Source organism: Ornithodoros turicata, chromosome 2 (genome assembly GCF_037126465.1).
Source record: "Ornithodoros turicata isolate Travis chromosome 2, ASM3712646v1, whole genome shotgun sequence".
Taxonomy (NCBI): domain Eukaryota; kingdom Metazoa; phylum Arthropoda; class Arachnida; order Ixodida; family Argasidae; genus Ornithodoros; species Ornithodoros turicata.
In genome coordinates, this window is record NC_088202.1 from 90,477,651 (window position 1) to 90,549,739 (window position 72,089).

The 72,089-nt window shown below is 47.4% G+C and overlaps 2 protein-coding genes across 2 annotated transcripts; one reads left to right on the forward strand and one right to left on the reverse strand.

The window, feature by feature from the left end:
• The first annotated feature begins 1,849 nt into the window (after positions 1 to 1,849).
• On the forward strand, positions 1,850 to 54,734 carry LOC135385761 (trypsin-1-like). The gene is made up of 6 exons (XM_064615258.1): positions 1,850 to 2,007; positions 6,973 to 7,153; positions 26,851 to 26,938; positions 50,500 to 50,680; positions 51,469 to 51,614; positions 54,543 to 54,734. The coding sequence occupies exons 1-6, from the start codon at positions 1,935 to 1,937 to the stop codon at positions 54,708 to 54,710; spliced, it is 837 nt and encodes a 278-aa protein (XP_064471328.1). The 5' UTR covers positions 1,850 to 1,934; the 3' UTR covers positions 54,711 to 54,734.
• Positions 14,988 to 22,381, reverse strand: LOC135385760 (serine-rich adhesin for platelets-like). Its single transcript, XM_064615256.1, has one exon. The coding sequence runs from the start codon at positions 22,151 to 22,153 to the stop codon at positions 15,098 to 15,100; it is 7,056 nt and encodes a 2,351-aa protein (XP_064471326.1). The 5' UTR covers positions 22,154 to 22,381; the 3' UTR covers positions 14,988 to 15,097.
• Positions 54,735 to 72,089: the final 17,355 nt, after the last annotated feature.

Here is a 72,089-nt window from a genome sequence, read left to right on the forward strand (position 1 = left end):
GTAACGAAAATATGCTCGTTACCCCTCCCTGCTTCTAACAGACCTGGTAAGTGGCCTTTTTTCTCCACTGTCATGAAGCATGATGACATGACAATGACAGCTTCAGTTTCGTTTTACCCATATGCGACACTCCGGGACAGCACTACTGTGCTAGCTCCACGTACCGCATCAGCCTTGTCCCAGTCCAATTCCTTGTTTTGTTTTTCTTTTCTTGCTGTTGTTCATCTATAACAAGCTCGTACACTGTAGTCACAGGGCACTTAAGGTGAGTTACAAGAGCCCCAGTCAGACAAGTAACTGAGTGGAGTCCTAATGCTGTACCAAATGCCTCTGCGAGTTGCACATTACTGAAAGGGTACTATCTTGACAGACCACAACTCCTACATGCCCTCAGCATTAGCGCTCGTGCTCTTCAGCCCTACACAGCAGTACACCGCGTACCCACTCAAACGTGACATGTTGCTCCAAACTAGGCATCTACGAAAAGTGACTCAGGTGCCCTGGAATACCTACTGTCCTACACGTGGACGTGGACATCCACGTGTACATCTTACAATCTGATTTCCCCTCAGACCGTAGCAGGCAACAGCGTGAATCATTCCTAATCCACAAATTCCAGTCCACGATAAACGAAGACCCCGGCGTATTGTCTACAGTTCGCAGCCTTAGCTCCTAGACCAAGTCCCCCGACCCTCTTTCGTTCTTTCTGCCGTCTCTCTGTTATCATTTCAGGTTTATCAGACGACCAAGGAGAACTCTCCTGGAAGACAGCCAACGCTCCTGCAAGTGCTCAATGGACCATTAGCAACAATGCTCCTGCAACATCACCAACTCCGCTCCACGTGCACTGTTCCCCTCTCATTTTCCCTCTTTCCCTTGTATATAAGCCCGTGTCACCTATTTCCAAGTTTAGTTCTGTTGAAGGCAGCGCTGACTGCCGAAACGTCGACCCCTAACTGTAAATCTATTCCTAGCGCCCCTTTAATTATTAATGTAATAAAAGTAGCAAGTGTTTTTAACCCTTATACGGCCTCCCAAGTCTCTTCATTACTTGTAGTCTATTTGTTTTCGCGTCCATCTGTACTCAGTTATGCATTCATATATATATATATATATATATTAAATACTTTTAAAAAAACTTGCGGCAAAAAGTATTCAGTAGAGTACCAAAATACCGGAAAATGTATTTAAAATACTGTATTTTGAGTACGTACTCAAGATACGTACAAGTCTGTTCTGAGGTGAGGGAGGACGAAGTATCCGGCAGTGAAGTGGTTGAATGTCGACTGAGACTCGACATGTTTTGCATGCCGGAGTCCAGTCGACATTTGTCGCCTGAACTGCTCAATCCGGGCGTCTTATCTTTACTGTGTCGACATCTCTTTTAAGTCGACAAAGACCGTTTTACATGGAGACGATAGGTTGACTTATTCAGTTCAGTCGACTTGTGCTGCCTTCATGTAAACGCAGGTATTGTAGCTACCGCATTTGAAAGTCCCCACAAGAAGCAGGATGAGTTTTAAATAAAAAAGGTCTTGCATGCATGAGTGGGGGTTAATTTCATTTATGTTCACGTGCGTAGTAGTTTCGCAGTGCTCTCTTGTTTCATGTTTCCACTTGGTACGACAGTTGACACATTTACTTACAAACTGTGCTCTACAACCTCTATAACCATGACCTATCTCAGAGGACGCCCAGCTTGGTGATGTGATTGGTGATGGGGCTGCAGCCAAGTTTAGGATGGAAGCCTATATCGTTTCGATTGCTCCTACGACAGGCCTATGAAGAATAAGAAGCGTTTCCGTGAACACCTTTGGCTGCCTGCAGCTGTTCTCTCCTGTGATTTATCCAGCAAGGGATGTAAGTAGAAGCGCAAGGATATCACTCCTGCTGGAAAATCACGTTCGATAGTCGATAGAGTGAACTTTCACGTCATGTCTTCAAAATTCTTTGAAATTCTCACTACCTTTTTGGTGTTGTTCACTGTTCACACATCTGCAGCTGAACGTGAGTACCGTATGCTTTCCCCCCTGAGCTTTAAGAATGGTAATTGATTGATTGGTCTCTACTGTTTCAAAGAAGCATTGCTGTGATGTGCCATAAGGCACCTGTTTACGAGTGAAAATATAGGTTTGTGGTACGCCTTTTTTTGTAATTGCTTGCAGTGGCACCAAAGGTCGAAACCTGAAGCCAGGATATGTGCTTATCGTATAGCTGTAACTTGCCTTTGCTACTGGAGTGGGCATGTGTTCGGCAGCACAAATGTGTCGTGTTGAACAATTATCTTCTTTATTTATTACTTGCGCGTCTGTATTTACCAAGGAGCGGTAACGAAAACGAAAATGAAAATGATCAAAGACATTATTTTGCCGAGCACCTCTATTCCCCGTAATATATGCTCTGAATACCACGCGACAGCACGGTAAACGCAACATAGGGTCTTCAGCATGCAACCGTCACTCGCTCGTTTCGGTCTGCAGAGCCCTCGATGCCAACAAAGAGATATCTGCAAAGAGATGTCTGCACAACAGATTCCACGACATAGCACGAGGGCGCGCTCCTATACGACTTCTTTAAATTTCACTTTGGCAAGACAGTGCTGTTTGCTACCGGTAGTGTCCGTCTGTGCGTAGGACCCTTGAAGGTTAGGTTGCGCACCCATAGAGTTGCTGGAGGCAGAGTGTACTATACGGGATAAAGACGCGCCTCTACAGCCTATATTTGAAATCCCAGAAGATGTCCGATTTTTCCGAAGCGAAATTACTAGTGCGGTGTGTACCGCCCAAGCGGCGGTGAATCGCCCACCTCATCATCTAATGTATGTGTGTGTATGTGCGCGCTTTATGTATATATTCTAAAGCGCCACTTCGGAAAACGGGCGTACACAGAGTTGTAAGGACTGCAGCTGCTCTATCACCGGAAACAGGAACGGAAACCCAACGAAAACGAAATCGAAAGGCTGGTATCAGAAACGCGAAACTTAAATATTTACTAACGAAAAGGGAAACATCAATCAGTGTTTTACGTTTTATGAATTCCTAGACTGTCCATGACTTGAAAACCCGAGACGAGGTAGGGACGATAACAGACAAATAAAACACAGACCGTGTTTGTGTTTGTCTCTTATCGTCCCTACCTCGTCTCGGGTTTTCAAGTCATGGATCGTCACCATCAGCTCGCTTGCTACCTAACTTTCCTTTCCTAGACTGTGGTACACAGTCTGACAAAAACACGTGGGGGTTACGTAGGGGTTACGCCAACAACCTATAAAACGCAAAAAATCGATGGCGAAAGCCTGTGTACTAGTAAGAATGAAGAGAATCGTCGTACAAGGGTTTCCATACTCGTTCGACGAAGTTCTTACGTCGATACCCGCTGTTATGATTAAATACATTACACAAATCATACAAGATGGAGGACCCAGAGATCCTCCAAAATTCGGCGAAATTTCTGACATCTTTGATGTTTGGTGGAACTTGATTCCATTCATTAACACCTCTAAATAGAAAAGTCAATTTTCCGTAATTAGTTTTAACAACAGGGAAGTTAAAAAGACCCTCAGCACCTGCTCTAGTATGACGCGTTCCCAGAACGGAGATTTTCGTTCAGAATGCCACACGTTATATGAAGTATGTGCTGATATATTAATTGCTGAATGGCTAGTATCTCATAGTCACATGATTGAAGAGACAGAGAAAAAAGGTAATCCAAACATGATTCACATAGCTGCGTTTTGAGTAATTTGCAAAGCACGCAGCTGAGTGTTGGAAGTAATGCCCCAGACACTGGCACAGTATGAAAAATGAGAGTGCACAAATGCATAATAGAGATTTAAAAGAGTGGTCGTGGAAAAGTAGTGACGAGTTCTTGTGAGCACGCTAATGCAATAAGAGGTTCTACGTATAATATTTTGAATATGAAACTGAAAACGTAAATGTTGATCGAAGGTTACACCAAGAAATTTCACCTCTTGGCTGAACTGAAGGGGAACGTCATGCACTGACAGTGAAAAAGAAAGATCTAAGCTACGCTGGGGAGTGTGAGCACCATGGAGACAGTTTCGCTAGCATTTAATTTTAGGCCATTTGTATGACGCCAATTTACTAGATTGTTAATGTCAGTTCGGAGATTAAACGCCCTTTAAGTGATGTATTGACCAGTAATGAGTAGGATAGTATCATCAGCAAACAGGAAAGTACGAATGACAGATGAATCTGGGGAGGTCATTTATATAGAGGAGGAAATGAAGCGGACCTAATATAGAACCGTGTGGGACACCAACATTTAACACCACAGGGAACGATGTACTATCTTTAATTTTGACAACCTGTATTCAGATCGTCAAACTTAAAGGTAAATCGCAAGCGACTGCTTGGGGACCGCTACAAGGACTGGTCATTGTGGCACCCCTATGCTGATTTGGGTAAATGAAGTGAATGCTACGATGTGTATAAGATCGGCGCACAGGTGGGAGAGTTGTACGTCGCGACCGCGACCTACTAGGTTATAACGGCCATGTCATAATCGGCAACCACTATGACGAGCCCGTCCGCACGATCCGCTAGGGGCGCTACTCATCGGCCCACGAGATCTACATCATGATTGGACAATGTAAATTTGAATTTTGAAAGCGCAGAAGCGGACGTACAACTACCGTAGCAGAGGACAGCAACAGCTCTTATGAAGACGCCTAGAATGATGATGATAATGAACTGCAGAAAGAAGCAGTTCCCGTGGGACATCCACCGCTTGTACAAAAATACTAAGGTAAGCTGAAATACAAAATATTGCAGAAATTGAAGCAGGAAGCAATAACCGGGCCGATGGGTAGCGCCACCGCTAGTTTCTGAATGCGGCGCTGGGAAGGGGTGTCTATGGCATGGTCGTTATAATCTAGTAGATCGTGGTCGCCACTCATGTATCCTTTTCAGTAATGCATGAGATGCGCGAAACGCAAAAAGAACTGGATGGCTTCCGAGAACCACCACCGAATGCCTGTGTAGGTTCAGAACTAATCATTAGAGTCTCCGTTATTGGACATCGCACAAATCATCCACAGCTGACTGTGTCAAGACGCGAGCAGCTCTTCTCATGTTGTTGCATTCGTGTGCTGCCTCTTAAATCACCGTCCACCCTTTCTACCGCTCGCCATTTCGTTATCGTACGCTGTTCGATGTTGTTACCTTCGCCACATGCGTTGCGCATTATTTTAGCTTATGCTTCTTTCAGGGAGAAACGCGTGTCCATTCAGGTGTTCATTGAGCCCAGTCCTCGTCCTGATTTGTTAATCAATGTTTTCTTTTTCACTTTGCATGTTTCGTCGCTCTTGAAATTACACGGACGCAATGTGTCAGCTCACACGAAAAACGACATGGAAAGATGGATTCGGTATATCGATTCTCTCGATAACCTCTAGTAGAATTACAAATATATCAGGTCGTGAAGGCTAAATAATCATTTTGTGGAGTCCTTGAGTGAGTGGACTCTTAGTCTAGCCGTGAAATAAACTTCACAGCAGCCCTTGATGTTGTACACAATGAGCCAAGAAAAAAGAAAACGAAAAGGTAAACCAAGGAGTTAAAGGAGCAATTTTTGTCATTTTGGGAACAGACGCAATTCGACAACAATTGAACGGCACTCTGCAATACTGCAAGTGAAAATTTGTACTTTAGGGAAAAAGGAAAAAAAAAAGGGAAATAATGACACTTTTTCAAGCTGGAAATTACTGCACTGATTTTCAAATTCAGCAGTGCACACGTTTCTTACACATGTAAAGTTGGTCTGTATTTACCGACTTCTAAAGATTTATCTTGGAATTGGTTTCCATCGTTATTGCAGGGCGGCATTCAATTGGTCACTCTTGAGCTTAATTGCGTACAGACATCTGCAAGTGACGTGACGTCATCCGTATTACTTTTCTTGGAGTTCACCTCACTCTCGTGAGGCTGCGGACCAGGAATTGAGCTTACGGTAACTTTAGCTCACATTACCCTCGTAGGGGTGAGTACGACTGCTTCTACCTAGCTCGACCTTACTGTCACAAAATAATCGACCTTGCGAGCCTCCAGGGTCACTCTCTAGAACAGTGGACCTCACATGGCACTCCTGACGACGCCTTCAGATTTGGAGCCGGCCAACTATGCAAACGAGCGTGCATACCTTTTGGACGGTCATACGTCATTGCAAACGTCATCCCACACGCAATCACAAAAGTGGTGACCTTCATCGACGGCTGCTGGACGATTTGTAAACAAAGCAATGGCTTTTCAATGTTCATACGTCCATCCTATCAGTGTTCTCCTCCCAAGAAGGGCAAAATACGACCTGCGAAATAACCCATGAAACGTGGAAACTTTTTATCGTATTTTTCTTGAATCCGGTACTAAGTTCAGTTAGGCTCAGTTAAATTTAATTATGTTCATCTCTTGAACCACGTACTAAACTTTAGAATTGCGGTGTTGACCAGGATATGGATATGACTGATACATGAACCGATGAACAAAAATGTGCCCAAGAAAACCTTTTAAAATTCGGGATATTTCGGAACCTTTGTATTTACAGTATAATATTTTCGAATTTGTTGCGAAAAAGCTATATTTTGCGAAAATCGTTAGTTCTACCGCCAATTACTATATCATATAACGATGGACTTCCAAATATGTAAAAATAATAAAAATCCACAAAGTCGATGGGGCTTCCTTGCAGAACTGACGTGAAGGCCATTCCATGTAGCCCCAATATCGTCTTTCAACCTTCTACTTATCGACATTCGGTCTTGTGTCACTTAGGAAATTTCATAGCACCAGACGCGCATGATCCGATATTGCGAAAATACTTCTGGATGACTTTGTATTGGACGGAGACTCATACATAATGTTTCCACCACGCTGTGTTGTGCGCCCTCATCCTCTTTCTGCTGAACAAATGGAGTTCAGCTTCCACTGATCCCTTGTGTCTGTTCTCATCTTGCAGGTTGTGGCCACAGGCCTCCGCGACCTAGAGGACGAATTGTAGGAGGCCACGAGACAAAACCGGGCGACTACCCCTGGCAAGTGGCCATTAGCTTCAAAACTGGTGGCAAAACTATACATCTATGTGGAGGAGCGATCTTGGAAGAACGATGGGTTATCACTGCTGCTCACTGCTTTCGAACGTACGTAGATACTCGTAGCCCAGGGAAAATGTGTCCAATATCTCTCGGCGGGTGCCCCCGTGAACTCACGCGGAAATCATACAGTAGTGTCAGTGGGCTCCTTGTAAAGAGACTATTAAGCAAATCAATCTCAACAGGAACACGAGCGATGCTCAAGAAGTTCATACCTGATGCAATATAGTGACGGTATTACAGTATTACATGCCTTCCGCGTCATCCGTCTCAGTGTTATCTGCATCTGCGGGACGTAGAAGGGTAGAAAATCCAGAGAACCGACTAGGAAATGTTAAGATAAGTGATAAGAACACAGCAGTCTCTGTTCGAAATATCGGCGGCACTCGTCCTGATGCACTTTCTATATATACTTGGAGGATGGGCATTTAAATAGTCCCAAAGAATCCCGGAAAGCCTCCCCACCCCCCGAACGAAGTAAACGCCGGAATAGATAATCAAACAATTAACGTGTCAGAAGGTCACACGCCAGTGACGCCACTGGGTGTCGTTCCGTAAGGGTGATAACCTCACCAACTGAGAATTTAGGGGAAAGCCAATAAATAAATAACCAAAGCCATACAAGTTTGTCGCTGAACAGCTGGACTGTGGTACACGAGTTTATAGCTCGAAAATCCCCACACAAGTAGCAGGGTGATGTCATTTATAACTTACAAAAGTTTGGACCTTGTGGAAGTAACTATTTGCAGTGAGAGAGTTACTTGGCTACCCGGCTGTACTGTCTGGGGTTTTTCCTGGGTTTTCCTCAGACGCTTTCAGACATATGTCGGCACAGTTCCCTTAGAAGCCGGCCCAGGGCGCACATGCAGCCAGGGCGTCAGTCGTGACGTTGCCTACATCTGTGAGGCCGACAACGGCGAGCCCTTTCGCCACCACCATCAGGAAGCAAGCAGAGAGTAACTCACTGAGACAGAACTGAAAAGCGAGAAAAAGTGGAAAGTTACGCCCTGGTTCCTCCTTTTTTTCCTCAGAGTTTAGAACAGAACACAGGTACACAAGGATCGTCCGCCCCAGCGGATGTTTTAATGGCTTACCGCAAGGTGCACGACGCAGGCCGCAGAATAGTTTTCCAATGGGTTCCGGGTCACTGTGGGTTACTGGGAAATGACCAAGATGACAGCGCCGCAGGACGCAGCCTTCGGAAGCTTGTGCGACAGAGGTATACGGACGAGCGTGGCATTACTGCAATACACTGCTGAGAGGCGACCGTAGTTTCATTCTTCGACGCCTATGGCACCCTTGGCTTCTCACCAGTGGCTAACATTCGTACGACGTCTAAGCTTACAAGTGTTGAACCAACGCTCACACTCGGGACACCACGGAATACCTCTCATTCGGGATGCTGCATTTATCCACCGAATGCGACTCAATGTCGCTTTTAGCTACTTCTCAGTGACGCTCCCGCTGGCGACAAATAGTCTCCAAGATGCCGTCGCTCTGTGACCTGGAAGATCTAGAACCATCCTTCTCCATTGCCTGCACTACCAATCTTTCAGTGCCCCGAAGTCAGCTAGACTTTCGCCCTCTGGCAATGACAACATTACTTGGTCCATGATCAAGTCCAGCCTACCAACGCTCTGCTCTAAACGGATTGCTGGACAATGTATCCGGTATTGCACGGCATGGAACGTCACAAAGTGGCAATGTCCGATTCAAATAGCAGCAGCAAACATCGTGAAGGGAAAGGAGTGCCCAGTATTCGTGGGAGCACGAAAGATATGTATGGCGGGTCTGCAGCGTGCGTGGGACTATAAAAAAACTGGGCAGCCCATTGTGAAGCATAGTATTGAATCGTCGGAAGATTATTTGCGGGCAATTCGTCCAGTTGAAGTAAAATGTGCCGCAAAATGTAAGATGCGGTTATGAATAATACGTGTGCAAGGGTTATTCGATTTTCTCCTTCATTCGATCTTTTGGGTGGAAACCATACTGCAAGGGCGTTCGCAAATATCGCATATCTGTTCACGCTGTGTTCGCTGAGACGTTAGCTATAGGACGAATGCTGAGGAACACTCCTCTTCCGTGCGTTTGATGACGACGGATAAAATGTGGGTTTACTTCCGGGGCATTGGGAACAAGCGGGAAAGCATGGCATGGGAACCTGCATATACTGCATCTAAGTGTTCGTTCTATGGCACCGGACTAATAGTCTCGTCGCCACGCTGGCGTAAATAGAGTCGAAAAAATAGCTAGCTCTATGATTCTATTCCCTATTCTTACACAAGCTAAGTTGCACAGGTTGTTAATTGTACTCTCCATTCTCCAGATCCGGTCTTCAGTAACGTTTTCCTATACTCTGTATGGAGGACAGATATTGCATGATTAAAATGAGCAAGAGGACGCTGTCTATAGAGAGTTTTCAGGGGTGTGACAAAACCTTACAGTTCGTCTCCGCGCGGGAGAGAGGGTAATATAACTTCCCATTTATTCAGTTAAAGACAAAACTTAGTACAGCTTAGCGAAAGCCCGCCACATGCTTCGGCCAAGCTTCGCTTCGAACAGAACAGTGCACGAGCGCAAACACTTCGTTGTCGTCCTCCTTGTCCGGTCTATCTCAGCCTCTGACACTCCCCCCGGCTAAGTAACGAAATACCCATGCCTTAAGGAAAACCAATTTAGCTAATTTAAGTGAAAGTCTTTGTAGCGCTTAGGCGTCTTAACTTCCCTGCCAAAACGTCCTCTCTTCTGAGCACTTTGTGCTGTAGAGTCGTTTCTGGTCTGCTCTTGCGATGAAAGGTTAGCCGGCTGGTTCACTTCCTCGCTATTGTGCTCTGCCTGGTCAGAGGGGCCAGCTGGTTCTGGAGGCTGGTGATACTTGCTTGAAGATTCCTGGTGAGGGGGAAAGTCACCTGGGGTCTGACTCTGGGGCCGGAGACTTTCATTACTCTCCGCTGACTGACCTTCCTGAGTTGAATGGTCGTGGTCGTGTGACTGAGTCACTTGCGGAGTATGCTGCATGTCGAGGGGAAAGTTGAGTAAGCTTGCTTTGGCTATTTCCCATGTCGCTACATGGTTGCTCTTCAGCAAACGTGGCTTGATGTGGTCCACGTGCCGACGGTGAGCTCTGCCGTCTGCAGTTTTCGCAGAAAATGAACAACGACAGAACTTTTTGGTTATAACGGCCGGTATCCACGGCTGCTCTCCCGCGAAGTTGCGAATGAAGACAAACCGGTCAGGTTCAAAGTCGTGGGACCGTGGAAGAACTTGGGGAATCTCGTGACTGGGCGAGTCATTTTCTGGGTGCATCCAATCCAGGGGCGTAGTCAAGCGCCGCCCGAAGAGGAGCTCAGCTGGGGTCTTCCCTATACTTGTAGACACTGTGATGTGTTGTTTAAACAAGAAACGTGCTAACCGACACTCGATGCTGCCGTCAGTTAATTTCCTCAGAGCACGTTTGGTTTCTCCGACCATCCTTTCTGCTTGTCCGTTCGTGGATGGGTGGAACGGAGCGCTTGTTCGTTGCTTGATTCCATTCCTTGTGTAGAAATTCGCCATCGCCGCCGAAACAAAATTGGGCGCATTGTCTGTGACGATTACCCTAGGGATGCCGAACGTCGCAAAAATGTTGCTAACTGTTCTATTATGCGTGCTGACGTCGTGCTTCGCATGCGCTTGACTTCGAGCCATTTGGAAAATGAGTCTATGACGATAACGTACGACCAACCGTCGATGGGTCCCGCGAAGTCCATGTGTAGCGTGTGCCATGGCATGTAGGGACGCTCGAACTCTATGTCCACGAGTGCTGAAGAAGCGCGAGCCCAAGTCTGACACATCGGACAGCTCTTCACCGTGATCTCAATATCATGGTCCAGCTTGGGCCACCAGAAATGGCTTCTTGCTGTACTTTTCATGGCTGCGATACCCGGGTGGTTGGCGTGGAGCATTCTTAACGCTAGCGATTGTGCTTTCTTGGGCAAAATTACACGTGAGCCCCAAATCACGCATCCCTTACACGTGGAAAGCTCACTGGTACGCCTCCTATACGGTGTGAACGTTTGTCCTCTCCAACTGGAAAAGTTGCCGGTTCGTACAGCATGAAATACCTTGGACAAAATAGGGTCTTGTTTGGTTAAGCTTGCAATGTGTCTTGGTGTGAATGGTTCACACTCGACTGATTCCAGCATTAAAATGCCACCAGTAGAAGTGTCCTCATTAGCTGTGGTTGGAAGCGGAAGACGACTCAACGCGTCTGCGTTCTGATGCCGATGACCCGGACGATATATCAGTGTATAATCGTAAGCGCTTAACAAGAGACACCAGCGCAGCATCCGAGGCGATAGTACTGCTGGTATCTGTTTTTCTTGACTGATGATACCAAGTACCGGTTTGTGATCTGTGACCACGGTTATATGCCTACCAGCCACGAAGTGATGGAAGTGCTTCATACCAAATACCACCGCTAAGCCTTCCTTGTCTAGCTGCGCGTAGTTCTGCTCCGCTTTGCTGAGTGTCCGTGAGGCGAACGCCACTGGAACCTCCAAGTGGTTCTGTGCCCGTTGCGAGAGGACTGCGCCTATGCCGTATGGTGAGGCATCACATGCCAGCAAAACGGGCCGGTTAACGTCGAAATGTGCCAATACTGGTGCTGCAGCTAGCAACTGCTTGAGCTTGTCAATAGAGTCTTGTTCTTGGGATCCCCAAAACCATGGTGTGTCCTTGTGTAGCAACCGATACAAGGGTTCTGCGACCGACGCTCGGTCCTTTAGAAAACGGTTGTAAAAGCTCAGCAATCCTAAGAAGGACTGCAGCTCTTTCTTGTTCCTTGGGTTGGGTGCCTGAAGGATAGCTTTGACCTTGGCTTGTGTGGGTCTGATGCCAGTTGCGCTGATATGATGCCCAAGGTACTCAAGTTCTTGTACGCCGAAAAGGCATTTCTCCAGACGAACCGTGAGCCCTGCATCAGTCAAGCGCTTTTGCACAGAGCGCAGACGCTTGTTATGTTCGTCGAGGGTACTGCCAGAAATGAGAATGTCGTCGAGGTACGCCCCGACACCTTCTAACCCTGCCAGAAGGCTGTCGATGTATTTCTGGAATACCAGAGGCGAGACAGATACACCAAAAGGTAACCGTGTGACACGAAATAGGCCACGTGGCGTGTTCACCGTGAGCAGCTCGGAGGATGCGTCGTCCACTCGTAACTGCTGATACGCTTGCTGAAGGTCGATCTTAGAAAAGATCCTGCCTCCTTGAACTAGAGCCAGCATATCATCTACTGTGGGAAGCGGATACGCTGCCTTCGCTACAGCTTGGTTCACCGTACTACGGTAGTTTCCGCATAGACGTAAGCTGCCGTTCTGCTTCCGTACTGTTACTAGCGGCGTAGCCCATGTCGAAGAAGAAACGGGTTTCAGAATGCCTTGCTCTTTTAACTTGTCTAGCTCTTTGTCGACTGCTGTCCTCAATGCCAGTGGCACTGTGCGGGACTTCCAAGAACCTAGGGACTGCGTTTGGCTGCAGCTCGATGTGTATAGGGTCGCCTACATGGCCTGAAATATTGCCATTAAAAAGGGTGCTGAACTGATCGAGTAGTGGTTGGCACTGTGACTCCGTGACTCGGTGAATGCCAGACAGCGAAATTCCCAGTGGCTCAAACCAGTCTCGACCTAGGAGGCTTGTTCCAGTTCCCGCGACGATGTACAGATCGAGTTTTGCTTGCTTCCTGTGTAGCTGAACGGTGACTCGTGCTTTGCCCCGGACTTGAAGTGGTGTGCCGGTCCACGTCCTCAATTTCAATGCTGCTTTCAGTAGACGTGGTCTGTTGCTGTCCCATTGCTGGTTGAAGGTGTTTTCACTCATTATTGAAAATGATGCACCGGAATCGGCTTCGAGCAGCAAGGGCGTTCGTTTACCGTAACCCATACGGTTAAGCTCTCAGTCTATTGGTTCATGGAGTTGACCGTGAATAGGCTGTTCCACGAATCTTCTTCGTCGGCAGTTAGATTATTCGCTTGTTGACGTCCAGATGAGCGCGTGCCGGAAGCCTGCTTCTTTTTCTTCGTCATGCATGCTTTTTTAATATGCCCCACTTTCTTGCAGAACTGGCATGTGGAATTTCGGTGAGGGCAGCTTTTCTGGTTGTGCGCACCGTCACAACGGTAGCACTTTTTGGACGGCTTAGGGAGCTTATTCTTCTTTGGGCTTCTGGTTGCTGAAGTTTGAAGTACTTTGTTTTCTTCCCTGCTGCGCATGCTTGCCTGTTGTGAGACCGTGGATTCCATGGCTTTCGCGGTGTCAACCGCCATTTGGAATGTGATATTCCTTTCGGACAGTAGACGCTGCTGCAGGGGCACGTCCCTCAGACCACAGATGAATCTGTCTCGTAGCATCACTTCCAAGGATAAAATTGTTTTCGCCGAAGTCGGAACAGCGGTCGTCGGAGCCTGTGAGACCGTTGCTTGTGACGGTGAAGCGATCGCTGAAGGCATGGTTGCAGTTTGGGTCGCTGGGGAATCACCGTGCGCCGTGGCAGGCGATCGTGTGGTTGGTGCAAGTGGTAGCGATAATGGAACGGCAACATTACCGAAATTGCAGTCTTTAGCTAGAGCTCTCAAAGCGTCGACATATTCAGAGATTGTCTCTTGAGGAAGTTGATCCCTTTTGTGAAAACGCCAGCGCCCTAGAAGTTCAGAAGGACCTGTTTCAAAATGGCTGCTCAGACGTTCGATTATGTCGTCATACGGAACTTGCGCCGGTGTGAGCGGATGCAGCAGGTCTCGCACCTTGTCGTAGGTCTGTTCGCCGCAAAACGTGAACAACAAAGCCCTTTTCTTAGCCGCGTCCTGCACGTTATTCGCCTCGAAGAGAAATTCTAGGCGTTCACGCCACGAGTTCCAACTGGAGCCTGGTACGAATTCAGGAAGCCTTGCCTGATTCATCTTGTAGTATCCGTGGAGTTCGTACTTCCCTCGTCGCCAGTAATATAACTTCCCATTTATTCAGTTAAAGACAAAACTTAGTACAGCTTAGCGAAAGCCCGCCACATGCTTCGGCCAAGCTTCGCTTCGAACAGAACAGTGCACGAGCGCAAACACTTCGTTGTCGTCCTCCTTGTCCGGTCTATCTCAGCCTCTGACAGAGGGTATTGAAGAGACCACGTGACGAAGTGTCTGTCCAATCACACGGTAGCAATAAGGGAATATTCGAAACCGGCATGGGTCGACAGAACAAACCACGTGCGCCTCAACCTCGAAATGTTACCCTCTTATTTGGCAGAGGGACCTATATGAGGTCGCTGCACGGGCACTAGGTGAGAGAGGGAACTCGGGAGCTGCGCAAACAGCTGACCTACTTACATAGCGTATTCTATTCATGGAAACTGCTAAGTTATGTGTTAGGTGCCCTGATGTCCATGAGGATTTATTGGAAAAATAACAGTGGCGTGCTTATGCTCTTCTAGTTCTGTGCTGAGTTTGGAACTTGCTGGATGCCCTGGTAAACCGCACATCGGTTCAAATATTGGCAAACATAATGAGACGATAGGACACACATATTGAAAAAGGCCTTGATGTTGGTTGAAGGGAAAAATAAGGGGTCTGCAGCAGGGGGGGGGGATCTAGGGGGATCAGGGCTCCGGATATCCTGCCCCCTCAATTTCTGTCGTTACAGAGCGCTTCCTTAGAGAGACCTCAGTGTAGTAGGATGTTGTCCAAGGGAGGACACCCCAGCCTCTTTTTCAGAAAAATCCTGGATCCGCCCGTAGTCGCAGAAAGTAATGCGACAGTGAAGGACAGAGCAGCATGGAGTGCTGTGGTCCGTGATCACTATGAGATCACGCGAAACACCTCATCCAGCTGGCGGTTATCTAGAGTGATACGACGTGATGTGAAGCATAACGTTTATTATAGCTTATATCATTTGAGTAGAAACATTGCTCTGTGGAAGGGATTATATTCCTCGCAAAGAAAAAAATCCGCCACGTATAACACCTAAATATCACTCCTGCATAGCTGTCTGCTGCTTCCAAAGTGGACACTTCTTTAACGGGTTCATTTGTGTGCCAATTGCGCACATGAATGTCTCTTGAAACATGCGACTGTTCCAGAGGGGTACATTGACGGCAAGAGCCGCCGACGTAACTTCGGATGAGTTTCCTTCCGGCGGTGTCTTTTCGCAGTATCCCATTGCGTGGAACACGAAAAACAGATGTTGGTGCTCAAATGTCGGTAACGTCTGAAGCCGCGTGGCATGCCTTTTCTTTCCCAGAAAATGTTCAAGAGCTGGCTGCAGTGCAGCTGCAGTTTCCAGTAGCGTCAACGAAGTAGATGGAGTCATAGCGTATTGGTTGAAGCACAGCTGTGCACGACCTAGCAAGGAATCGCTTAGGTCTGGCCACCAAGTGTTACGTGCAGCCCGACTTCCAGCAGCTACACCACGGAGCACCATGCGCAGCAAGCACCGCACGATTTTTACACCTGCATGCGGAAGCTGGAAGCTACCATCCAATTCAGTGAAAATAGAGATATTGAATAGAAGAACAGGGATGAATAAAGTCAGTTCTTCGGTGTGGCAATCCTCGCTGAAAGCGGAGCCAACCCATCGATCTTCCAGAGCCTGCTGCAAGGAACTGGCGAAGCTGTACCCACGGAGTCTGTAGAAGATGGTCATTCCTTTCACAGCTGTCACATTGGGAAGGTTTTCGATGAACGCCTGCATTCTTTGTTGGTTTGTAATCCACGAAGGATGGAACAGAACTATCCGAGACTCATTAAGCAACATTCGTGCCTCCGTTCTTGTAACTTCATCGAGTATGAGTAGCCTGTCCAGAGCACCGTGCAAGTTCGCAGTCATTCCTTTTATAAGATGTTGAAGAGTAGAGCTGTCCGCCATGAAATTTTCGTAAACTTTTCTCACGGCAAGCAGGAAGACAGGTGGGACTGCACGTTCTGTCATACGAATGCACAACTTCCATCGGGGCACTGGAAGTTGCAGCCGACCATAAAGGTTATATGTCAGGGCGTGAATGAGATATTTTCCAGAGGGCTCGAAGGCCGAAATCTCTATCATTAACCGCACGCCCATGTAGTTCAGCACAATGTACGCCTCAGTGTTTTTCACTAGCTGTACTAGTTGGTCAAAACAATCCGGACACTCGAGGAGTACTTCGGTTTGCATCCCAGCGTGAGCTAGAGGTTTCCAACTGGTGAAGATTTCTGAGGTGAACTCCAGCAGGTAAGGACTAGCTTTCAGCGTGTCCAGCTGATAAGGCACGTGCAGCATAGTACTGTTGAAAGACAACAGTTCCACAGTTGCTGCAAAGCTTGCAAGTCTTGCCAGTTCTCTTGTAGAAAGGGTGTTTTCCCCGAGCACTGCTGTTGCGGAGTTGAAACAGTTCATATAGAAGAGCGATGTTCTTTGAACGATGCCAGGGTGTGGTGATAGAGCTTTGGGTGTTCTAATCGCAATAATGGTATCGTTCATTCTTGAAGGATGGCGAGTTTTCCGAATACTCAGAAGAGTTTCTGCACCGACCGCTAGCAGTATTCTTGCAGCTGCCTTCCAGACGGAGGATATGTTCTGTGTCGCAGAGCTGAATGGAAATCGTTCAAGAGCGGTGAGCGAAAGTAGCTGCTTTAAATGCCTGGGGCTATTTCTGTTAAGTTGTTCCGTGTCCATACATTCTCGATAAACATCTCTAAGTGGCTGCAAGACGTCTGGACTATGGCTGAATAGCAGAAGGCTTCGTATGCTGGTTTCGAGCTGGTGGACCAGTTCAGCATAAACGCTTCCAGCATCGCTTTGTTGTGCACTCTTCCAGCGCCTGCAGACGAACTGATAGAAGTTGTCACATGGGTCGACGTCCCATGATAGAAGACCTTTCAGGTAATTGCCCTCGCTTTTACATGCGGCTGTCCTACATACACCCGTCAAAGGAAGGTCACGGACCACCGAAGTGTCAACGAGAGGTTTTTGGGATTTGTTAAAGACCACTCTTGGAAGTGGAACCCCAACCTTTGCATGTTTGCTCGTAAACATGATAATACTTAGGACAACAACTGTCACAATCAATGCAAGCACAGAAAAAACAACTGAATTTGAATATGTCGCGCCACTCTTCGTAGTTGAGATATGCTTTTCAAGACCGTGAAGGCGCAGATGTTCATTTCCACGCATCTCAAGTGTTGCTGCAGAGTTGTAGTCATGGGTATATACGGGAAGACGAACTGTTTCGCATGAAGTTAATGGTACAAATGCATCTGTTGGTGAGGGAGCTTCCGCAAAACTATGGGAGTGCACAACTGATGGTACGAAATTTGCATGTTCTTGTTGCTCGCCAGTGCTTCCTGGTTCGTTAGCAATGGCGCTACTAGAAAGAGGTTTAGCGTGAAAATCGAGGGGAGAATACACCCCAATGTCGCCTTTCATCTGCATTCCATGAACAGTGTTGGCAGGAAACGCTTTCACTCTGTAGTTGAGATCGTGACGTAGAGAGGTGACGCTTTCTTGTGAGTTCAGACGCCTGCTCGGAAACGAGTCGCCAAAGGCCAAACTTCTCCCTCCTGCTCCCCGAGCAGACATTTGACATTGAAGCGGGTGCCCTTCGGAGGATGCACGTCTGAAATGCCTACACTTTTCGCCAAATCTATCTGAACCTTCGCTCGTGCTGTCAGCAGCTCCCGAACCAGCACAGCGTAGCGATATGTAACTGTTTCGACTCCCGCTATATGGTACTGTTTGAGTGCGGTCATGAATGGACGGTTGCCGCCTTTCTTCATGCGTTGAAGAGAACGGTGGATATCGTGACATAAGTTTGGCTGTACAAGGCAATCTTTGTTGGTGCATAAAGTATCCACCCGTGGGTGTCGGAGGTGGGGTTATTGGAATCCTGATCGATGTGTCGCTCGTTGCATACAAGTATTCAGTACCTGATCCTGATGAGCTGAACTGAGCACTTGAAGAATGACGGGAGCACGGCCCACCAAGTCCACCCGAATCTTTGAGAACCAATCTACATTTTGCCATCCTGTCAGAAATATCTGTGTCAGACTCCGTACCAGAAGTCCCTCTTCCGCCGTAGGCAGCTGATGTAGACTCCGTTCCTTCTTCCAGCCACCTCCGGGGTCCAACACCTGGCAGTTGTCGGTTAATCCATCGTATATCTGAATTCCTTTTCGACAACATCGACCTCAACTCCTCTGACATTTTCATTCGTGTGACTGCCACGGGATCAATGTCCTGTGCGTTCAAGTCTGCGTAGTCACTTCCTGCGCGATGCTCCGACTCACGAAAAGGCCTTTCGCCTACACTTTGCCCACTTGTAGATACGCGAATGCCCAAAGAGACGTTTCTTGGGACGTACTCATCAGTTTGTGTTGATTTTTCTCTATCGACCGAACCAGGAATAAACTTGCTCCACAGGAAATCGAAGCAGCTTCCTGCTCTTTTCGATGGTTCACCTTGGCACCTTGTCACTGTTTCTAGTTCATTAGTTTTGGACGACGACATTTCGGTCGAAGGAACTTCACTTGTTGTAGTTCCTGTTTCTGTTCCTGTCCACTGTTTCGTAGCTATATCAAGGTCCGCAGCGACATCTTGGCCTGCCTGTGGCACCGCAGCTTCTGTTTCTAGTTTCCTTCCAGCTTCTGGAGGCTGACCAGGAGACTTAGACTTCTTGCCTTTTTTCTTTGTAAGTTTCTTTAAAGGTTTTTCGGTCGGTATGGCTACATCACCTTGTTGTGGAGACTTTTTGTCTTTCGAACCTTTCTTCTTTTTAGAGCCTTTTTTTGTTGCTGCATCGCTCTTACCACCTGTGTCCGGCAGGCTTTGTGGAGCTGCATCTGAAGGTCCAGGTGCTTTCCCTTTCGCACCTTTTTTCTTTTTTGAGCCCTTCTTCGTTGGTGTGTCGGTTTTACTACCCGCTTCTGGGGTTCCTGACTTGTCTTTCTTTTTAGTCTTCTTAGTACCAGAGCCGTTTGTTTTAGTTGTTTTTGGCGAGCTTTTGCTTTCACTCTGACTTGCTGGTTCTGCGTCAGGAGGTGCAGGCGATTTGACTTCTTGTTGCTCCTTCTTGCCCTTTGCTCCTTTCTTTTTCTTGCCTTTCTTTGTTGATGTATCGCTCTTGCTACCTGCATCTGTTGGGCTTTGGGAAGCTCCTGTCTTGACGCCTTTCTTTTTGGGCTTCTTGCCATCAGAGCCTTTCTTTGGCGTTTTTGGTGACGTCCCCATATCATCTGCAGGTGCTGCATCTGGAGCCACTGCTACGTCACCTCCCTGTGGTGCTTTCTTGTCTTTTGTGGCTTTCTTCTTTTTTGATACCTTCTTTGGAGATGAATCGTTCTTACTAGTAGTTTCTGAGGATCCGCCTGCATCCTGGGCTTTGTCGTCCTTCTTTTTAGGTTTCTTGCCGCCGGAACCTTTTTTCTTCGCAAGTTTTCTTTCCCATGTTACGAACTTCCCCTCCTGTTTAACTTGTGCGTCAGGTGGTGGTTCAGGCTCGTCGGACGCTTTTTTTGAGCCCTTCTTTTTCGAGCCTTTTTTCTTCTTGGCGCCTTTTTCTGTCGACGTATCACTCTTACTGCTTGCTCCTGACGGAGATCCATCGTCCGGAGCTTTCTCGTCTGAGCTCTTTTTAGAGCCCTTCTTGCCCTTACTGCCCTTTTTCTTCTTGGTACTCTTGGTTGACGACGCATCGCTTCCGCTCTTGCTGCCTGCGTCCGATGGGTTTTCAGGCGTTTCTTCACTTTTCTTTTTTCCACCTTTCTTCTTCTTCCCTTTTTTCTTCGCGGATGCTTCATCTCCACCCTCTTTTATGGACGGGGCATCAACTCTGTCGTCTTGTTGAGCCTTGTTGTCGGGCTCTTTCTTTAAGGCCTTCTTTTTTTTGGTGCCCTTTTTTTTCTTCGTGCCTTTTTCATTCGATGTGTCAGTCGAAGGGCTCTGTTCCGAAGAGGGTTCAGGTGTTACCGGACCATCACTTTTCTTTTTTCCACCTTTCTTCTTCTTCCCTTTTTTCTTCGCGGATGTTTCATCTCCACCCTCTTTTATGGACGGGGCATCAACTTTGTCGTCTTGTTGAGCCTTGTTGTCGGGCTCTTTCTTTAAGGCCTTCTTTTTTTTGGTGCCCTTTTTTTTCTTCGTGCCTTTTTCATTCGATGTGTCACTCGAAGGGCTCTGTTCCGAAGAGGGTTCAGGCGTTACTGGACCATCACTTTTCTTTTTCTTTTTACCACCTTTCTTCTTCGCGCCGATTTTTGGAGGCGTTTCAGTTGGGCCTTGGTTTGCAGGCTGATCATCGCGAGGCATACCGTCACCATCAGAGGCTTTCCGGGAACCCTTCTTTTTCTTAGGACCCTTTTTCTTCTTGGAACTCTTTTCTGTGGATGGTTCACTCTTACTGCTCGTGTCTGATGGGCTTTCTGGCGTTTCTGCACCACTATCTTTCTTCTTCTTTTTTTTACCACTAGCAGCCTTTTTCTTAAGTGGTTCCTTCAGAGGTGTCTCAGTGCCCGAAGGAGCACCCTCGGGTATCGCTATATCAACACCTTGTACTGCTTGCTTATCGTCAGAAGCACTCTCGGAGCCCTTTTTCTTCTTGGCGCCCTTTTTCTTCTTCTTCCCTTTTCTTTTTGGTGTATCACTCTCGCTACTTGATTCCGAAGGAGATTCAGGTATTTCTGTGCCATCAACTTTCTTTTTAGACTTCTTGCTGCTTCCTTTGGCCTTTGAAAGTTTCTTTGGGGATCGATCCGTCATCACGGGGGGTTTTTCTTCTGGGGTTTCCTGGACAGCTGCTTCCTTTGCAGCCTCTGTACCTTTTTTCTTTTTCTTCTTCTTCTTTTTTGCACCTCTATCCTTCTTGCTATCATCGGGCTGTTTAGCGGAAATGGGAGAGATATCATCCTGTTTCTCAGAATCTGTTTCACTTGAACGCTTTTTCTTCAAACCCTTCTTCCGACGCATAACGGAACTTCTTCGGGCAAATGGCGGCATTCCCGGAACAATCGCCGGGTACTCACCACTTGGGGAACTTGAGCCACTTGAGGACGTTTCGGATTCCCAACGAGAGGGAGATGAGTCGGACCCCAAAGGCGGTTTTCCCGCGAGGCCTGTTCCTGCAAGGTCCCGATCATGTTTGTGAACGATAACCTCATCGGAAAATCGGAGTTTGCGTGTTTGGGAATCACTCTTTTGGGTGGGCTTCAACATTGTCTTGCTTGGGGCCATTTGTGGAGACTCCAGTTTTCCTGTTGCCATTTGCTGAGTTACAGCTTGAAGATCTGCTTTTGCTTCTTGGCTCTGAACCGGTGTTTGTGTTTTCTGTTTATCGTAGCTGTAGAGTTCCTGAACTTCGTGATCTTTTATGTCTGCTGTTGCTCCTGGAACGTAAATTGGAGGATACTGTCCTTGCTCTGTCTTCTCGCTCCGCACATCTGGCACAGAATATGAGACAGGTGGAAAAGGACCCCCTTGGTACGTAGGAATCGACAAGCCTTGAAATGCGAGTTCTTGTCCTTCCGTTCTGACGACATTTTTTTGGTCAAGTGGCGAGACTGCTGATGGAGCTAAATGTATGAACTTCTCTGACGAGTCACTAACGTCCTCGATGTCGATGGTTATTGTCCCTCGCCTTCCACGTGATCTTGAGCGCCGCTTCTTTCGTTGAACGTGTATGCGAAGTGAGCTCGCACTGGCCGACCGGGGTGCGCCCAAGGAGCCCGATTGACGTTGCTGTACGCTTCCTTGCGAGCTTGCTGTGAGCTCGTCTGGAAACCTTGTCGAATCAGGGAGATTTCCACAAGAGCTGCATCGACGTAACTCTCGTATTCGGCGTCTGGCTATGACTCGGAAAAGTGGCTTGTCCTCTTGCAAACGCAAGGGAAGATTTGGGCTGCTACGTCCCACTCTTGGCGCCACACACGCCGCGTATGGTTCGGGAGGTTGACCTTGAGCCTCCTGTGGGTTCAGCGCTGGTAATGCAGGACGTTGGCACCCAATGTTCAATCCGAGGCCGAGCTTGTACTCATATTGTCCGCTGGCTTGACTTGTTTCCATTTCTGTATACTTGCCCGTGCTGCTGCTGCTGATATTGAGAGGAACGGAACAAGTTTCAACGTAGGAGAACAGTTGGCACAACAGGTGACGAGTAATTGAATGGCAACATGACCCTTCGCATGATTTCAACCGAGAACGTATCAGATTTTGCGAGCAATAAAATTTTGCAACAGTCAGCGTAGTGGTTGACGACAGCTGACCATCCTGTCAAGAAGTGGAAAAAATGGGCGTGCCCCTGATAACTTCTTCTTCTCTTTATACAACGATCACAGAGCGATGCCGGCTGTCTAGAACAAAATCCAGGAAGTTTCTGTGCACCGGGGCGAAGCATATTCTGGTCGCTTTCCTTTGCAAACGAGCGTGTGCTAAACAAACCGTCCTATACAACAACACATAGAATCGTACTGTATGGTGACGTTCCTTATTTTGTATCACTCATTTATTAAACACGTACGTTGCGTTACACAAGGTAGAGCTGGGTGGTAAATTATAAAAAAGTAGGTTCGTAAATTAACCCATGAAAACGTTGTCGAGAGCCTTTCTACGCAACTACACATAAGGACAACCTTTAATGGGCTGCAGATTCATTAATGATCCAGGTAACGTGACTATCTGTCGCTCTATAAAGGACGACGAAAAATTCTAATAGCTTATCCAGTACAATCCAGTACACTTCCTACTGCACTGCAGCCTTTCCTCAATCTTTCTCTCCGTCTGCTGGGAGTCCACGTGTCCCTGTCAGCCCCATTTCGTTTGGAGCCTTTCATAATGCCACATGGAGTAGTCCTGTGGGAGCGGATCTTTCGCCTTTCCTTTTCCACTCGCGCAGCTTTTAGCTCACCCTCGTCATCATCCCCCCTGCACCATCATTATGGTTAGCTAGCTCATCATACCATCATCTCCTGAGTATTGTCGAGCCTTGTCACGTAGTCGACTCTACAGGGTGTTTCATGAAAATCCTCCGGCTGAATAATTCGTGAACAGGTGGCGCTATTGAAGAAACTTAGATCTTGGAAAACGAAGAAACTTGGAAAAGATCCTTGGGACATCGACCATGAACTCAGTAGTAAACGGCTTATTTGCATACACTCACTAATTAAATAAACATCTTAACTTTTAACTTTTACTTCGGACGCTTACGGAACTTCTGTTTTACGCATCGGGACCTTCAGCGAAAAATATTGCAAGAAAAAACCCGCATCGACACTTAGTGATTTTTTCGAGTAATTAATCGGTTTCGGTTGACATACTTCTTACGCGGAGCAGTGCACCCACGCGCTCTTTGGATCAGCTATCCGGCTGTCAATTTCGTGTTCATCCTCCTGGTTGACACACGGGGGTGACGGAAGATTAGGAACAGCCGCAAGACATGCTTTGCTATTCCTTCTCAAAGCGACTGGGACACAGCACAGCCGGTTCTGTCGTTCCATAGGTGAGATAGCTGTTATCATGGATGATGACGAATGCGCCGCGAACGCTGTGAACTAGTTGGTACACTCTTAAAAATTAACTACACCACATAGCCCGCTCCTAGCCAACCATCATCCCGAATGGCAATGTCCTCGCCCGATTTGTTGAACAGGGGAAGCGGGCCTTTCTTTTTGTCCTTATGTACGGCATCTTTGGTACTAAAAAAGAAGAAGAAAAAAAGAAAGGCATACACCTCCCATACTTATCAAATCCAAGGGGAATACGTTGTCATCCGGGATGATGGTTGGCCAGGATCGTGCTATGTGGTGAAGTTTATTTTAAGAGTTTAGAGAAGGAGTGGGAACACCAAAGCGTCTCCTGCGGTCTTGCGGCTGTTCCTTATCTTCCGTCAACCTCGTGTGTCAACCAGGAGGATGAAAACGAAATTGACAGCCGGATAGCTGATCCAAAGAGCGCGTTGGTGCACTGCTCCACGCAAGAAATATGTAAACCGAAACCAATTAATTACTAAAAAAGATCACTAAGTGCCGATGCGGTCTTTTTCTTGCAATATTTTTCGCTGAAGGTCCCGATACGTAAAACAGAGGTTCCGTAAGCGTGCGAAGTAAAAGTTAAAAGTTAAGATGTTTATCTAATTAGTGAGCGTATGCAAATGAGCCGCTCACTACTCAGTTCATGGCCGATGTCCCAAGGATCTCTACCACAAATAAATTTCTTCGATAGCGCCACCCGTTCACGAATTATTCAGCCGGGGGGTTTTCGTGAAACACCCTGTATAGCCCTGGCCAATCTCTTTTTGAACATTCTACATTGGGCAGAAGAAGAAGAAGAAGCAGCAGTACGCGTTAAAGGACATTTTCAAGGACCAGGATTCCTCTGCCATGTCACGCTCCTGAGATACGCAGAAAATGAGTTCGGAAATTCAAATAACTCATGAAAAATGTGCTTGTTCGACGATATGATGAAACTAGGATTCGAACCTATACCCTCTTGATTTTCGGCCGATCGTACCGGTGCACTTACCCAACATGCCTAGCCAACACGCTGAGTTGTAGGCGGTGGTGGTGGTAGTGCTGAAAGGGCTCGCCGTGGTCGGCCTCACATAGGTGGACAACGCCACGACTGACGCCCTGGGGGAATGTGCGTCCTGGGCCGACTTCTAAGGGAACTGTGCCATCATATGTCTGAAAGCGTCTGAGGAAAACCCAGGAAAAACCCCAGACAGCGCAGCCAACACCGGGATTCGAACCCGGGTGCCACCCAGTCTCGACGTGACATGGGAAGTACCCCCATGGACATGGGAGGTAGTTATAGGCCACATGCATAAGGAGGGACGGGCAGCAAACCGAGTTCTTCCTGTTCTATATCACATCTTGCTCACTGAGTCAGTCATTCAAATATGCGACAGGGCGACACCAAATGTAAGTCGTCGCTTACATTGCGTAAATGAGTTCTATTCATAATGCCTCCAAACTGGCCATATTTATTTTTCGATGTCTATACATAACCATTATGCTAATTTTGATGAGCAGAGGAGTAATCGTGTTGAGTATCAACACTTCTCCAGAAAATAGATGACCGTGATAAGGAAATCAAAAATAGATTACAATTTGATACGTTAGAATGACGATGCCCTTGATTGTGTTATCCTGCAATTCCGTCGATCGAGGTATCATGTTATAATAACGCCGTGGAGGAGCGTCTGTATTCTCACAGTATAGCACAGAACAACAATACGCACGTGTACTACAATCTTAAAAATGAACTTCACCGCATAGCACGCTCCTAACCAACCATGATCTCGAATGATAATGTTATCTGCCCTGATTTGTTGAAAACGGTATCATTCGTGATGATGGGTTGCTAGGAGCGTGCTATGCAGTGAAGGCGTACAGCAAGATCTACAAAACCACATCAGCTGAACCATGAGGCTGCTACATGGAAGCCTTCATGGACCACTCTATTAATACAATGAAAGAAAATGGAGATTCGTATGGAGCTTGCATCAGCAGCAGTGCAGTCGGCGGAGATGGTTTTTTTTATTTCGTCTTTACGTGTAATCTACTTCAAAGTGTAATTTTTTTCCTTCTCCTGGTGTGCAGTTGTACACTGCTAAAACATAACTTCACCCCACAGCATGTTCCTAGCCAGCCATTGCAATTAGATAAATGCTACGAAGTCGATAGGAGGAATGTGCAACAAATTCAAGGTCAAGATATGCAGAGAGGGTGGTCACACACTGCGGTCCACGAAAAAAGGAAAAAAGGGAAATGAAAAGCAGCTTGAGCTTGGGCAGCAAATACAGAAAAAGAGATGCCAAAGAAAATGCCATCTCACCTAAGTCAGTCCAAGAGTTCGGTAGTCAGACGACGCCTAACAACCAAGTGTCACCAGCTTTTTGTCGCATTTTTGCCTAGGTTTGTCCTATGTTTAATTGCCTCATTTACTACAACGTTAGATAAATGCCTTGTAATTTTTTATTATGCCGGCTACATCACGTTGCTCTGCAACGTCTCTAACGTCACCATTGCTTCACGAAGGAAAAGGGTAATAGAAAGTAACTTCGCCATCGGTATGACTTGTCGATTGTCTCATGGCTGGATACGCACTTCAGCTAATAAAAAGCTGTCAGGCACTGAGAAATATTTTCCTGTCCTTCTCATGGTTGACTTCCAGCAACGTTAGTTTCATATTTGTACTGTTTATACGTAAATATGTGAAAAAGAAGCGATACCTCACTCAGAAATCAAATGACAAATGTCCTCGATTCGATAGTTTATTACAGAAAAGTTGGGGAACACTTATTGCTTTAAGTGAATTTCAATGGCACGCAAACAGTCCTTCATGTCCGCTGCATGCCGGTTTCTGTGCATGGCCTGGAACCTTTCATTAATAATCTGACTTTATGAACCGTTTCTGTACAGGTGGCTGCGATGTGCAGCAGTATATGCTTCCATCTTTCGTTCTGTACTCTTCTGCCCTGCATGTCTTGTACAAGCCGTCTGCTGACGCTTTTTAAAGCGGATTGACTTTCCGTAAAGCGGCGTTCAATCAAATGGCGTTCGAAGAAACGGCTTTCTATGAAATGACGTTCTACAAAACGCAGTCGATGGATCACCACTCGACAAAACAGAGTTCAATGAAACGGCATTGGAAGAAACGGCGTTCGATGAAAAGGGCGGTCACCATTTGCGTCATATATTAATACATTTACCCGTGCAATTACTTATGACTGTGAGGAATAGCGTACACAATTGAAATTGCAGGACAGACACATCAAGCTACATCTTCCGGGTAGGGGATTTCGCTAGAGATGTGAAAGAAGAGGGCGAGTTCGACATACCAGCAGATAAGGTGAGCTACTTCCAAAGTTCAAGCGTTATACACAACAGGTACTTCGGTACTCGGTGTTCCACTCGTTGTCACTATCTTACGTGATTGTTTTTATCAACCGCTTTGTTTTATGGCGCTTCCAGCAGAAGGTAGCGTCCTCCAACGGATAGCTCCGCCCCTTTATGCTAATTAGATGGCTTGGCTCCACACACTGCACGTTGATTGGTGCATGCTAAGCCTGCTGATTGGTGATCATAGCCCCTTAGGCTAATTAGCCGGCTCCGACCCCGCTGATTGGTCCATTGTAAGCACTGATCACTCTCCACGTTTTCCAGACTTCTAAGCCCTCTGATTGGTCCACCCTAAGCCTACCAATTGGCCCTTCGCGTTGAGTGGCCCGCTCTAAGCCTAGCAATTGCTGTCCCTTTAATGGCTCTCTCTCTTCAAGCTGAATGGTCCACGCTAAGCCTACTGAACAGTGATTGGCTAGCATGCATTTGTCGCTCCTAAGCCGGTCCGGCAAAGGCCCCGCCTCAGCCGCTAGGCAGCGGCTTCAGACAAGACACGACAAAATTGATTTCAACCTTTATTTGGTACAACAGGGTTCAGCCTCCTCCTATCGGTCCAGCTGTATCGTAGAGCATGGGTTGGTCACTGGGTCAGCTGCATCATAGAGATCATTGGTCACTCATGTATCGATCCACGCATTGGTCCATAATTCTATCCGGTCACTTCCACTCATCCCGTGCACTCATTGGTTATTCCAACCGGTCATTCAGCTCCCTCGGTAGACTCCAACTGCTATCGGCTTATCTAACTGCAAGTGGTCACACCCAACCGCTCATTGGCCCTTCGAACTGCAAACCACTCATTGGTCACTCACCCGACTGCTTATTGGTTCATATTTCTAGCCGGTCACTTCCACACATCTCTAGAGCTCCCTCATAGGCTCCAACCGTGATTGGTTCATCTAACTGCAAGCCACCCTCATTGGTCACTTATACTCATCTCTAGACCCAACTTCTATTGGTCTATCGAACCGCAAGACACTCATTGGCCACTCCCTCTAATCTCTAGATAAGATAATAAAAGTTTAGCTGGGGGTAGTGGAACTTTTACTATAAGATAAGTTTAGCGGGGGTCATTGAAACTTTCTACCCAAATGGTTCACAGTTATAGACAGTCACTTCCACTCGTCGCTAAATTCCCTCATATGCTGGTAGACTCCAACCGCTATTGCCTCATGCTAACTGCATGCCACTCATTGGCTACACCTCGAAATTCCCCCCCCCCCCCCGGCTGGTCATTGTTTCACAATGGACCTTTTTCTCAACGCTTCTGCACATGCTCTGTGACCCTCATGGTGTCGAAGAAGGTTCCCCACATATTCAATAGATAGGACCAATTGTACGGTAGCTCGATACTTGCGACCTCTTTGCAATGAAGGCTAAGGCGCTCTAGCTGGTTGTGCTTTGGCGCGCGCCGATCGTGTTTCGCTGGACAGCCGCGACGCGAGTGTGAAAAAGGTCCATTCTAACTGCAAGTCACTCATTTGTCATTCATTTCTACTTAACTACTTATTGGTTCATAGTTCTAGCTTGAGAGCCAGCGTTAGAAGGGTAATTCGCGGCTGAACAATACAAAACATTATTAAAACAGCTTACATCAACATGTTCAGTGCCGCCGTCTTGAGTAGGCCTCCTTCGTGCTATCCATGCCACTCATAGTCACTTCGCGGTGCTAACGATGTACACATCTCAAAACACACTCTATCCATCTCTCCATAGAACACAAGTAAAGTTGGCTTCCATGCATGCGTAGCCCACATCTGGGATCAAGCTTAGGATCGTTTTTGTCATAGTGTGCTTTGCACTTCAACATCAAAATTTATTTCAATGTTTATCAAGCAGAATGCAAAGAAACTCCACAAATGATGCGATAGAGTGAAGCGCGTTCACTCTTAAACGCTGAAGAACAGATTTTGTCACAGGTACATCCCAACAAAAAAACAAAAACATTTCAATGTTTATTAAGCAGAGCGCAAAAAACTCATCGTGAAAGAATAAAATTATTTCTCGGAACAGCACCGCAAGCGGTACTGCCCCGTCGACCTTTTTATCGGCCGTACCAGTCAAAGACACTGCCCACCCAGGGGCGGACGGCGTTATCAAGGGGCCCTTCTCCATATATGAAGGACCGGCTCCCTTTCGCCTCCCTCCACCGCGAAAGATCAATACGCGGATTTGAAGGGAGACTCATCGTGATGCTAAGCATTGAAGCCGACTAGCTCCGCACGTATTCGAACTAAAAAAGCTGAGCAGGAAGAAGCACATGATCGATAAACATGGATAGCAGATGGTGTGCGGAGAAGCTCGTTTTTAAGAAAAATTATTTAAATGTTGATTGATCAAGAAATTCTGTAGAGCTGCACTGCAGTGAAGCTTAAGATCGTTTTTGTCTTAGTGTGCTTTGTACTTCAACATAAGAAGTGACTTCAATGTTTATCATGCAGAATGGGAAAGCATAGTGATACTATACGGTGAAACTCAAGATTGTTTCTCTCACTGATACTTCGACGCTCCAATGATTTCAACACTTATTACACAACGTGATCGAGTAAACCCATAGTGGTTGGAGCTATGCAGTGAAGCTTCGCACGTACTCAACCTTAAAAAGAAGTAATGTGCTCAACCCAAGCTGAGTAGGAAGAAACGCAATTTCAGATTGCCTTCAGAGCTCTCACACAGGGGTCCCGGTCCTCACAGAGGGGTAGACAGGGTCGTGCTGAAGATTGGGAGGTGGTGGGTCCGAATCCTACCACCGGCTGTGCTGTCTGAGGTTTTCCGAAGACTTTCCAGACGGCAGAGCTCCCCCTGAAATCGGCCCAGGACGCATACTAACACCCCCTGTCCTCCTTCCTGCTGTCCTCTCTCCATCTGTCCACATCTGTATGCCGCTCATAACACCAGTTGCTTCGCGGCGCTAACACGGAATAAAAAGACAAAAACAAGAAGCTCTCACAGAACATTCTGTGCGTGCACCACAAACGTATCCAGCGTAACATATTTCACGCGACACAACTCCGCGTTTCTTCTAAACAGTACGCAAGAGCACTACTGAACAGCAAGAAGCACCATTAGAAACATAAATTTAGGGTGAGTAGACAGATTCAAAATGAACAAAGCTCGTCGCATTATGAACAGGTTCATCTCAGAAATGACAGGATTGGATTGGATTGGAAAGAAAGAAAAATATGGAGAGGTTAGTCCCGACCCAGTCAGAACTGGCTACTCCAAAACGCGTTTGTGGGTAAACAAAAAGAAAGAAAAAGGTCAGCTACGAAAAATAGGACAAACAAACAACCAAGCAGGATAAAGAAATGACAGGCTTCACACCACATAGATTCACCCTGCACAAACTTGTCATACGACACGAGTACCATGCAGCAATATCTGAAACACGAATATCCGTCGCGTGGACAGCTCAAACGATTTTAGCCTGGCCATGTCCGCGTATATTGCAATTGTTCACCTCAGAGGCATCCACATGGCGTTATCACGTAGCTCCACACACACAATTTTGAATGCATAATCTGCGGATGGTCGCGACGCACGGGCTCAACATGCGCCGATATAGACACGTCAAGACGAAGATATCGCACACCTTCCAGGTTCACAAACCTACATCACAGCCCATGTCAACAAAGGATAGCTCAACTTAGCGTGGTGAATGCCAGCCGCACAGAAAACTAGATAGCCGGAACACACGCGCGTAGCATAACCCTACCCGGTCTCTCCACCATGTCCCAACATGCCTGAGCCATCTGTTTTATATCAAAGTTCGCTTGTTTCCGCGTACTCCCATGGTTGTAAATCATGTTTTTCGAGAAATGGGGTCATCGAGCTTTTGAGGATGAGCCGACTGCTTGCCGTAACATGGCCGAGCCATCTGTTTTATATCAAAGTTCGCTTGTTTCCGCGTACTCCCATGGTTGTAAATCATGTTTTTCGAGAAATGGGGTCATCGAGCTTTTGAGGATGAGCCGACTGCATGCCGCAACATGGCCGAGCCATCTGTTTTATATCAAAGTTCGCTTGTTTCCGCGTACTCCCATGGTTGTAAATCATGTTTTTCGAGAAATGGGGTCATCGAGCTTTTGAGGATGAGCCGACTGCATGCCGTAACATGGCCGAGCCATCTGTTTTATATCAAAGTTCGCTTGTTTCCGCGTACTCCCATGGTTGTAAATCATGTTTTTCGAGAAATGGGGTCATCGAGCTTTTGAGGATGAGCCGACTGCATGCCGCAACATGGCCGAGCCATCTGTTTTATATCAAAGTTCGCTTGTTTCCGCGTGCTCCCATGGTTGTAAATCATGTTTTTCGAGAAATGGGGTCATCGAGCTTTTGAGGATGAGCCGACTGCATGCCACAACATGTCTGAGCCATATGTTTTATATCAAAGCTCGCTTGTTTCCGCAGTTTGGGGCTGTAAATCATGTTTCCCGAGTCATCGAGCTTTCTGCCACGCGTATTAAAACGTATACCAAAAGTAAACTGTTCTGCCTGATCAGACAACTCTATCTGAAGAAAAAAATTCCTATGAGCCCACATCAAAGCAGACCGCCTGTTTTACATCATAGCCTGCTCATTTCCATATGCTGAAACAAACTTTCTGTAACCAAAAACAAAGGGTTCGCTTTTGCAGTTTGGTTTCCAAGAAGTTCCAAATAGGGTTGTCCAAGCCCTTGTGTTGTAAATAAAGGGCACTGTGTCTCTATGCCACAAACAACTTTTTCATCTTCTTTATTGGTTTTAGCGATGAGATTATTGGAAAACAGGAAGAGAATGCACTTCAACTGCAAATCAGGTGTGAAAAAATAGTTCATAAAGTTCGCACACACATCCATGTATTTACTCAGTATACTAGTCCAAGGATTGAGTGAAATTGTACAATGCTTCGGTAAAATAAACGTTTTTTGCATCAAATTCTATGGATGATCACTGACTCAATGTGCGTAAACAACGAAGATTTCGCGATGTTCATATAGAACAACATCTACCTTCCTGACTATCCAAGCCTGCGGTTGCAGCGAAGTTTACACACCGCCATTCCGAACCCAAGCGGCCACAGGTCCAACAGGCGGGTTCTGCATGGTGTTTCAAGCGGTATGGCAACAAGGAAAGCTGCAACGAAACCCGCAGAAAGAACGACCAAGTGCAACCAACTCGAGGCCGAAAGTGCCGAGTGGTCTGCTAAACTACCACGCGTTACATATTTTTGGACGCTGATGTTGCTGCTCGCTCGCGCCACTTGGCCCGCAGAAGCAGGTAGTTGCTCTCTGGGTCGAAGATCGTGCGCGCGGATGATATCCTAAAAAATAGTCAGAGGGGTCGCCCCATTTCACTATACAGGAGCATTCACGCAATTATTAATCAATTTCGCGCGAACGTTGCGAACGTTTGTCACAAAAAGGCTTACACCAAATCATATTCAAAGATGTTTTAGTATGGACACTGGGTAAATACATGGATGTGTCTGCAAACTTTATGAACTATTTTCGCTCCTGATTTGCGGTTGAAGAGCATTCTCTCCCTATTTTCCAATAATCTCGTCACTAAAATCAATAAAGATGATGAAGAAATTGTTTGGCATAAGAACACGGTGTGCTTTATCTAGAACACTCTAGCAAGCACGCCTTCTAACGTGGAGACAACTCGTTCCTTTCCATCGGCGACGTCGTGTGGTTCTTTTTCCAGCATAGTCACGGGGATCCGGCTGATTGTCTCGTCGACGGGTTCTCTGCTTCCACATATCGCTCTAATAATCCCAACTTGTATCTCACAAGCTGTCTTATTTGATAAGTACTCCGCATAGGAATAGCTCTTAAAATATAACTAAAATCACTCTCTTCTCCGTGTCCATTAAAAAGTTTTTAGGCGCTGTAAATCTGAAAGCTTGCGTTTGCATACGAACTAATCTACTCACGCGACACACTGTATTTTAAAATTGGAAAATGCATGTATTTATTTACGGGTAATCGCTCGCAGCCTTCACACTTTTGAAGATGTGGCTCATCACTTTTTCTTCGTGCTAATTATGCCAGGGGACGCGAGTCTTTCACCATCCTTGATTCACTCCTCCTCCTCCAGTGTTCGATTCGACCACCTGACGTATTTCTTCCAAATCCGTTAACTGCTTGGGACGATTGGGCACCTTTACGTATCATTTTCCATCAGGAGTCCCAAGTATACAGTCTTCCTGTACGTCGTTTCGATCTTACGCAAGTCAAACGCATCAAGCTTTGCATTCTTTGGAACCACCCAGATACAGATCCGCCGCCAGACGTCTCGCAGCACCCTCGCGTTTAGGTCAAACGCCTGTAGCGGCAAACACGTTCCTCCACTCCATCGACCCGAGGATGGAACTCACCCTCTCCCAGCGGCTGTCGCGACAGGAGGAGTCGATCCTCAATCGCCTACGCCTCGATGTTGCCCTGACCCCGCTGCTCCTCTCTAAGATAGATAGACGGACGTCCGCGATGTGTCCCTGCAGTGCTGCAGTAGCCGACATATGTAATCTTTTGTTGCACTGCAAGCGGTACGCCGGCTCCCGAGCCGTTCTCGCCTCAAGTCTCTCTTCTCTAGGCCACAGGGAACTTTCCCTGGCGACGCTGCTGGGACCTGTCCGGCACTCCAGACAGTGGGCAGTCACCCGAGCCCTCCTGCGCTACCTGAAGGACACTGGCTGCTCAGCAGCCTTTGAGCCATCGTCCCCCGCCACTTTTTCTTTTCCTTTTTTGCTTCTTTTTTCTCTTTTGGGAATAGCAAGTCGGTCTCGGCCTGTCTGACCTTTCCTCCTTTCATTTTTTCTTCTTGTTCAATAAACATATTACCCCCCACCCGTTTTTTTAGTTTATCGAGCTTCTCGAAAACAGATGACTTCTTCCTATGGATTTCTACACACAGAATGAATTGAAAATAAGAACAAACATTAGCTCAGTTTCCTCACGATGAGGACAATAGTACCTTCCCCACTCCCTGTGCGAAGGATATCTGTGGAGTCAACTCAGGAATCTCAGACAAGTAGCTTCTTGAAGCGCAGATCTCGAACGAGTTATACATGTATACGAGGGATGCTCAAGTCAAACCGGGACTTTCTGTCTCCTGAGTGTACAAATGGCGCCCGCTACTTCTTTTCCGTCATTTTCACACGCGGCAGGCCTCTGCGTTCACCACGTGGTGGTCCAAAGTTTGTGCAAAACTGAAGACATGTGCTGGACAAGATGGCCGACAACGAGATGAGCGCGCACATCGAACAGCAAATTGTCATGAAGTTTCTCGTGAATGAAGGCGTAAAGTCATCTGAAATTCACAGAAGACTTCAGGCTCAGTATCGCCACGATACATTTAGCCAGAGCAAAGCGTTTGAGTGGTGCAAACGGTTGCGAGACTGCCGTACATCAGTGCAGGACGATCCCGGCCGGGGCGGCTCAGAGCCCAGTGCCAGAGTTCGTGAGAACATCCAACTTGAGGAGCGCCTGATCCTCAAGGATCGACGGATAACATGTCTCGAACTGGCTTCAAAGACGGACCTTTCTGTGGGAACGTTGAACACTATCATTCATGAACACCTCCGGTTTCGGAAAGTTAGTGCCCGTTGGGTCCCGAGGCAGCTCTCCGTGTTTGAACGGCAGAGAAGACTGGAAATCTCCCAAGAGCTAACGTACCGTTTCGACACTGAAGGACAGCCGTTCCTTGATTGGATCATCACGTGCGATGAAACGTGGGTGCATCATTTCACTCCTGAGTCTAAACGCGCATCAAAACAGTGCAAGCATCCGGGCTCGCCAGCTCCCAAGAAGTTCCGAAGCACCCCGCTTGCGAGTAAGGTCATGGCCACGGTTTTCTGGGACAAGACTGGCGTTGTTCATGTTGATTTTCTGCCCAGTGGTACCACCATCAATAGTGCATATTATTGCCAGGTTCTCAGGGATGTGCATAAGGCGCTGAAGCAAAAGCGGCCAGGCCTCATCACCAAAGGAGTCCTCCTCCTACAGGACAATGCATGCCCGCATACCGCGCACCTCACGACACGCACCTTACAGGAACTTGGCTGTGAGTTGCTGCCACATCCCCCTTACAGTCCAGACCTCACCCCTAGCGATTTCTATCTCTTCGGGCCACTGAAGGCGTTCCTTGGGGGACACCACTTCAGCTGCGACGACGAGGTCAAGAATGCGGTCCGATCATGGCTGCTACGCGCCGGGAAGGATTTCTACGCTGCTTGCATCCGAGACTTCGTGAAACGCTGGGACAAGTGCATTAGTGCAGCTGGGGATTACGTTAAAAAATAAAACTAATTTCTCGCCTGTGAGTTCATTCTACTAAAAATGAAAAGTCACGGTTTGACTTGAACACCCTTCGTAGTTCATAAAGTTTGCACACACATCCATGTATTTACTCAGTGTCCATACTAAAAAAATCAATATGATTTGGTGTACACCTTTTTGTGACAAACGTTCGCAACGTTCGCGCGAAATGGATTAATAATTGCGGGAATGCTCCTGTATAGTGAAATGGAGCGACCCCTCTGATTATTTTTTAGGATATCACCCACGTGCACGATCTTCGACCCAGAGAGCAACAACCTGTTTCTCCGGGCCAAGTGGCGCGAGCGAGCAGCAACATCAGCGTCCAAAAATATGTAACACATGGTAGTTTAGCAGACGACGCGGCACTCTCGGTCTCGAGTTGGTTGCGAGCTTGGTCGTTTTTTCTGTGGGTTTCGTTGCAGCTTTCCTTGATGAAATACCGCTTGAAACCAGGGTGTCGAACCGCAAAAAATACGGGTTCGGGTTCGCGTTGCCTTGATTTCGTTCTGGTTCAGTTCAGTTCTGGTTCGGTTCGACCACGCCAAAAACCGAACCTATCCAACGCTTCCATTTTATATCTCCCAGAAAACTGCTTTTATCAGGAAATGCGCTGCTAATAGCTTACTGCTGTTGCCTGTATTGACGTTTTTAGTGGCCAGGTACTCCCTTTAGCGAGAGAAAGGAGAAATGGATGAACATTTGAAAATAGCGTCCACACTGATGAAGCCGTGTAGCCCTGCTACTTTCTGTTCCCCAGACCTCTTTTTTTTTCACACGCACACTGCCAGTAAGATACACTTAAAGGAACAACAACTACTACTGCATGAATAACGATGGGATGAGATGATTCACCGCAACAACGCGGTACCATACCTCAGGGCATGTGGGTTAACATATGAGGGGGATAGCGACGAAAAAGATGCGGCATACACACTCACACACTCATGACACGTGTACGTAAATGAGATATCACACACGCGGGTGCGTCGTAATTGATGGGAATTGTAGTTCATCCGGTCGGCCAACGGAGAACAAACAACTTTATTACGGGATGATGACTGGGGAGTTTCATCGCCCGGGGCGATACTCAACCCCATTGCTGGTGGTGATGCGGGGAATGAAATAATGAGCCCCTTCGCAGTATGGATCGAAGTCCTGTGGTGTCCAGAAAGGTGAAGAGAGCCTTGAGGGCAGAGCGTTGGTGTGCTGGATATGGCCAGGGACCAAGCAATTTTGTGAGAGAGAGGGGCAGAGAGTACGGTTCGGGAAGGCTACCGGAGATGTAGTGCCGTGAAGATAACATCTCCGCATTCATGGCAAAAGCTCTGAGGCCAGAGGAGTTCAAGCAGGCTAGTAGACGTCAAAAACAGCTAGAACGAGTGTAGACGTTGACGGTGCTGCACAGGGTTAGAACAAGGACCCAAGATTGCTGCAAGTCTGAGCGGCTTGTTGTTGATATACGGGTCAGTTGGGACTGGAGCATTGGTCTCTCCGAACTGCATAGAGGGCAGTCGATGAGGACGTGTTGAATGCTTGCCACCATGCCGCAGTTGGAACACGAGCTTGTTGAAGCATACCGTAGTCTGTGTCTGAACTGCGGGGTGAAGGCCACATTGAGGTGAAGTCGATGCAGAAGGGAGGAGAGGCGGCGGGGCAAACGGCCTAGGAAGGTAAACGACAAAGTTGGATCTACGGCGTGCAACAAGGATCTGTCTGTAATGTTCCGGCGTTATTGTTGGGACGCCATTGGTTGGATCATCGCCGACAAGAATGCCCTCCTGTCACCATGGGTCAACACATTCTTGATCATCACTTGGTATTGTCTGGCAGCAGCAGCCACTCTGTTAGCCTCTTCATTTCCGCATAGTTCACGGTGACCTGGGATCCACTGAAAAGTGATGGAGTAACCTACGTCGCAAAAAACGTTGAACGTCGCTCAGGATGTCGGTGACAATTGGAGCTAATGTACCTGGTGCACCCATGCCCTCTATGCACTGCAGGGCTGCCCTGGAGTCCGTGCATACCACCCACATTCGTGGAGCCTCACGCAGAGCATACAGCAGGAACGACAAGATGCTATGAAGCTCTGCGGACGCAGTGCAGTGTGCCAGGCGATACCCGTGAGACACCTGGACCGATGGAATAATGAAGGCGGTCAATGAACTTGCAGGTGTAGAGGACCCGTCGGTGTAGATGGCAGTGTGCTCAGCGTATACACTTAACATCATATCCAATGACATCTGGCGAAGGACTGACAGTGGCACTTGCTTTTTTTAACGGTGAGTCCTGGAATGCCGGGGGAGATCGAGGGCAGTGAGAGAGACCACGGGGGAGACGAAGGCACTGTTGGCTTTACTACAAACGAGGGAAATTTAGGCTTTGCTTCTGCAATGATTTTGTAGGGGTTGCTCTGCTTGCGCCAATAAAGTTTTGCTACCAATGGGTGACCGCGGTGATGAGCTATAAGACGTAAATAGTGACGTACAATTTCCCTCGTCCTGAGGACTTCAATTGTTTCATGAGCTTCGTCTATGACCATCCGCGTTTCTGCAGCTCTGGGGACCCCAAGAGAGAACATCAGGCTGCGTGCAAGGAAGCACCGAAGCCGCTGAACTTGTGACTCAGAAATGCCGTGAAGAAGCCTACGTAAACCACTTAAAGGAAGCCTGGACAGCATTTTACATAGACGACTGTACTTGCCGGCATGCATTCGCAGCGTGAATCAATTGAAACCGTACTGAAGCATGTCGAAATAAGTCTGCCACCCTTGCTCTGTTCGAGCTCACATCAGTGTACCAGTTAATCCACAACACAAAGGCAATATGTCACGACACAATTCAATTCTGTTGTGGCTTTGCTTCAGTTATAACTTTTTATTAAACACAAGTTACATCAGGATTACACTGCATGTCTCTGTTCCGCCCGCTCCGAGCGTCCCGCTCTTCTTCTCCCGACTTCTTTCTTTTTCTCCTTTTTCCCGGCTACCCTGTGTGGCGCCACTAACTAGTCACTGCCAGTCACTACAGTTCCTCCCATCTTTAAATGAAGTGTTTACACTGAACATAACTGATACAGCTTTTCTTAATGCCTTTAGAGATTCAACCGTGTGGGAGGCTTTACCACTCTACCCGAGCGGGTCAACATAACTAGCATCTTGACAGTTCTGTCTCAGCTCTAATTCACTCGGTTCCAAACAGTCTCTCGATGGTTCGGTAGACACACAGCGCGAAGGATCGTCCAGGAGAATGTCCATTCTCGGTTCCACGTGTGATCTGGTGATTGTGACGTTGAATGGAGTGCAACGAAGATGTTTCGCGTTACGAACATACAGCTCCCCAGTGTTAGAATTCCGCACAAGAAAGGATGAGCGTGAGAGTTGCTTCTCTATCACATGGGCACAGGCGTTGTAGGTTGGCTGTAGTCCCATCCTGCTCTGGTATGTATACCCTGTTACCGACCTTGAAGATGTTGTCCTTTGCCTTGTGTTTCTGGTCATAGTACTCCTTCATTTTCTTTCTGTACTTTTCATTGTGCTTCAGAGCTGGTGTCTGCACCGTCTTTTCTTCATCCTTGTTCTTTTTTTTCCTCCCCATCAAAAGTACAAAGTTTGGTTCGTATGTTTCGGCCGTACAACAAGACAGCATGAGTTTCGTCCATTGATCGTGTTAGAGTTGACCTGTACGCCATGAGAATGTCAGGGAGTTTCTTTTTCCAGTTTTGATTCACAGCTTCAACACACCTAATTTGCTTCTTTAAATATCGGTGAAAGCGTTCTATCTTGCCATTGCTTTTCGGGTAGTAAGGTGAGGTACGAATGTGCCTAATGCCGCACATTTTCAAGTACTGGTTCATTTCACTGCTCACAAATTGCCTCCCATTGTCCGTAACGACTTCCATGGGATAGCCATGTCGCGCGACAAGACCACGGAGGCATGTAATGACAGAGGAAGACGTGATGTTCCCTAGAATAAAGACCTCTGGAAATGACGAGTAGTAGTCAATAACTGTTAGGAGGTACTCTGCTCCTATTTGTCCTACAATATCCATTCCAAGTTTCATCCAGGGCTTGGTAGGAAGCTCAGTTGGCTCCAGAGGGTCATCTGATAGTAGTGGTTGTGTCAGTGTGCACGGCCCACAATTTCTGATGAACCTTGACACATCTTGGCTAAGCGTTGGCCAGAAGAAGCGACTTCTGATGACTTGTTTGTTCTTTCGATACCCTGATGAATCTCATGAGACACTGTCAGTGCTCTTCTCTGTAGCTTTTCCGGCACTACAATTTGTGTTCCTCGCAAAAGGAGATCACCGGCTACAGAAAGCTCATCAAAATACCTTTGAAATTCTTTGGCTTTATTCAAACCGTCAACAGACCATTTCCCTGATGTCACTGCCTGGATGACTTGCTGGATGATCTTGTCTTCTCTTGAGGCGCTTCGTAGATCCTCCAAGGTAACGGCCACTCAATTCCTCTTTAGACACTTCAAGGATGCGTGCTACGTATTCTTCACCAGGCCATTCTCTTCACTACCGCCAAGGCCGCCAAGGGTGGCGAGGAACAAGGAATGTCACGTGCGAGTGCGGGGGCGTGAGCACATGCAGCAAGGGCGAGGAGGAGTGGAGCTCGCGCCTGGTGTCGGCTAGGGAGGGAGCCTCGACGGGTTGCTGCAGCTTCTCACGCGCATGGAGGATCCCTAGTGTCGGCGCGCCCTTCGCGCCACCTCCTGCTCGGCGACGGTGTTTCGTCGTTTTTACTCAAAAAATACTCAAAAAGACAGATAGAAGTTACTGAAAAAAGCAATTAAGTTACAGTTAGAAGTGCGTGTTTGAAAATGCATCTAATATTTCCTCAAGATACACAAAAAGTATATAAGTACACATACTCAGATACTTTTACTAGGTTACTTAACAACCCTGGTCATGACCCTGTGTCCACAGTGACTGAGAGCTCTTTACCGTGTATTTGGACTCGTTCTTTGCATTTCCCACTTAGGTAAAATGTCTCTTCAATGTCGTCATCTGAGTCTTCATCGCTTAATTCTAAAAGAGCCTTCAGGTTTCCGTTTTCATTCTTTTGATATTTCTGCACATTTTTAGTTTTGCACATGCGGGCCAAGTGTCCTAATTTTTTGCATTTCTTACACGACATTTTTTCGGCTCCACATTCCGAAGGCAGATGAGTCTTTAGACCACATCTGTAGCATCCTTCCGCTGGCTCGTTTTCTTCTGAAGTTTTTGAAGAATTAGGTCGTGGCTTGCTGCCTTGATCCTTTGTGTAACGATATTTCCTTTCTTTTTCTTTGTGGAAAACTTTGTGCAGGTTTTCACTGTTCAGAAGGTTCACGCTCTTCAACGCTTCTTCATGCCTCTCGGCGATGAGTAGGGCTAGCTCAGTGTCAGACTCTCTGCTTGCAGTAGCTTGTCTCTCAATGACTTCGAATGGCACTGCTCCACCAACTGGTCTCGCAGCATTTCATCCTCTAATGTCCCACAGTCACAGGTTCTTGCTCTTTCTCGTAAAGAGTTCACAAAAGCTGCCGCAGTTTCGTCGGGAAGTTGCGTTCGGTTCCTGAACTTGTGCCGTTCCAACACCACGTTTTTCTTGGGGTGTAGTATTCTTCTAACACTTTGACTGTTTCGTCGTAGGTTTTCCTTTCCCCTGGCATATTCGCCAAGCGTCTGCGGACTTCAGGTCCGATGCAGTGTAAGAGCGTCGCCTTTCTTACTTCATCCGCCGCATTTCGGAGACCCGTTGCCACTTCGTAGTGTTGAAATCCATCCATCCAAAACTTGTATTCAGTATGTAAATCCTCAGCGTTGACATTCAAGGGCGGAGGGGCTTGTAGGTTAAAAGCAAGCGTTGTCTGACTTGCCTGAGGCGCGCTGGTCGCCACTATCCTTTGTTTTTCCAACGTGGTGAACTCTTCTATTCTTGGTATGGTGGGCTCTAACCAGTTGTTTCAGTCCTTTCGTTGGCAATAGGAACGTGCGGCGTTCATCCTCGTCGCCATTTGTTTTGGCTTTGCTTCAGTTATAACTTTTTACTGAACTTTACTCTGTAACTCTAATAACTTTACTCTGTTCCGTCCGCTCCGAGCGTCTCGCTCTTCTTCTTCTTCTTCCCACGGAGAATGGCCATTAGCCACAAGGGAGATCGGCCAGGGCCATGAGGATGTCCATGGTCCAACTCTTCTTCTCCCGGCTTCTTTCTCTTTCTCCTTTTTCCCGGTTACCCTCTGTGGCGCCACTAACTAGTCACTACCAGTCACTACAAATTCAATTTCAATTTTTTCCCTTGCGATCGGGAGAGCAGCAAAAAGCCAATGAGGCTTGACACCGGCTCCTCCCCCAAGTTCCACTCTTTACAGAAACAATACAGTAACGATCACAACGTACAGAAAAAAAAGACCGATATTGTAACAATAGCCAAAAGAGAGTAAGAAAAAAGGAAACAAGAAAGATTAATGTCTATAAAACAAACAAATCAACTAACAGTTCACAGTTGACTCAATTAACAGTTAAGTACACAACATAAAGCGACAAAGCTTTCCTTTTGACATCAACAATGGGTCTGGAGACATCCCAACATATTGATTAAAAATAAATGGTGACATGTACGTCAATGACTGCTTGCCGTAGTTTGTTCGATGCATAGGGACACACCAAATCCTATGTCGGAAAGAATACATAGATGTCAGCGTAGTTAACTGACATAATTCTAGAAATGTCATCTTATTTTCATGGACGGTTATTGAATAAGTTAGGGTAAGCTTATAGTTGTAGAATTTCGGCATCAGAATAATATTGTACTGTTCAAACAATTCCGCAGTATGAGACAGTCGACTGACACAGCAATAATCTTTATAGCCCTTTTTTGCAGGACAAACAGCTCGTGAATATTTCCAGCCGTCGTTGTTCCCCAGACTAAGAAACAATAATTGTACCGTGAATAAAATAAAGAATTGTAAAGCAGCAATTTAATTTTACCTGGAAGAACATAACTATGTCTGCCTAAAACGCCATTTACAGCAGCAAGTTTTTTAACGACATAAGATACATGATTGTCCCATTGCAGATGATCCGAAAACATTACCCCTAAACATTTAAAGCTAGGGACTACATCGTTTATGACCGTCATAATAAACAGAAACGTCTTCAGTTATGAGTTTCCCTTTAGGTCGAAAGAGCAACACCTTAGTTTTCGCCGTATTAAGACTAAGGGAGTTACACTCAGACCATTCTCTGAGTTGTTTAAGGGCGTTATTTGCTGCTGTTACAACTTCTGTAACAGATTTTCCAGAAAAAAGCAATGTTGTATCATCGGCATATATAATGAAATCTAAGTGCACTACCAGTAAGCAGAACTACATTTACTTTTCAAACCACGACCAATCAAACAGGCACCGTTCTGCGTACGCTCCTTCGTTCCTCTTCATTTTTACTGCTCACGTGTAAAGGGAAACGTTGGGCGCTTGCTTAGTCACATATCCGTCCTATAGGGCTACACAACTGGCCTACTCCATTCCTGCTTCATTCGTCCGCGTGGCGCCTCCTCTCTGAAGAGCAGACGCCGCAGCGCGTGCGTGGGGCGCTAGGCGCGGGGCTCACAAGGACAACTGCGCTTCAACGTGTTAAAAAGGACGCTGAAAGCATACTTACTATACGTCCTCGTTTGACTGCTTCGTGAAAATTTGTGAAATGCATGATATGGAGACCAATGTGTCCTCGTTCGGGGATTGAGAGGCACTTGAACTCTTATGCTGACTTATTTTACATTCGAACCGTTTTGTTGCGCTATTATTTTTTTCGGTTCTGCTCCTGTTCGGGTTCAACCGTGTCATAAATATTGTGCTTCGGGTTCGGTTAGGGAAAAAATAACGGCTCGGGTACGGTTTTCGGTTCGGTTCGACATCCTGCTTGAAGCACCATGCAGAACCCGCTGATGAAACTGTTGGTTCCGTGGCCGCTTGGGCCCGAAATGGCGCTGTGTAAGCCTCGCTGCAACCGCCAGCTTGGATAGCCAGGAAGGTAGATATTGTTCTATATGTACATGGCAAAATCTTCGTTGTTTATGCACATTAAGTCAGTGATCACCCATAGATTTTTGATGCAAAAAATGTTTGTTTTACCGAAGCGTTGTACAGTTTCACTCAACCCTTGCACTAGTATAGACACTGAGTAAATGCATGGATGTGTGCAAACTTTATGAACTATTTTTTCACTCCTGATTTGCGGTTGAAGAACATTCACTTCCTGTTTTCTAATAATCTCATCGCTAAAATCAATAAAGAAGATGAAAAAGTTGTTTGTTGCATTAAAACACGGTGCCCTTTATTTACAACGCTAGAACTTCGATAACCCCATTTGGAACTTCTTGGAAACCAAACTGCAAAAGCGAACCCTTTGTTTTTGGTTACAGAAAGTTTGTTTCAGCATATGGAAATGAGCAGGCTATGATGTAAAACAGGCGGTCTGCTTTGATGTGGGCTCATAGGAATTTTTTTCTTCAGATAGAGTTGTCTGATCAGGCAGAACAGTTTACTTTTGGTATACGTTTTAATACGCGTGGCAGAAAGCTCGATGACTCGGGAAACATGATTTACAGCCCCAAACTGCGGAAACAAGCGAGCTTTGATATAAAACATATGGCTCAGACATGTTGTGGCCTGCAGTCGGCTCATCCTCAAAAGCTTGATGACCCCATTTCCCGAAAAACATGATTTACAACCATGGGAGTACGTGGAAACAAGTGAGCTTTGATATAAAACAGATGGCCCCAACATGTTGGGACACCGTGGAGAGACCGGGTAGGGTTATGCTACGCGCGTGTGCTCCGGCTATCTAGTTTTCTGTGCGGCTGGCATTCACCACGGTAAGTTGAGCTATCCTTTGTTGTCATGGGGTGTGATGTAGGTTTGTGAACGTGGAAGGTGCGTGATATCTTCGTTTTGATGTGTCTATATCGGCGCATGTTGAGCCCGTGCGTCGCGACCATCTGCAGATTATGCATTCGAAATTGCGTGTGTGGAGCTACGTGATAACGGCGTGTGGATGCCTCTGAAGTGAAAAAATATACGCTGGATATGTTTGTGGTGCACGCACAGAATGTTTTTTTTATTATTCCGTGTTAGCACCGCGAAGCAACTGTGGCTATGAGCGGCATACAGATGTGGACAGATGGAGAGAGGACAGCAGGAAGGAGGACAGGGGGTGTTAGTATGCGTCCTGGGCTGACTTCAGGGGCAACTGTGCCGTCTGGAAAGTCTTCGGAAAACCCAGGGAAAACCTCAGACAGCACAGCCGGTGGTAGGATTCGAACCAACCACCTCCCAATCTTCAGCACGACCTTGGCTACCACCATCGCGCGGGACCCCTCTGTGAGAGCTCTGAAGGCAATCTGAAATTGTGCTTCTTCCTCCTCAGCTTGGGTTGGAAAACCTCCCCACTTCATCATCACAATATATACTTCATTACAATCTATGTTGTTGTTGTTGGGTTGAGCACATTTCTTCTTTTTAAGGTTGAGTACGTGCAAAGCTTCACTGCATAGCACCAACCACTATGGGTTTACTCGATCACTTTGTGTAATAAGCGTTGAAATCATTGGAGCGTCGAAGTATCAGTGAGAGAAACAATCTTGAGTTTCACCGCATAGTATCACTATGCTTTGCCATTCTGCATGGTAAACATTGAAGTCACTTCTTATGTTGAAGTGCAAAGCACACTAAGACAAAAACGATCTTAAGCTTCACTGCAGTGCAGCTCTACAGTGTTTCTTGATCAATCAACATTTAAATCGTTTTTCTCTAAAATAAGCTTCTCTGCACACCATCAACTATCCATGTTTCTCAATCATGTGCTTCTTCCTGCTCAGCTTTTTTAGTTCGATGTTCATGTTGATGTTGATGAAGAAAAATACTAGTTCCAACGCGTGCGGAGCTAGTCGGCTTCACAGCTTAGCATCACGATGAGTATTTTGCGCTCTGCTTAATAAACATTCAAATGTTTTTTGTTTTTGTTGTTCGGATGTATCCGTGACAAAATCCGTTCTTCAGCTGTTAAGAATGAACGCGCTTCACTCTATAGCATCATTTGTGGATTTTCTTTGCCATTCTGCTTGATAAACATTGAAATAAATTTTGATGTTGAAGTGCAAAGCACACTATGACAAAAACGATCCTAAGCTTGATCCCAGATGTGGGCTACGCATGCATGGAAGCCAACTTTACTTGTGTTCTATGGAGAGATGGATAGAGTGTGTTTTGAGATGCGTACATCGTACCTCGAACATGTTTTTTAATTTCCCGTTAGCACTGCGAAGTGGCTGTGAGAAGCATGGATAGCACGAAGGAGGTTTACTTTAAACGGCGGCACTGAACATGTTGATGTAAGCTGTTTGATGAATGTTTTGTTTTGTTCAGCCGTGGATTAGCCTTGTAACGCTGGCTCTCTAGCTAGAACTATGAACCAATAAGCAGTTGGGTAGAAATTAGTGACAAATGAGTGGCTTGCAGTTACAATGGACCTTTTTCACACTCGCGTCGCGGCTGTCCAGCGAAACACGATCGGCGCGCGCCAAAGCACAACCAGCTAGAGCGCCTCAGCCTTCATTGCAAAGAGGGCACAAGTATCGAGGCACCCGACAATTGGCCCCATCTATTCAATATGTAGGGAACCTTCTTCGGCACCATCAGAGTCACAGAGCATGCGCAGAAGCGTTGTGAAAAGGTCCATTGTGAACCAATGAGCAGCCGGATGGCAATTTCGAGTTGTGACCAATGAGGGGCATGCAGTTAGCATGGGCCAATAGCAGTTGGAGTCTACCAGCGTATGAGGGAGATCTAGCAACGTGTGGCAGTGACCGTCTATAACTGTGACCCATTTGGGTAGAAAGTTCCAATGACCCCCGCTAAACTTATCTTATGGTAAAAGTTCTAATATCCGGGCCCAGCTAAACTTATATTATCTTATCTAGAGATTAGAAGGAGTGACCGATGAGTGGCTTGCAGTTCAATTGACCAATAGCAGTTGGGGCCAGAGCAGTGGAAGATCCAGGGGGGGGGGGGGGGGCGGTTGGGCGATCGCCCCCCAAAACGTCAGTTTATACATTGGATTTCCCTCTCTCTCCTCCCGCACTATGAGCTTCGACAAAGGAACCGCCCCCCAAACCGAGGGTCTGGATCCGCCCCTGGGCCAGAGATGAGTGGAAGTGACCAATGAGTGGCTTGTAGTTAGACGAACCAATCACAGTTGGAGCCTATGAGGGAGCTCTAGAGCAGTGTTTCCCAAAGTGTGGTCCACGGACCCCTGGGGGTCCACGAGAGTGTCCGTGGGGGTCTGCGACCGTCTCTCACATTTCTGTGAGGATTTTCGCCCCACAAACATGCGCTCGTACATGCTGCCCGATTTCCAAACACCCAGAACTTCCAAAATTGCTAAAGCATGCTTCAACGGCTAGCTTCTAATTTCTGATAGAAAAGTCCTGCAATGCACATTTGTCCGCGTCATACGCATGCAAACAAGAAGAAGAAACCAGACCGGAATCGTTTTTGAAGCTGTATCGAAAGCACGCAGCAGCTGACGAGGTTGCTGGTTATGCACTGGCTAGCATGGGAAATACAGTGCGTCATATCGTTTTGCTTCGAGTTCGAACTGACAGAGTGTTCCTGTGTTTAGCGCATTTTATATTTGGCAGCCTGCGGACCTCTTGCAGCGATGGTGGCGCTACAGATGATACCTCTGTTTGGTATTATCAATCTTGAGAGTTGACAAGCAGTGCACCATCGAAGAAAAAGTACGGAATGGCGTAGCAACGTGTGGCAGTGACCGTCTATAACTGTGACCCATCCAGTGTGTTAGCACTGTGTTAGCACTGAGCAGTGTGTTTTCCTGGCTCAAAAAGGAGCAGACAAACAAATTGCATTGCAAGCGGATAATCGGTGGCTTCTGCGCCACCAGGCACGAACTCTGCTTTTTGCCACGGAGGGCGCTTACCTCAAGGTCGGAGCTGCGTTTCCCGATTGTTAACCAGGAACGCTTCCAGAGGTGCAGCGTTCCAGTCCATATTCAGATATTTGCTGCGTGTGTGTGGCCTTTGTCTGCAGTGTCCACGGTCTGCAATGCAGTGTACACAGCGCGTATCCCGGTATATTTGAAGGGGGTCTGTGAATTGGTTCTCATCGGTTCCGGGGGTCCGTCACCGCCAAAAGTTTGGGAAACGCTGCTCTAGAGATGTGTGGAAGTGACCGGCTAGAAATATGAACCAATAAGCAGTCGGGTGAGTGACCAAAGAGTGGCTTGCAGTTTGAAGGGCTAATGAGTGGTTGGGAGTGACCCTTGCAGTTTGATGAGCCAATAGCAGTTGGAGACTACCGAGGGAGCTGAGTGACCGGTTAGAATAACCAATGAGTGCAAGAGATGCGTGGAGGTTACCGGATAGAATTATGGACCAATGATCGATAAATGAGTGACCAATGATCTCTATGATGCAGCTGAACCAGTGATCAACCCATGCTCTACGATGCAGCTGGACCAATAGAAGGAGGCTGAACGTACCAAATAAAGGTAGAAATCAATTGTGTTGTGTCTTGTCTGAAGCCACCCTGAAGCCGCGGCCGGGGTGGAGCCTATGCCGGACCACCTTAGGAGCGACAAATGCATGCTAGCCAATCACTGTTCAGTAGGCTTAGCGTGGACCAATCAGGAGAATCAAAAGAGGGAGAGCCATTAAAGGGCCAGTGATCGGTAGGCTTAGAACACGCCACTCAACGCGAAGGGCCAATCGGTAGGCTTAGCGTGGACGAATCAGAGGGCTTAGAAGTCTGGAAAATGTGGAGAGTAATTAGTAGGCTTAGAATGGATCAATCAGCGGGGCGGAGCCGGCTAATTAGCATAAGAGGCGGAGCTATGCTCACCAATCAGAGATCAGCAGCCTTAGCATGCACCAATCAACGTGCAGTGGGCGGATCCAAGCCAACTAATAAGCACGAAGGGGTGGAGCTACGGTCACCAATCAGTGATCAGTAGGCTTAGCATGGGCCAATCACCGTGAAGGGGTGGAGCCAAGCCAGCTCATTAGCATAAAGGGGCAGAGCTATGGTCAACCAATCAGATGGCTTAGAATTGGTTGGGTTGGGTTAGAACTGGATTTTGGCTTACAACTGGGTTAGAATTGGTTTCTATTGGATTAGAAAAAGGATGTTCTTGTTAGCCTTTATTCCCTACTACTTGTGTGTGTGTGTAGTCATCAAGCAGGAGAACTACATATGGCTACCTTGTTGCTTATGTTTCTGTAGCTGACGCTTTCTTGATAATTCATATGGGTACGTGGCCTTCTGCGTATTCTAACGGCAAGTAACGGTACCATTTGCAGGAATCCCAGGACTGTGTATACTGCATTGCCATCAAGTAGAACTACCTATATGGAGGTAGTCACATTTACACCGTTTGTATTGGCAACTGTAGGACGAGACAAGCCCTTTACACCGATGCAAACTTCCGGACTGTTCCATTCCATAACAATGTCCTCTCCGTTGTCATGGCTCTCTCCCCAGATGTTACCCGCCGTAACCACGGTCGATACTCCATTAGCTGAGGTGTCCACATTGGATTGCGGACAACTGCTCACACTCTAAACTCTGAAGCCGGACAAACGCTTACCCACTTTGTTAACCACTTGGATTGTTGTGACTTTATTAGTCGCTTTCCCTAACCAGCGACACATACAAAGTTTGAGATATATCTGCATATCTACCAGCCTCGGTAGCCCACTTGGCCAGGCAGGGATGTTTTGGTTCGAGTTCAAAGGATGCCAATCAAACCAAACATGAAGACATTCTTTTACAAACTTCGTACGTCAACACTACCTGTCAAGGCATGGCTCGCGCATAAGGGCATATACGTGCCCTGGTCTGCAGACTGCAGGTTCTGCAAAGTTCCTGAAACGCATGATCACCTTTTCTTAGACAGCACAGAAGCCCAGTTCTTCTGGGACGATCTCCAGTATAAAGTTTTTAAAAACTCGATTTCGGCTTAACCCACACACCATACGGTTTCTCCCATTACACCCGAGGGAAACAGTCGGGTACGATATTGTCATGCTTATAGCCTTGTACTGTCTGTGGAAACTTCGTATGACTGACAGGAACGAAGAACCGTTAATGCCTCCTATGAAATACTTTAAGATAGAAATATCTCAACTTAAGCTGTGCCTTATGCGATGTTTAGAGCTGCCACATTGGTTGGAAACATTGTCTGATGCCCTTACGTACTTGTAAAATCGTTATGTACAAATTCAAAAGGTATTCAGTTTTCTCTTTAGACGTTTTGTAATGGCCCACGGCGTTGCAACCGTGTGACGTACCTGTACTTGTGTGTTTTGTTAATAAAAGGTGAAAAAAAAAGCCTCGGTAGCTCAGTTGGCAATGTATTGGCTTGAAGAGCTTGAGATCGCGGGTTCAATCCCGGTCGAAAGCGGTAGCAATGTGGGGGTAAACATTGCTTCCAGTATCCCAGGTGGTCGAAATTATCCGCAGTCCTACCCTGCGGAACGTGCAGCATGACGCCACACTAGGCTGGCAGACCTCGTGTGTAAACCTTCTCCAATTACCATTATTTTATTATGCCTTTTGAATTACGAATCATAAGTAGATCGAATAAGAAACGGGTAAAGATGTGCACGTATATAAATAAAATTCAGTAATACAACACCGAAAATTTACGCATCAATGGCGCTTTTCTTACGATTTTCTCGGGATCGCGGTGTTTACTAGGCCTAACAACGCCAACGACGAAACATTGTTTTCACATAAATATCGACACTGGAGCGCAATCTAAAGGCAATTTTCAAGATAGTTACAAAAGAACGTATACTTGCTGACCGAAACTGAAGCAATCTGCGGAAAAAAATTGTCATGAAATTCCCGTTTCGTCGTTCTAAGCTACGCCGCCAGAAAATTTTGGTGTCATGGCGCCCCCATAGAAAACAGCAACCAATGAAATGAGCTCAAGTTTGATTGACAGGCCGAACTTCTTTTTAGGCTCCTCCTATTTTGTCCACACTCATTTTTTTATACGCGGCTCTGCTCTACCTGCGGACTCAAGAGACTCTACTGGGAACAACATTGTCGGAGAGCCATCAACTGCAGTAACCTTTACAACCCATCAAGACGATAACGCAATGCGTCTTTAATGGTGCGCTCTTTCATTCCAGATCATTGTGCATAGGAAGTTCAACAAAGACACATTCCAAAATGATATCGCCTTGGTACGCCTGAAACGACCAATCAACTTCAGAAGGAATCCGCATTTGGTGCCCATCTGCCTCCCAGAGTCAGGAATGGACTTCAAGGGAACCTGGTGTATGGCTACGGGATGGGGCGATCTAAAGTACAGTAAGTATACATGTGACGTTCGGTTCATATTAACACAAGTAAAAGAAACAGAAATCCCTTCTTCGCTTATGACTATATGGTCACACTGTTTTACAGCGACAGCTGTTAAGGGCTCAATCTCGTGAAAGTCCTGTCCGTACGTCACATCGCCGAAAACACAGCGCGCCGCCGCAAGTGTTACTCTCTCTAGGCGCGAGATGAAGCGAAGCAACGCGAAAAAGGCGCGAGATGCAGATTGGTCATTTCGGAGAGTCATGTTGGCTCTGACATTGCCGTCACGTGCCTCCGAGGAAAAGTGGTAGCGGCCGTTGCCGCTTCACGTCTCAAGGCATATGAAGAGTCGCGCTCCACGTGTGTGTGCGGAGGTGAATAGCATCATTATTGGCAGTCTTAGAAAGTGTACGTCTGCTGAAGAGCTTCGGGCACGTCGAAACACCTCCTAGATACCAGAAGGCCGGTGCCCTACGTCACACAGGGAGGCCTGCTTGTTACAACTGTTGATGCTGATATGACGTCAATGAAAGAGCGAACACGAGAAAAGCTCGAAGCAGGTCGCAAAGCTCACGTGGGCCTCCGTGCGTGACGTAGGGCGCAGGCCTTTTGTTATCTAGGAGGTGTTGGTACATCGTGCTGCACAAGCACTGGCGTGACGCTCCAAAGCTGCAGCGATGAGGACCACGCAGGAGGCAGGGGCATGCGCGACAGGCCAACTTAAATAAACAGCTCTGTCGCTGTCGTTGATTTGATGCCACTGTAACTTGCATCATATTTGTCCTTTGTTTTACTAGGAGGACCTTCTGCAAAGAAACTCATGGAGGTGATGCTACCCGTGTGGGACCAAGGGGAATGTCGTAACGCCTATAAAGCCTACAACCAAGTGAAAGATAGCATGTTTTGCGCAGGTTACAAAGAAGGAGGAAAATCTTCCTGCAGCGTAGGTATTACAACATACGTCGCAGCCGTTTTCCAAGGTAGTCAGAGGGCAGTCTCTGCGTTCGATACATTGAAACCCCTAAAGCTCAACTAGGGGCAGTGATTTGCTCGAACTATTTCGAATACTATGCATGGCTCGGTTCGCGAGCGTCTTCCGAACAACATATGTTTGCGGCGATCTTTATACTGTCCACGCTGCGTCGAAGAATGGTTGTACAGTAAATGGCATAGCAGTAGCTGAGGCAATGAAATATAAAAGGACGAACACAACATTATTCCACCCAGTTGCATATTTCGGCACTTGCATTTGGAAATATACGTGTGTACGTGTAAAGGGAGAGTAAAGCAGAAAGAAGAATGTGAACGCTCTCGTCTCTCCGGTCTTTGTTCTCTGTCCAGTCTCTCTCTCTCTCTCTCTCCCTATTCCCTATCTCAATTCTCTGTTCTATTCTATGAATTAGAAGAACAGAAGGACAAACATCGGAGCTATTCTGAATATCTACTTCTACTGGAGGATGTGCTATCGGGCCGTTCTCCGTCTTTAGTACGGTCCTCGAGTCGCTGTTTATGGCCCAGCAGGGAGACTCAATAGCCACTTGCATGGCGCATTGTTCAACGGCCACAGCTGCTGTGCTGTGAGAGCAAGAGCATTGTCCGGATCCGCAATACGGAGAGGTCACATCCGCGTGAGGGCTGGAAGTGACTACTGCGTGCATGGTGCATTGGCGTCAACCTTTCTTCTGCAGATTTCACTGTTCAACAGGGCGATCTGACGTATAACTTGAGTGTGACCTCCTCTGCAAGAATATCCGAGATCCCTGAATGGGTCGATGGCATCTGTAATATGCCAGTCGGATGACGTGGAAAGCCAACAGAATTAAGGAAGACGGTGTAGGGCCCGGGGGTCCCCTTACTAGGACAGGGCGTGGAAGGATCGTGGTAGAACGCTGTGGCACGACAGAAACGTCGCCAGGGTGTTCATAAGGTCCAGGTCATGCATTCGATGCTTCTGTCACGCGGACGTGCAATGGCACTGCCGTTGGCATATAACCGGTTGGAGGATATGGGCTCCTTGGCGGACCGACATCGAATTCATAGAACTCCAGTACTGTCAGCCCATTTATATCGCCACACCAGTCCCCTCTCCCCTTAAAGGTATGTTTGAGCGTTCCAACGTTCAACACGTGCTGGTCAACGGAATAGAATGATTTCATGCTGTTGACTTTAAACAAGCATTACTGGGAACCTTGCCATGTCTGTGTCTGGAGACTTTTGTACGTCACTTTTCTTACGCCAAACTGCTCCTTACTTAGGCCTCATAAGGCACTCTTAATGGGGACAAATAAATAAGTGGTGTAGTCCACATCAAAACAAAAACTAACGCTCCCCGGAGTAGCTCCGATAGGGAGAAATTGCCGTCTTATGTGCACGGACACCGGCACATCGTAATACATGGAGGATTGTATTGCATATTCAGATCATGCGAGTGCTCAGCTGTGACAACATACTAAGAAAGGAAGGCATATTGTGAGTGTGGAGGGTTCCTGGGAAAATGGTCCCCGATAAAATAGTAAAAATAGAGGGATGGTCCAAGCCGGCATTGGAGGATAAAAAATGGTCCGGTGCCTGCGATGATATCTCTAAACTACGTATGTCGATATGTACGAAACGGAGAAACAGGAACGGAAAGAGAGAAAGGGGAAGAAATAAGAGAAGCCCACAAAATTCATTGCTTTCCTCTGAGGGTTCCTCTATATGGTTTAGACAGCCTCGCTTTGCGGAATTACGCTTCAGAGAAGACGTTTCAGCTTAGTGAGTTTCGTTTATGGTAGCATGCTGGCAAGCAAGCAGGTGGTAAAAATAGGCAATATATATACAGTTACCAGTCCAGACCACTGTCTATTATCCAGAAAATCCGACGAGCTGCTGGTGCCTGATGGTTGCTTCGGGAGACCACACGACTGAACAATGGCCATGCAGTAAGCTCTGACGCTTTACAAGTGAATTTTGTTGTCGCATGATTAACGTTGTCGGGCGAAGACATGGCAAATACCAAAGCAGGTCATCAGTATAGCACAGTGACTTCTATTTTTTAACGGAGCGAGAGGTCGTTCACGTACTTGGTATTTGCATTAAAAATATTGTGCTCCCATTTGCTCGTTTCACGGGTAGCAGTGATTTTCCTTTGACGTCATCTTCCCCGAAGGTTCTTATGCAGAACGAATTAAAAAAAATTCGCAACCTGGTGCGTTTTCTTCAAGAAACTGGCCTCGCGGAAAGACCGCTCTTGTGCACCTCTCATCCACAGTGCACCTTCGTCCCATCGGTAACCTTCATCCTGCCTATGCCTCACTTTGAACTCATCAACTCTCTTGTCCCCCGCCTTTTTTTTTTTTTTTTTTGCTGTAGTCGTGACGATACCTACTCGTCTGCGGCCAACAACGGCAAGCTACTTCGACACAATTGAAAATGAAATATACTTGCAGTAAATATGATTTATGAATATGATAGATAATTGTGGGTCGTCTAGACTGGAATCCTCAGACATTACCGATGAGTAACGGCTGCTATCCCTCCCCTGCATCACGATATAGTTGCCGCAACTTTAGTTCGCTGGAACGGCGTTCTCCAGAAGGTGGTCTTCATTCTCTATTCTCTAAAACTCCATTCCATAAAACGAGTCTTTTGTCGCTAAAATGTCACTCTTTGAAACATCTTTAAAACGTAACTCCCTGAAACGAGGCTTAAACCTAGGTGTACCCTAAGGTTGGGAACCTCTCTGTCTCTCTTTCTTTCTTTTTCATCAATATATACACAGCCTTTTTTTCCTCTATTGCCAACTGTGACATTCTTTTTCGGAACCGTTTTCCCCCTCGAGACAGTTTTCTTTTTTTCCTGCATCCAAAAATGGACCATGCTTCTCCCACAGGGTGACTCCGGAGGCCCCCTTCAGTGCTCTTCCGACCAGAAGACATGGTACCTGGCTGGTGTGGTGTCGCATTCAGTGGACTGCGCCATGCCTAATACCCCTACGGTGTTTACAAGGGTGTCTTCGTTTCGAAGATACATACTGTCCGTAATAAAGAAATACGGTTAATAAACGATCCGTATTCTGACGGAAGGTTCTCGTTGTATCGTGCTTGTCTAAACGCTATTCCGTAAAACAGCATTCACCGATGACCGTATCCCAATGATGGGTTGCTGGGCGCTGTCATAAGGTAGGGCACTTTGTGAGCCCAACTAACACAAAAAAAAAAAAATAACAAAAGGAGTAAATTGTGAAAAATACGAAGCGAGACGAGGTTTTTTTGGTTGTTAGGAGAATTTTGCTCCGGTGGAACAAACCTTTTTCGACAACCTTTCAGCTACACTTGATGTCACTCGCTGCAATGTTGTATTCGTTATCAAAAGTAGGTAACAGAATACTGCTACCCGCTCCTCCACACAAAAGTCGCGCAATACTGTCCATATGGTGTTACCAAATAAGAGTACCACAAATACATCCCGCTATCTTCCTGATACTGTACCAATGAGGTCTCCGACATTCTAGAAGGCGGGAACTACAATTTTCAACATATAACGAGACAACTTTTACGTGCATAAAATTATCAACAATTGAGTAGATGAACCAGTACGGACCTGTACGGTACGAGTATGAACCAGTACGGTATAGATGAACCAGTATGGAGCAGTACGGACCGACTTGTCTCGACGATGTCGAAGCTCGAGCTGCACGGCGGTGACCTACAGGGTTATTCTAGCAAACGTTACACATTTCGATCGCACTGTAAAAATAGAAGACTAGGTTTGGCCCATCCCAAACTTGGCAGACCGATAGCCATTTATCTGAAGTTTCATTCGAATTTTTTGTAAGCGCTATTGTCATGTAGAAAGAATATTAAAAATAAAGCAAAATCTCGCCCCATGCATTTTCAGTGGCCTATCCCACACAAACACCGCCATTTTTTCTTGTGTATGCTTCACATTCACATCACTTTCCACAGGTAGCGCTGCTTACAACGATGTCACATGCCGGTTCTGACGTTATGCACCAATCGTCTTGTTCCAGTCTTGTTCTGTATGCTAGTGCCACCTGTGTGTGGTGAAATGAAACTGAAGCGCACAGAGCAGAAAATGGCAGCTTTTGAGTGAGATAGGCCATTGAAAATGCATGGGGCGAGATTTTGCTTGATTTTGAATTTTTCTTCTACAGGACCGTAATACTCAGAAAAAATTCCAACAAAACTTCAGACAAATGGCTACCAGTCTGCAAAGTTTGGTGCTGGATGAACCCAGTCTTCTAATTTTACGATGCGATCAAAATGTGTAACGTTTGCTAGACTAACCCTGTAGATGTCACCGCCGATTTTAAGAGCATCTACGTCACCGTCTAGGTCACCACCGGGACGAGTGGGTCATCGGCTTGTTTCCAATGTTGCACACACCGTGGAACCTTTCCTTCCAGGGTTCCTCAGAACGGCCCTGGACGTCTCGTGCACAACAATGCTGAATGTCCTTCAAGTATTCATTAATGCTCTGAATTATTGTCGTAATTTTAACCCTTTACCACGGAACGCACAAACACATCGTGGTTTGCCACAACCTTGGCCTGAAAACGACCTGAAATTCTGACATCTCCTCGCCAAGAATGGTACGAAACACTTGATGTCGTAGGCCAGTGTTTCCCAAAGGTCGCAGCCCTCAGGAGGGCCGCGGCAGATTCAGTGAGGGATGACGAAGCAGCTGCAGTTTTGGTAGGAGAGTTTCAGTTTTCGAGTACTATAAAACCAAGCATGTTCTCTTTTCAATCTGTACACTTGGCATCTGTGCACCTGACTCAAGAAAAGATTGGATATCTGGAACAACAAATGGACTGGATGGACTTACATACTCTATTTAATCGTTTTCTTGTTGGCAAGAGACTGGCGTTTTATGTGTCGTTTCCTTCTCCTCTCCTTCTCGCAAGATATCAACTCAAATTTTGTATTCGTTGCCGTTGATATGTTCCACGGTCGTTGTGTTTAGGGTGGCTGAATAGTAGCGCCCTCTGAGGGAGCTAGTGTTCAGGCATCTTAATTTTGGAAGACTCAGAACTGCAGAAATGTAGCAGAAATGGTTGCTGGCAGAACCGGCAGGACTGATTCGCCAGCTGATTTTGCAGATACGTACATAAGGATATAATTATAGAAGTAACTTTTAAAATAGAAAAATCACTTTTTCAAATTTTTACCAAACTCGATGTACTCTACTCCTAAAGGCCCACCTTAAGGCGGCACAAGCAAGCTTCTGCGTCGATGCATTAATTAAATTTCGTTAATTAGCTTTTTAATTATGAAAGATAGGGGACTGACCCAATGAGAACATCGAATCCCTTGGGATCACTGGTAACATTACCGTTTTCAGAACAAAAATCGAGAGAGAAATAGAGCGAGGAAATGTCCTAGAAATAAGGCGATCTGGTGGTCATGATTCGACGCTCAAGTAGAACCGCTCCCGTTTTCCTTTCCTCTGTATGAGGGGGAGGGAAAACGCTGTCGCAGCGCACCATCCGCAGAGGAGCGTTTTCCCTCCCCCGCATACAGAGGAAAGGAAAACGGGAGCGCTTTTATTTCGAGAAACGGCCACCAGATCGCCTTATTTCCATGTCCTTTCCTCGTGCTATAACTGTCTCGATTTTTGTTCTCAAAAAGGTAATGTTATCAGTGACCTCAAAGGATTCGATGTTCCAATTGGGTCAATCTCGTATCTTTGATAATTAAAGAGTTAATTAACCAAAGTTAATTAATGCATCGACGCAGAAGCTTGCCTGTGCCCTCTTAAGGTAGGCCTTTACGTGTAAAGTACATCGCCTTTGATTAAAACTGGGTGATTTTTGTAATTTTACAAATAGCTTCTACAGTTACAGCCTGTATACTCACAGTATGAAATTAAAGTAGCCTGTGAAATTTTTTTGTCATGAAATCCCCGCTTCGCTGTTCCAAGCAACCACCTCCATGATGGCGAAATTACAGAGAAACGAACGGCGAGTGCTGCTTTGGAAGTAAGGACTGTAGATGAACTGATGGCAACACGATACCCCCCGGCATAGAGAGAGAGTGTACGTATGGCGCCACGCGCGTTTGCAGAAAGGAAGGTTATCATTGCCGCCCTTTTATCAAACGACAAGGCGCCAGTCTCCCGCGCAGGCGCCACACCACTTGCACGTAAATGCTGGTTTAGAGTCCGACGTAGTCTTCGCCCATCGCCGCCCGCGTTCCGCGGCCGACAGCCAGCGTTCGCTACGCCACATTCCTCAACCTACAGGTTTCATTGTGCGCGTTAAGTAGCTGCTCTCTTACTCATTCTTGGGCACTTCGAGTTCTGTGCTCCTGGAACAGCTATTAAACGGCACTTCGGTTCTTGAACACGCTCGCTGTGCTGCTGCTATTCCCTTTCTCTTTTTTCTACTCTCTCTGCTCTGCTGCCGCCCCACGTCCTACGTTTTCTTTCTTTGCTTTCGTGAAGAGGAAAGAGGGGGTCATGTGACGAAGCACGATACCACTTTTCGTGGACCCTGAAAAAGCTGGGGCGTGAAGAGCGCGCTCGCGTACGAAACTCGGACTATGAGCGTAACCACTTAACGGTTGGAGTGCCAAACACTCGCGCTCCGGAGCAGCCACTTAACGCGCCCATTGTTTGACGCGATTCGGCCCAGCGCAACGAAAACATTACCGGAGATTTTCACATTTCGTAGTGAGAAAACAGTTATACCTGGCAACTGTACCCGCGTGCTGGAATCCGACTAAAGACAATCCGTGTTCGCATCCTTTGCATTGTTATGTTTGTACTACTGTAACACGGTTGGTACCCCCAACCATAAACACTGAATTGAAGAAGAAAGTCGCACGTCTTCCCAGCTGTTCTCCTTCTTTTGCTTGTCTCTATAGTCCATCCGTCGTGTATTATATAGGCACGGGTGTTCCTGAACAGTTTCAATCAAAAACTCAATGGGCGACACCATGTTGGGAAATGCGAGTCCACCGAGCCCATGGCATGCACAGCTCGCTGACCACTGCCAGGTGTAGCGCATTGCTCTACTCCGCCGACGGTGGCTGACGTAGTCGCGCGTTGCCGCCGCGCCGCGCTTCGGCGAGTGTCGTCGAACTGTGAAGTCAGTAGTATAGAATAATACTGTATAAGAACCGTGCTAAACAACGACATCCTTTTTCTAATCCAAGATGGCTGATTCTAATCCAATTCTAAGCCAAACTCCAGTTCTAAGCCAACACAATCCAGTCCTAAGCCAACACAATCCACTTGTAATCCAACACAAGCCAAATCCAAAGCCATCTGATTGGCAGCCATTAGCCCCGCCCCCTTCACGTTGATTGGCCACCACGCCACTGATTGGTCAATCGTAGCTCCGCTCCTTTATGCTAATTAGTTGGCTGGGCTCCGCCCAGTTCACGCTGAATGGCGCGTGCTAAGCCCACTGATCATTGATTGGTTGACTGTAGCTCCGCCCCTTTATGCTAATTACTCGGCTCTGCCCACTTCACGCTGATTGGTGCACGCGTATCGCTGAGCACAGCTCCGCCCCTTTATGCTGATTAACCGGCTCCGCTGATTGGTCCATTCTAAGCCTACTGATCACTCTCCACATTTTCTAAGCCCTCTGATTGGCCGTCCCCCGTTTAAGCCTACCGATTGGCCCGTTCTAAGCGCACTGATTGGCTGACTAAGCCCCGCTGAACATAGCCTTCGCCAGATATAGCGCATAGCGCCCGCCAGATGGCAGCGACACCGCTGTGGCTTTATCTCAGATGTTCAAACTCACCTATCTCTTCATGCCCATGCTAAGCCACACCATAATGGCTGACGGGTGGACTACTGAACATAGCCATCACCGGCGCCCGCCAGATGGTGCGCTGATCGCTCGGCGGTGGCTTCAGATGGTTCTAACTCAATGTCTCTATCTCATGCATCCAAACTTACCTCGTGCCTAGGGTTGCCACCAGGCCGGTATTATACCGGCAGGGCCGGTTATTTGCTCGCTCTGCAGGTTGCCGGTAGGAAGGTGATACCGGCAGCCTTTTGCCGGTATTTGTGGCTCAACACCTTTTATAGGGGTTTTTACGGGGTTTTCCTTTGAACATTCCACTACAGCTTGAATAAATCTGGAGCACAGACCCAACTCCGTAGTCACCAGTCATTTTCTTAGTTATTCATTATTATATCATTGTTGTCTTCAGCGAGTACGCTCGTTCTTTCTCTCTCTCTCTGTATACTCTCCACCCCTCACCCACTTTCCCTTTCCCGCGAACATTTCCTCCTTTCCCTCTATTCCACCTCCTCTCCCTCAGCCGGTATTTTGAACTCCGAAAGGTGGTAACCCTACTCGTGCCACCAGATGGCGTGACTCAGGTGCATCAACTCCGCGCGGTTCCGCTTCGAGGCGTCACACGAGCGAGAGAACTTCGTCGAGATGTGCTGCCACATATTGCGCTCTCGTATCACCGCAAACAAGTTGCGGGAAATCATACGCGAAATCTTGGACGAGTACCTGTCGGCTTACAGGGAGCAGTCACTGCGCGAGCTTCAGGAACTATGTCAGGAAGAAATAAGAGTCCTGGAGACGATCATCAATCGCTCTAGGAGCTATGGATGAAAATAAAGATGCATCACACCTCGCTACACAGTCTGCTCAAGTTATTCCACGATGCGCATGCAGTTCCAGCACCCCGCTCGAATTCTCATCTCTGGCGCGTCCATGTGTCGGAAGACGGTGCTCACGCAGTATATAATGAGACACCCCGAATTATTTAGCGTTCCACCGCAGAAGATACTCTACGTACGAAAGTATGCAGCCGGCTGGGAAAAGGATTTCGACGGTGTGGAGTTTATGGTTTACCCACAGATTGGGATGAGCGATATCCCACTCTCATAGTTATTGACGATCAAACCACGGAAAAGGCGGTTCTATCGGAGGTAGAGTCGCTGTTTGTGCGTGGTAGCCACCATAAGAATGCGTCCGTGATCCTGATCACACAAGCCTTGTTCTATCACAACGCCGCTTTTCGAACGATATCGCTGAACGCCAGTTATATCGTATTGTTCCGGAATGCGCAGTCCGTACAACAGATCGAAACCTTCGGACGTCAGGTATTCAGGAAACAGGGGCTCTCCTATTTTCTCGACGCATATAACCAGGCGATGGAGAAGGCGCACGGTTATTTAGTTGTGGATCTGCACGCGCAAACACCTCCCTCTCATAGCCTGCGAACGGGTATTTTACCGCACGACCGGCAGTTCCTGTTTACGCCCGCGAAATGACGGCCGATCTTAGAGGACATCTCACGCTCCTCAAAGTATTGGCCGCCAGCAAACCGACGCACCGCGCAGAGTTACTTAAAGAGCTCAGCTGCGATGACATTCGAATCCTTTCGGAAATCTGTCTGAACATTCTACGCGGAAATATCCCACTTTCGACGGAACTTCATAAAAACCTGAAGAAACACAAAAAAATCCTCCGCTTCCTCGCTTACAGGTCACTTCATAAGTGCCCCCGGCAGTTGAAGAAATATATTAGGGGACAACGAGGTGGTCTCATTCCCATACTTCCACTGCTCCTCTCAGGGCTATCAAGTCTCGTGGCGGGAGTCGCCGGGAGAGCGATATCCAAAGCCATCGGTCATGGCTCATAGAATAGAAATAGGTGAAGTTCTGAAATCGAACGATTCGGAAGATTTAAAAGTGGGCAAAATACTGGAAGCCCTCTATTACTTGCTAAAGCGTGCTTACTATCATCCTCATCCTCCTCCTCCTCCTCCTCTGGAACCTGTCCATTCGGAGCCTGAACCGGAACCCAATCCATACGATTTTAATCTTCTACCCTCCGGCGTTGATAAAGCACGCGCGAAATCTGTGCTAAAAGAATTGAAGAAAGTTTTCACCTGGCAGGCGGATAATGTGCTAGTATATAGAGGGAAGCGAATCAATCGCTCAAACATTGTGGCTCTCGTGAGCTACTTAGCACGTCGTAGCGCGCTCATCAAGAAACCCAGCTGGTACAAAAAAGTATCGAAAATTATAAGCACTCTGAAAATGCACCGAATTGCTCGCTGGAGCAAATATGGGGCCCTATAGAAAGATCAAGGAGAAAGGGTTAGGTGGAGTGGATCGGTACTGACGTTATCACAAGCTCACGCGCGCAGAAGCCGTGGAACAGCTGAAAAAAGAAGATGCTTACACCCTTCACAAGCCAGTGAAGAAAAAATTTAAGCGAGGCTCCATCATCGCAACTCACGTGCGGGATTTGTATCACACAGACCTTCTGGATATGCGCAAATATCAGAAATTTAACAAGGGCTTCAGGTACATCCTACCGGTCATAGATACGCTATCGAGGTAGCTGTACATGGTCCCCATTCGCACAAAGCGCCCGCAAGACGTAAAGAAAGCTTTCCAACGAGTTTTCCGTCACGGAATTCCGAAGAATTTGCTCACGGATCGCGGAAGCGAATTTTGGGGTTCCCCCGTTCGTCAGTACTTTCAGTCGCTCCTAAATCACTATAGCACGCAGAGCGGAATGAAAGCGGCCTCCTGTGAACGCGTGCAGAGAACAATTAGAGAAAGAATAGCCAGGCATTTCACTAGTACGGGGAAGTTTAATTATATCAACACGCTGCCGAAGATAGTGGCCGACTATAACGACTCGGTACACTCCGTCACGGGCGAAAAGCCGAAAAACGTGAACGCCGGAAATGAAGTAGCTCTGTTCAACAGACTGAATTGTAAGACGACCCCGCGCGAGAGCAAGTATAAAGCAGGGGACCAGGTGAGGCTCGCGTTAGATCGCGGTGTGTTCGCCAACGGCTACGATCAAAGGTGGACGGCCGAAGTGTTCGAGGTGTCGCGAACGAGAAAGACCGATCCGCCCGTAGCGTACGTGAAAGATTCGACGGGAAAACAAATACTGAGATCATTCTACGAGCAGGAGCTGCAGCCCGTCCACCATCTTTCCTGGTACGATAAGTGACTCATATCCGCGGTGATTAGAAAGAAGAAAATTAACGGGGTATTGCACTACTTGGTTCATTGGTTCGGATACGCCAAAGATCACGATTCTTGGGTGCCCGCCAGCGATGTCAGAAAATGAATTTTACGTGTATCTGCTCTCGAACGCCAGCATGGACCTGTACCCGTCCAACACGCTGAATGACTTCACGATCGCGTTAGATAAGCCGCTACACCTGGATGATTCGTACGTCGTCGGTCTAGAGGGATTTTCCATTCCCAACAGCTTCCTGAACGTGAACCAAGCGCCTGATAACCTGATAACGCTATCAAGGGAGAAGTGGCAAACAAAACAGCTCACGTTCGAAGACACGGACAAGCTATTGAATAAAATATTTCCCGAATATGGGATAGAGTGGACTTACGAGTAAGATCACTACGTGTTTAAGCTACCATCGCGCGTGCGCTCGGTGAAATTAATCGAGAGACCGCTGCATCTCGCCTTTGGAATCGTCGACATCGATGGAGATTACCCGGAGGGCGGTAAAGTACGCGCCGTCCCAAACGTGTTACCGCTCGCGGAGGAAAGAGCCGTTATGATGCGAGTTCGCCGGGTGATAGTGATCAATAACGATCTAATTTTAGAACACCGATCGCTCATTACCGACACATTCAACGAATTCTTCAGAGCGACGAACGATACAGAATCACGGGTGGAATACAAAGACAACACTTACTCGCCTTCTCTCCCGACGAATTTCAACTTGTCGCCCGAGTTCCTGGACCTCATTCAGGTGAAGCACATCCATGTTGAAGGATCCCGAAAGCGCATCACGTGTAATCCCATAGTGAAGACGTACCGCATCCACATAAACACTCAAGAGACGGAAAGTCGGCGCATTTCACTTCCATCAAATTACTACGAAACACCCGAAGCTCTCGTGAGCGCCATCCATGAGCGTCTGCAGCCGGAGGCTTCCCTCACGTACGATGCATGGGCGAGGAAGTGTTCGTTGAGCTTGCGGGAAAACGTGTCGCTTACATTATCTGATTACTTTGCGTACCTACTGGGTTTCGGCGCGAAAACCGTATTTACCGAAAACGATACGGGCGTCGACGAAGTGACCATAGATCTTCCCATTAACTGTATTATGATATACACAGATCTCGTCACGCCCTCCGTAGTGGGAAACGGGCGGCATCCGATACTGAAATTAATTCCATTCGTATACGATAGAACGAAAGAACAACTGAGTTTCAGCTTTCTACCTGTTCAGTATTTTAAGTTAGTGCAGCGCGAAATTTCCTCAATCACCGTCTCTATACGCGACGACACGGGTCGCAAGCTACCGCTACAAAATCGCGGTAGATCGACGCTGACGCTGCACTTTAAGCATGTACACTAAAGCGGTACCAATCTATGGATTTGGCGTTCCGACGGTATACAGGTCGCACCTGTACCAGAGGGGAGGCAATTTCTTTTCTTAGCTCGGGCGTTTCGCTATTCCACTCTTTCAACGCGTATCGCCCTACTTAAAAAAGACGGCTGTCGCGGCTGCTAAGCGCGTAGCCAAAAATCTGTCGGAGGGAGACTCTTTCCGAAGTGCGCTTAAAAGATCGGCGAAAGATACGGGCCGTGAAATTCTCCGCGACCTCGGAGGGGCTGGCGGGCGAAGAAAGAGGAAAAAGCCGGACGTCTTCGACGGCATAAATCACGCCGGTTGCGCGGCCACAATTTAGTTGCGAGATGGACACGATTAACGTCGTACATCCCGACACTCCTCTGTTAGAGAAGTCGGAAACACAGTTATTTTCCGTGCCGGGAACGCAGTGGCATATACTGAAGGGAGAATATGAGGTATTCTACCCGGTCGCTGACATATCCTCCGTCATAGAGTTCCAGCTTTCGAATTTGCGGCACCACTATCTCGATTTGAACTCTGCGTACATAGTGACGAAAGTCCGCATCGTACGTGACGATGGTTCGCTACCGGAAACACAGGCTGGCGATCGGACGACCTACGACGAGGTCTAGCCCGTCAACGCGTTCGCCAGCTCGCTTTTCAAGAACGTAGCCGTCTTCTTGAATCAGACCATGATTACGAATAATGATTTGTATAGCTATAGAAGCTACCTTGATATTTTGCTTCACGCCAGCACCACGGAGCAAAATACCGTGCATAAAGCGGGTCTGTACACTCACGAAGAAGCGCGTCAATCGGAAAACAACATTCGTGCTCGTGGACCGACCGAACGATACAACCTCACACGTGGCGGCAAGACCATCGACCTGGTTTCCAAGATCAACTCGGACATTTTCCTGCAGCCTAAGCTACTCATATCGGGAGTGGAAATTAGGCTTGTTTTTTATCAAGGCTCCGACGCGTTCCGTATTATGAAGACCGATCAGGAGCAGCACACGCATAAAGTGGAAATCATGAGCGCCACCTTGTACATAACTCCCATACATTGTCTCCCAGCCTATTCCTCGGACACGAAACGGAATTGCAGAAGCGCAAGGCTCTCTACACACTGGCCGGAAGTGAGTCGCGTATTCGTTCGCTACCAGTTGGCAACCTGGATGCATGCCTGGAAGATTTATTTCCAGAGAAGATACTGTCTAAGGTGGTGGTCGCATTCGTGCCCACCCTAGCCTACCAGGGAGCATTCAATTGGGACCCGTATCGATTTGTGAAATGCGACATTGAGTCGGCGACGGTCACCGTGTACGGGACGCAGCGAATAGACACGTTCGACTTCAGCAATAACCTGAACCACCGAAGCCACTTCAACCTCCTGGAGCAGCTGTGTGAGAAGCACGTCTCCTACGAATATGACCACTACGTTGGAAACAAGTTCCTACTGTACTACGACCTGCATCCCGATCAATCCTCCGTCCACCTGTCACCGATGAGGCGTGGAAACGTTCGTCTGCAACTCAAGTTCCGACGCGCCTTGTCCGAACCCACGACCGTATTGATACTGTCCGAGAGTGTGCGAATTATGTCCATCGATAAGAACAGGAACGTTACACTGGAATAGCGATGTTCGAGCAAGATATCGAGAGACTCCTGAAGTACAACGATTACACTTCGGCACTCTTTCGCGGTGTATACGCTCGAGACGATCGTCTGCCCGCGCTGGATAGTCCGGGTATAATGGTAGTGAACACTGATCGACGACAGCAAGCTGGGGAGCACTGGATTCTGTACGCGAAAATGAAGGATGACCTCATCTACTTTGATTCCTTCGGATTGCCGCCCATCGAACCCGAGCTGAAACGCCTCGCCGTCGACGAATATAATGATGTCTGTATCCAAAGCCTGTATTCTCCAATGTGTGGTGTGTACTGTTGTATTGTGGCGACATTGTTGGCGAAAGGGAAATCACTGAAGAGCATTGTATCCCTGTTTTCCGATAATCTCGCCGCTAATGACCTAAAATCAATAAAGCTGCTAGAAAAGTTGTTTGTTGCTTAAAAAAGCCTGGTGTCCTTTATTCTGCCCCCACGCGAACGCATAGAACACTGTTTTTATCGTCGTGTTTTATTAAGTTTTTGTTTACAAGGCGCGTCGCTGGCCTCGACCAGCGACGGCGAAAGGTTGCTGGTGGTCGTTCGTTTGCGGCGTGACAGGCAGCAGCCCGCGCCCGCGACCCCTTCCGCGCTGCTCTTCAAAATAGCTAGGTGGAGGCGGTTGTGGTTCACTATAGGGAGGTGGTAATGGAGCCTCCTGGCCTCCCACCACGAGAACGCGGATATGCGACCCTTCCGGCAAACGGTGACCACAGGTTGGGCATTGCATCTGAAATATGCGCGCAAATCTATAGCTATTGGAGTGAAAATAAGTTGGTACTCACGGTTGCTCGTTCGATGGACCAGCTCCCGTGGCTCAGTGGTTAGCGTGCTGGCCATGTCACGCTGAAACTGGGAGGTACCCGGGTTCGAATCCCGGTGCAGGCTGTGCTGTCTGGGGTTTTTCCTGGGTTTTCCTCAGACGTTTTCAGACATATGTCGGCACAGTTCCCTTAGAAGTCAGCCCAGGACGCACATTCCCCCAGGGCGTCAGTCGTGACGTTGCCCGCATCTGTGAGGCCGACAACGGCGAGCCCTTTCACCACCCACCACCACTCTTTCGATGGTGAGACTGCGGAGGGTAACGTGAACCACCCCCACCGAGTATAAAGATTTACAACTTTGCCGAGGGGAGTTTTCTTTTTTCTTCTTTTTTTCGGATAAAGCGCGTTGTTTCACATAGCGTGAACCCCTCCTCAACAGACAACTACGATTTATAGGCATTGGCTGGAAACGTTTATTAAGCAGTAGATGATAGCGCAAAAAAATAAACATACATGGCTTAGAAGCAGCGCTCCTCATATGGGGCGTGAGCTCAGCTGTTGGCTGTGATGGCACTCGGTAGAACAAAGAGGAAGGCGTAGAAGCGATGTTATGAGCGGCCTATAGTCCAGCGATGGTTGAGCACAGAAGAAGGCGTGGAAGCGCGTGCACCTGATGGCTCAGCTGTTGGGCGGTGTTGGTGGCAGCAGCGGCGAGAGCGCATTCAAATCAATGCATATGTATTCCGGCTCCGGTGAGGGCTGCAGTGGTGGCGGTGGTGATGTTGTATCCCGTACCTTAGGTCCGATGACCAAAACGCGGAAGTGCGATCCTTCTGGTAACGGCCGAGAGCAGGTTGGACAGTTCATCTGAAACACGTGAAAAAAAAAGCTATACCCATTGAATGACGTGTAATCTATTCGGTACTTACGATTTTCAGTCTGGGATGGTTGCAATCGGGTGAGCAGTGGATGAGGTCCGGGCCCACGAGATCGTTTTTGTAGGCAACCCCTCCTTTCCACGCTCGCGCAATCTTGTTTCGTCTGAATGCGCCAACTTGTTTTGAGCACGCTGAACGCACAAAGTTCGCGATGGTGGTTTATGTGGTGTTTATGGTTGTTTATGGTGCCGTGATATAAAAATGTGGATCGTCTGCCGGCCTCCTAGGTGTTGAAACCGAAATCTGTTTACACCGTCTTGACAACATTTTCTGCGACTGAGCTCGCCACAGAGTTTGGCCGTGAAGTGCATTTTGATATTAGACAGGTGGCCCCATGGCGACCCAGTTTCTCGGAGAAACGTTGAAATATTTTTTTTTTCGCTTGGGTCCGATGCGCGCGCGCGCGCGCGCGAAGGACATTTGGAACTTCTTGGAAACTGCATAAGCGAACCCCTTGTTCTTGGTGCTTGTTTCGGCAATGAGCGGGTGGGCTCATAGGGATATTTTCCTTCAGATAGACTTGTCTCATCAAGCACAACAGTTTACTTTTGGTTTTAATACGCGTGGCATCGGAAAGCATGATTTACGAGGTGACCCAGTTTCTCGTTACATCACCTTGACGCAACATTTTTTCGCTAGGGCCCGCCACGATGGGTGGAAGTACGTTTTTGATAATAAACAGATGGCACCGTCGTGTTGGGGCTTGTCTCAAGGTGACCCAATTTCTCGGAGAAGACCTATTTACATTACCTTGATGCAACTTCCCCGAGAATAAAACAAAGCTTCCCATTCTATAGTATAAACTCATTTCGGCCATGAAGCGCATTTTGATATCAAACAGGCGGCCCCAACGTGTTGGAACATGCAGCAAGGTGACCCAATTTCTCGGAGAAGACCTATTTACATTACCTTGACGCAACATTTTCTTCGACGGCGATGAAACAAAGCTCACCATTGCGGCTGCGCGCGTTCTGATATTAAACAGATGACCCCAACGTGGCCTCATCCTCGAGGTGACACGTGATTTACGACCGTGTGGAAACAAGCGAGCCCCGACGTGTTGGCGCATGTAGCGTGGATGCTGGTTTATAAGCCGCGCGATCGCCTCAGGGGGGGAACAGTCTGCTTTCACTCGCTTCACAAGTAAGTTATTCCCTTTACTTGTTGCACGTTTCTTACGGATCCGCGTTTATTTTCAGTGCCTCGGTGTGTGTTCTGCTTTTTTTATCCTCACGATATCGAGGATGAATTGGACAACGATTCTCGGGACGGCGCACCTCCTACACTGTCTGCTCACGTGATGCCATCGCACCCCGACGTGGATACATCCTTCCTGCCCTTCTTCCAGACTGACATCGCATTTAGAGGTATCGTCAAAAGATTCACGCTATTGGCATCTGTTCACGATCAGGGAGTAGAGGATTTGCGACAATATTTAATGAGTCACTTTCACGATATGGTCGCTATATTGAGAGCGCAACGAATACCCTTTAGGTTTTGCATTTGTTCCGATGTTTTTATGGCAAAGGAAACTCGGGGGGAGATAACCGTGCACATTGCCCACTTTATGGCGTTTGCTCGCGAAGTCCACAGCGACGGAGCCATCGCGGATACCCGGATGGACGTGATTTAGGAGTCCACTGGACGCGTCGAAAATTATCAGCGGGAAGGGAGTGGGTTCGGGTCCGCCGACGTGTGTTGCGACGTCCAAAACGTTCAAATATGCATTTCCGCGGTGAAAACTAAAAAATTCGGATGCAATGGGACACTTCCCGATCATTTGGCTAAGCGCAGGAACGTGTTGACGAATATTACTTTACCAACACGTAAGGAGGGTGAGTGTTTTAAATACAATACGCTCGCCCTCCTGCACCCGCAGGAAAGGAATTCGTGGAAAACATGTGAAAACCACGCAGTGGAGTACTGGTACTGGTGGCCTAGCCGCTTCCCCGTTTCCTACTCCGATCTGGACGAATTCGAAGAGAAAAACCAGATATCCGTGTACGCATACCAGTACGTCGATCAGGGAGTGCACGTGTTGCGACCTCCAAAACTCGAGTATGAGAAGAAAATTCACTTATTGGCTATAGATGAACATTTTTTCGGAATCAAGTCTCTCGAGCGGTTACTGATGAGAGACAATAGGCGTTTCGTATGGGAGCGTTGCACGCGCTCTTTCCTGAAGGAAGAGACTGCGCGCGGACATAAACGAAATCATATTGGAATTTTGCGAACTGGGCAAAAACTTTGTAGAATTTACTAAAATTCAGTACAAGCAGCAGTACAACTACGTCGTCGCGTTGGACACGGAGAGCGTTCTCGGGCCCAGTGGTGTTGGCACGCAGCGTCACGTCACCTCGAGCTTTTGTGCCGTGCTCGTGCGCACCCACGACTCGAAGGTGATGCACATCAGGACGCACCACGATGAATATTCCGCAAGGCAGTGCGTCAGAGCTTTAATGGAAATGCGGGACGAGATGATCGCCCTGAACGCCTGCCCTGCCGAAATGGTGCTGAATGATGAGCAACAAGCGCGGCACGGAGCCGCCACCCACTGCGCGTACTGCGGGTGGGAGTTCGCGAAAAATCTACCCCGTGTCTGGCACCACGACCATTCCATGCGTTGTACTGCCGGCGAGACAAATTACATCGCGACGCTGTGCAACCCCTGCAACGTGGCATGCACGACACGGGAAAAACTGCCCATCATGGTGCACAATCTGGCCTACGATTTGGCCGGACTACTGCGGGAATTTCACCTCGGGTGGAAGCGAGCTCTCTTCATCGTGGCCAGTTCCATGGAAAAAATCCGATCGTTTGGCACCTTCCTATTCAGAGATACCATGCAGTACCTAAATTGTCGGTCGCTGTCCCGGGGACGTCTACATGATCCGTCACTTCCGCGGAACCACGCCCAGCATCAAAGGAATCAATCTCTCCAAGACCGCCATGCTTTTCCTCAAACATGTACTCAATAAACGTTGAAAGGTATTTTTCCCCTGTCTATTTGATCTCGTAGAGCTATCTGAGATAGGTTAGAACCATCTGAAGCCACCGCCGAGCGATCGGCGCACCATCTGGCGGGCGCCGGTGAAGGCTATGTTCAGTAGGCCACTCGCCAGCCATTATGGTGTGGCTTAGCGTGGGCATGAAGAGGTAGGTGAGTTTGAACATCTGAGATAAAGCCACAGCGGTGTCGCTGCCATCTGGCGGGCGCTAACGAAGGCTATGTTCAGCGGGGCTTAGTCAGCCAATCAGTGCGCTTAGAACGGGCCAATCGGTAGGCTTAAACGGGGGACGGCTAATCAGAGGGCTTAGAAAATGTGGAGAGTGATAAGTAGGCTTAGAATGGACCAATCAGCGGAGCCGGTTAATCAGCATAAAGGGGCGGAGCTCTGCTCAGCGATACACGTGCACCAATCAGCGTGAAGTCGGCAGAGCCGAGTAATTAGCATAAAGGGGCGGAGCTACAGTCAACCAATCAATGATCAGTGGGCTTAGCACGCGCCATTCAGCGTGAACTGGGCGGAGCCCAGCCAACTAATTAGCATAAAGGAGCGGAGCTACGATTGACCAATCAGTCGCGTGGTGGACAATCAACGTGAAGGGGGCGGGGCTAATGGCTGCCAATCAGATGGCTTTGGATTTAGCTTGTGTTGGATTACAAGTGGATTGTGTTGGCTTAGGACTGGATTGTGTTGGCTTAGAACTGGATTTTGGCTTAGAATTCGATTAGAATCAGTCGTCTTGGATTAGAAAAAGGATGTCGTTGTTTAGCACGGTTCTTATACAGTATTATTCTATACTACTGAACTCAACGTCGGCGGCTCGCGAAGCGCGGCGGTGCGCTGCGCGTCGTTACGCCCCGCTCCGTCGGACTCTAAACCAGCGTTTAACGCAGGTTTGGACGTTGCAAACTGGCATTGCGATCCCAAGAACATATCCTACGTTGAAACGGCTGCTAATAAGCTTTTCCTATCGCTACCTGAGTGACCTGCTTTAATGAGTACCTGTACTCCCTGTACCCACAGTACAAAGAGCAGCATGCGTAGACGGACCAGAGCTTCCTGACAGTGCTTACCCGATCCTCTACTATGGTAGCTCTGTGTGACAACTGCTGACAGTACTTCGTTGGATAATTTCTATCTAATAGTTATTACAGCAAAACAAGTCGATTAAACGTCTATTTACGTCACATCTTCTTCTTCTTCTTCTACCAATCAAAAGATGGCCGACAGCCTTATACTTTATACACGAACATCCCGTCATACATGTATGACGAACGTGTACAAACATCATCTAAACATGTATGATCATACAGTGCTGGTCACACTGCTTATACACCGGCAAACTATGTTTTAAAACACGTATGTATAACCAGTGTGACCGTGTCGTCATACAAGCAAGCGCTCTGACTATATTTGACAACATGTTGTCAAACATATTGTCAAACACACGACGATGTATTTGGGCACTGCCGAAAAACGGTGATGGACACGTTGGATAAACGGGCGCATTCACCACGACAGTTTTCGTTCGCACGATGCGCGTGAGTTATTTTGCACGAGTAAGTCATAAGTCAGCAAAGTCAGTGTCAATGGCGAGCTCTTTGCCTGCGCACATGGAGCATGAGACAATCGAAAATCAGCAAGTTCAGCCCCGTCTCCGTCGTCTTCATACATTTTGAATAGCGATGTCGGCGAATG

What these genes read in the sequence shown, in the direction of transcription:
- LOC135385761 (XM_064615258.1), top strand. Translation starts at nt 1,935, where the DNA reads ATGTCTTCAAAATTCTTTGAAATTCTCACTACCTTTTTGGTGTTGTTC. An exon ending in GCTGCTCACTGCTTTCGAAC is followed by an intron (nt 7,154 to 26,850) that starts GTACGTAGATAC and finishes TTGAAATTGCAG; the next exon opens with GACAGACACATCAAGCTACA. An exon ending in ATGGGGCGATCTAAAGTACA is followed by an intron (nt 50,681 to 51,468) that starts GTAAGTATACAT and finishes TTGTTTTACTAG; the next exon opens with GAGGACCTTCTGCAAAGAAA.
- LOC135385760 (XM_064615256.1), bottom strand. Translation starts at nt 22,153, where the DNA reads ATGGAAACAAGTCAAGCCAGCGGACAATATGAGTACAAGCTCGGCCTC.